This window comes from Balaenoptera ricei, chromosome 5 (assembly GCF_028023285.1).
Source record: "Balaenoptera ricei isolate mBalRic1 chromosome 5, mBalRic1.hap2, whole genome shotgun sequence".
Lineage (NCBI taxonomy): Eukaryota > Metazoa > Chordata > Mammalia > Artiodactyla > Balaenopteridae > Balaenoptera > Balaenoptera ricei.
The window spans coordinates 115,038,034-115,098,981 of record NC_082643.1 but is presented as its reverse complement, the minus strand read 5'-3'; the positions used below and the strand labels follow the sequence as shown (position 1 = coordinate 115,098,981).

The window sequence follows — 60,948 nt, the reverse complement described above, 5'->3', positions numbered from 1 at the left end:
AAAAAACCCAAAAAACTTTAGCTGCTGAAAAGATAACAATTCAAATTTAATAAGCATACGAATGACCAAGTTCTGAATCTTAGCAGGCTCCTGCTAAGCTCATTCAATAATTCTAATTTACACAGTAGTCAACAGAAAGAAGAAATACAATTTGGTTGTTATTGATCTAGATTTTCCCACTACTCTATTGCCTGGGAAGCCATACATACATCAGGCCTTGGCTTTCTGCTCCAGCAATATGGATGAGGAAAATAAACAAGCTGTTTTCACTCTCAGGTGACAATTTCCAAACTTGATGTGGCAGCAATTAACTGACAAGTAGAACACAATATAAGGAGTCAGAAGGGAGACTCAGAATGCAGGGTTGTGAAAGAGTATTATTTATTAGAAAGAATAACAAAGTATTTATTCTGGAGCCCAAAATACCAAGCTTACATACTTGAGGATTCCTGCTCACAATTCTGAGATTTTTAGAAAATTAAAGTTTAGTAAATAAAGGTCTATTGAAAAATACTGGAAAAATATGAAATTCAGGTAACATGAGTGACCCTATGCATTTTGGAGAAACAGTGATTCCACCAAGCACAGCACTGAAAATACATTTTCTCCTAAAAAAGGCAAGCATATAGTAGCAATACTGTATATGCAAATAACAGCAGTATTATTCCATCAAAAGTGAATAACCTTTATAAATGATAACATATACATCAATCACTCTATGCACAATAAGTACATTTTTGGAGTCAAAAAACTCTAAAGTATAACCAACTCTAGATCTTCTGTTAATGCACTCTGGGGAGAGCATGAATAAATGAAGCTGATTTATTCATTTGACAAAGATTTTGAGCACATACTGTATGCCAGGCACTGTTAGGCAGTGCAGTCATGAACACGAGAGACATGTTTTCTGCGGTGTGAGGCCTATTGTTTAATGGAAGAAACTGACCATAAGCTTTTACAATATATCAATAGCATGATAAATGCTGATAGGGGAAATACAGGGTTCTCTGAAAGCACGTGAAGTACCAAAACTGGATCTAAAAGAGTCAGAGAAGTTTTCCCCGGGGACGTGATGTCTAAATTGAGGCGTTACAGTTGTGGATATGTTGGTCAGTTTGGTAGGGAGGAGTTAAAGAAAGAAGGTTAAGTATGCACAGAGTCATGGAAGGCAGAAACACATCACTCAACTGAAAACAAAATCAGTATAGTGAATCTTGGAAAGAAAAAGTGGAAGTATAGAGAGGTGAGGTATGTAAGAACCAGTTCATGAAGGACCTTGTAAAACATATTAAGGAGTAAGGATTTTATCATAGTGGTAACAGGAAGCCATTGAAGAGATTTAGGCCAAGGAGATTAGAGTCACATTTTAGAAAGATTATTCTGATTATAAAGTGGAAAAACGAAGGCAGGAGACCAATGAGGATTCTGAGATAGCAATCTATGGATGGTGGTATGGACTAAGTGATACTGGGAATGGAGAGAAGTGGAAAGATTAAAGCTATTTTTAGGAAGTAAAAGAGCAGGGCTTGGTGACTGGTTACAATGTGGGCAGTGTAGGAGGGGATTTTGTCATTTGCTGAGACTGGAAACATAGGAAGAAGAAAAAGTTTGGGAGAAGGATGCTGAGTTCCTTTTTGGACATATTAAATTTGGGGTACTAAGGGATAAGCCAGTACAAATGTTGGGCAAGCAACTGAATGTATGAATCTTATATTCTGTATGGAACTCTCTGAACTGGAGATGTAGACTGGAGAGCTGTTAGTATGAAATGGTAACTGAAACCATGGGAGTGGTGATATTACCCAGGGCAAGGTGTAGAGTGATGAGAGAACAGTCAAAACACCAAAAATTAAGGGTTGGGCAGAGAAATAGGACTTAACAAAATACACTAAGTCCAGCAATAATCCTGAAGCCATAATTTGTACATTAGTTTATATTCTCCTTGGTCAAGTCTAGTACTAGAAGTCCTAATAGGTATGAAAGTCTTATTTGATTTTTTTCTCTTCTTTGACCTTGTAAAGCCATTAATTTGCAATGAAAACATTTAAAATAAAGTGAAATCAATAAACTTTTATAAAATAACTCAGAATAATCACAAACCAAACAAACAGTCCTTTATTGCTCAATACCTAGCTTTGATTATTTTGAGGTTAATACTTTACAACAGACCTTTACTTATGTTGTAATTTGCCCTCCATCAGTTCTGTAACTGTTTCTTATTTCCTGATCATCTGGATAGTCTTTAATGGATTTGCAGATTAGTGATAGCCCGGAGAGATTTTCTCTGATCAAAACGTGATTAAACAGAGATATATGTTGGTCAGAAGACACCATGGTCCATAGTTCCCACATGGAAAAGATTCAAATACAGTTTTGAATAGGTCCATGGGGATTTCCCTTAATATGCTTCCTTTGTATTTGTAGGAGTAGAAATGGAAACGTGGCCTCTAGAGTGGCTGAGCAGTGATGTGCTGATATATGTTTAACAACTGGCTTGCCAGGAAAAAAGAGCCCTGATTTGTTGTGTTTGCCAATTTTTATAGTGTAAATACTGCCCCCATACTCAATGACAAGCTACCAACTTGATGTCACTAAAGGCAGAGTAGGGATAAAATGTATGCAGTTGGCTCTTGCAAGCCAGTGCAAGCTGGCTCCAGCACACTACTGGACCAAGAATGATCTGACTGGTGCCTAGGAATGGAAGAATACCTTGTATATGACAGCTTAACATATGAGACAACTGAATTCTACAAAACAGAGTTTTTCCCTGAAAGAAAATTGATTTATTCATCTATAGTCAGTTTACTTGTAGGTCTTGACCGTTTCCCTTTGAATTGAGGGCTGGTGGTATGAGTGATATATACACTAATAATCTAGTAATGCAGCCCTGTAACTTCTATCTCTTTATTCATAGCAGTACTGGTTTCTAAAACTGGCTCGTATCTGAGATTGAAATGATTGAGAATCATTTTTTCTCCTCCCCCGCACTTTTTTTTGGCCGCACTGCGCGGCATGTGGGATCGAACCTGGGCCCCCTGCAGTGGAAGCATGGAGTCTTAACCACTGGACCACCAGGGAAGTCCCTGAGAACTATTTTTGAACAAATTCCTTATACCAGTGGTCCCCAACCTTTTTGGCGCCAGAGGCCGGTTTTGTGGAAGCCAATTCTTCCACGGACAGAGTGAGGCGGGCGGCAATGGTTCAGGCGGTAATGGTTCAGGCGGTAATGGGAGCGATGGGTCAGGCAGTAAGTAGTGCGTCGCGGCAGAGGAAGCTTTGCTCACTCGCCCGCTGCTCACCTCCTGCTGCTCCTAACAGGCCCCCGACTGTACCGGTCTGTGGCCCATGGGTTGGGGACCCCTGCCTTATATCATGAAGCAAAGAAATGACCAGTTTCTTTTCATTTCAAGATATCAGTATAATTTGCATTCTATTATATTTCATAAGGGAAAATATTTTATTTCCATCAAATGAGCAAAGTTTGTTTTTTCCCTATAAAAGCAAATAATTTGATGGTATACTGCTCAAATAATATATGCAAAAAGAATAGCAGCAAAATATCTCATTTCTTTATAGAATTTAATATATACTCTATTAACAGCAGTGTGCAGATGCATAGTATTTGACAGTATACTAAATAATTACAATTAAAACTTACTTTTAAAATATTTTCAATATTAGGCACTGGTGGAACCAGAGCTTTTATTATGCATACTATATCTTTTTACATTCCAAAAGGAAATTAAAATTCTTAGTAGTATTAGAAAAGAATACACTTGTTAATATTAAATGCAGATATACAAAATCTCATGACTTCTATTAAAAACCTCTCAATTCTACTGGACACAAATAAAGACACCTTTTCAAATAACTCGCACTTATGCCAGGTTCTATAAAATATTCTATAAAAATATTACAAATCCAATAAAAACACAATGATATAGTACAAAGTCTTTTTTTTAAGTCAAACTTTAAAAGTTCTGTATTTATACAAATGCACAATACTTTTTAGTGCCCTCTGACTGGTATTGTTGGTTCAGGATGATCTAATTTTAGAAATCTAAATTGAACATTTTCATCATTTTTCTGCTTTGGAATGGAAGACACTGAGAACTTATAGAATAAATTTTAAAACTAGGATTGGATAAAAACTTTATAAAGTAGAATAGTAAACACATTACACACTTTAGTTATTGCCCTGCCAAAGATAAAAATGCTCCATTGTTCCATTTTTCCTCTATTTAACTTAAATTTCTAGATAATTATCTTAACTACCTATCCTTTGTCTACGTAGAAAGTCTTTCAGATGAAAGTGTAAAGATTTTAGATTCTCTAACAAAATCCAAAATATCAGTAAGCCATTTTCATTTTCTAAGTATATTGAAAGAAATGCTTATTTCAATATAAAATCCCAAAGTGCTGAATTAAGACACATTAATAACATGCCTGGCCAATTACTGTTTTGGCTTTAGCCTTAGAGGAATATTATACAATTGGCTGCTGAGTTCCAAATTTAAGCATTTGTTTTTATACTGTAATACTGTACTTTCTAATACAGGTATCAAAGAAAATGAGATGATTTTTTTTTTTTTTAAAAAAGGAATAGTAAAGAATTTCAGCCATAATACAAATCAATTTGGGGGGAAAAATATCCATGTCAAGATAGGAAATAGATTTTTTAAATCTTAGAATAATTGCTATAAAAGAACTATAAAATATAAATTTCTGAAAAAAATACACTGAAAATGTCTCTCTAGGAAAAAAATACACAACTGGTTAGATACAAGAAAATATCCATTACCATGGGGTACAGCCGACTATGAACCTGGCTTATGAGACTTTAAAAATTCACAAAAAGTAATTAGCACCAAAACTGTCTAAAACTTCACATGACATACTGAAGTGATTTGAAGCCCAAGTATTACATTATAAAAAAGTTACATTTAACTTGGGAAGTTTCCCCAGCAATAATAAATATATTTCTTTTCAATCTTTAGAAAATGTGCTAGCTTTACTGATTTTCATCAAAATATTAAGGTAGTATATAGAAGTTATCATTTACATTGGTTTGGGCTAAGCAGGGACAATGGAAATTCAAATTATTTCCCAGATAATATGGGTTTATTTGGTGGGGGTAGGTGGGGATCAGTTCTCCAATTACAACTTATTTTTAGCTCCTTGTTTCATCCTTTTTCTTCTAAAATGTTTTAGAACATTTAGAAGAGTGAACAGGGGAACATCCCCTGCTCACTTTTTGGTGTTATTCAAGATTTGGCATGGGAATAGGAGTGTTTAAAAGTGGGCACAGATCACAGTAGTTAAGAGTTATGAATAAGCTACAAAATATATATTCAACCCTGTTATAATCGAGTTGAGTTTAATTTTATAACAACATCAACTTATAACTTTAATTACAAAACAGCACACAATTTGAAACAAGGCAAAATTTTCAGCCTTTATGCGGTGAAATACATAACTTCACTAATTACATATATGGCTGCCAAATGTCAGTAGTTCATTCGGCCATATTTTACTGTTGCACATAAATAATGACAAGGCAAAGAATAGCAACTAGTCCAAGGGCTGGTAGGCCAAGGAACCACAGCATAAGCCAAAAGAAAATGACTATTACTGGTTCTACAATTTGTTCTCCAAAATACATCCTTGTGAAGCCCATGTCGATGAGGCTTTTGTTCAGTTCACCAAAAAGTGTTCCCATCTTTTTGTAGTCATCTCCAACAGGCTCGCCAGTGGCGTTTTGTGATTCTTCAATATCCTTAAAAAAACAGAACAAGACAAAACAAAACATAAACATAAAATGAGAAATAGGTGAAGGTCTTTAAGAATAATGACTATCTCATAGTTCTTCTTTATCTTCCAAAGTATGTACTGGGCATACTTCTGATAATCATTCAATAACACTTGGGAATGTTCCTTTTGATTGTCATAAAAAACAACTGTGTCTGTGCCCACCTTTCAAGAATATGAAAAGCACTGATTTATTGATTTGTGTGGACTCAGCATTGACTGGACACTCAACTACTAGAACACTGATTTACAAGATGAAGGAAGTAGCTGATTCATTTCCATTCATTTTCTAGTTGCCTGGAATTGCACAAAGACAACTTCTTTTTTAAAAATTTATTTATTTATATTTATTTTTGGCTGTGTTGGGTCTTTGTTTCTGTGCGAGGGCTTTCTCTAGTTGTGGCAAGCGGGGGCCACTCTTTATCGCGGTGCGCAGGCCTCTCACTGTCACGGCCTCTCTTGTTGCGGAGCACAGGCTCCAGACGTGCAGGCTCAGTAGTTGTGGCACACGGGCCTAGTTGCTCCGCGGCATGTGGGATCTTCCCAGACCAGGGCTCGAACCCGTGTCCCCTGCATTGGCAGACAGATTCTCAACCACTGCGCCACCAGGGAAGCCCAAGACAACTTCTTAAATGAAAAATCATGTTTGTATTTCTCTTATCAATGACCGTGATTTCAGAACAACTTTTTCTACCAATCTCCTGTTTTGAGGCAGGCTCTGGATTGCTCTGTCCTGGTAAATAAGCCTTTTTTTTAGTCCATTCCTTTGACACTAAGACTTTAAGAAACCCAGCCTCAGCTGACTGGAGCAGGGCTTGCTGCTACTATTGAGCCATCCTCAGCTATTACGGCTGTGATCTTTCAGTTTTAGCTGGGGAGCTAAGAAGACTTCAGTGTAGGTCCTTGCGTAGTTTCCTGTCCAAATTCTATAGATATCCTAAATGTTTATTAATCTCATCAGGAGAAACATATAGTTTCCAAATAGGAATCATTTTGTAAAATAAGCCCAAAAGTCTACCTAGATATCAGTCGCCTAGAAAATGTCCATCTGTACCCAATTATAGATACCAAAAATTAAGTACTATTTCTATTACCTTTCAGTCTTATTACAATTATGGTCTTTACGGTCTTTAATTAAGCTACTATCTCTCAGCTTCAACCCCACCCTTTGGAATTCTGGAAACAATCTGTCTCCCTGTTAGGCTCTGCCAATAGAGGAACTAGAGAGACATTGCACAGCTGGAGGAGGAAGGGATTTGCTCTTTCCTTGTTTGCCTCTCATGTGTTTCTTGATCCTGTCAGTCTCTAGTGATAGTTCACTCTGGCAGTAGTAGGTCCTTCCGGTAGCAGCCACTGATCTCAATTTAGTGGCTTCCCAACACTTGCAGAACCAATCTCAATGTGCCTTCTTGAGACACCAGATCAAACTCGTGGGTTCCTTTTCCTCAGATATCTGGTTCCCAAGGCCTATGGTGTCTCTCCTTTGAGCTCAGAAACACCAGCACCAGGTGAGCAGTGATCGGTTCTTGGAGGTCTGAGTTTCAGCTGCGTGGGATGGGGCCTTCCCCAGTCTTCTCAGTTTTAGTATTCTACCTCTTTTCTTTACTCCCTCAGGCCCAGGAGTGGTCGCTGCTTCCTGCTGTTACTATTTGTGGCCCTCTAGACTACTTTAGTGCAGTGGTTTCTAAAATTTAGCATAAGTTATGATCCCTTGGAGGGCTTTTAAAGCATGGATTGCTGGCCCACTGCCAGGGTTTCTGATTTAGTAAGCCATGAGTGGGGCTTGGAGTCTAAGAATTTGTACTTCTAGCAAGTTTCCAGGGGATGCTTATGATGCTGTCTTTTTACCATCTTTTGAATATCACTGCCTTAATGTTTTTGCCTTTTCTATTCTTCAATGCCTACTTAACAATTCTTTATATTAGATTATCTTTGTTATAATAATTGGTATAGTTTCCCTCTCTTCACTAGCCCCTAATGCAGTCACAAAAGAAAAACTGTCATGTAGATGACATAGTTGTAATTATAATTTATTAAGCCTAATTTCTTTTAGGAGTGATGATTCAAATCAGTAATTATTCATTGAACATATACTTGCTCATAGTAGGTGCAAGGTAGAAAATTACTCATGTGTAAGAAGAAGACTTTGGGTATAGGGTTTCACATAATAACAGGTAAGTATTAAATGCCATTAATTTTGCTGTCTATGCCAAAAAAAGTTAATTAGCTTAACGTGAGGCACTCTTCAAACACATGAATCAAACTTAGATTCCTTTAGTAGAAAACAAAGCTTAATCATTTCAGTAATCAATACGTAAATAACTAAAAATATTTTTTCATTTAAAAAATGCCTTATTTTCTGTTCTACATATACAGTTTAAGGAAAGAGAGTGAAAAAATCTAATTTTATTTGCAATAGTCAGAAAAAATGATTTTCAATATGATTTTAAGGTGGTGTTTTCCCATATAACAGTAATTTGTGTAGCACACAGTGTCATTGGTGTTGTGGAAAAATGAGACTCAAAGGGGCATCACTGTTAAGTCTATATTTTAAGCTTAAGCCAGAATTATTTTTGAGTTAACAAGTACATATAATTTAATAAATTACTTTTGGATTTCCATTTCTACCAAAAAAAGAGAAAAACCGAATGTTGTAGAGACATCTGGAGAGTTCAAATCTAGTCTCCCAACACTTCAACTGAATGACCTTGACCAAGTTACTTCATTTTCCTGAGCTTCAGTTTTCTAATCCATAAAATGGGATTTATATGAGCCCCTTTTGATACTGATAATACCCTCTTGAATTATAATTTATTTGTTAATCTTTCCTTATTTTTTGTATTTTAACTTCTAAATTATTTTTTCCTTCACTGATGTGCTGTAATCAATTTTATGTTTCTCAGCTTCTCATACTTTTCAATGTGTTCCATGATAATATACTATATTAAAAAAGAAAAACAAAAATCTTGTTCTTGCCTGAGATTAAGGCTTTCTTTTCTTTAGGATAGAACTTGAACAGTTCTTGATTTAGTTTGTAATTCTTCTGGTCTCTCAACTCTCTCATCTACTCCAGTGTCTAGCATTGCTGGTATCATTTTTGGCCTCTTTTTTTCATTTATTTTATTAAAGTTTTTCTTCTTTTTTACCACCTCTAATTTCTTTTAATCTATGCACTTATTGTACTTTGGGGTTTTCTGTTGTTACTGAAGATTTTAAAGACTTTTTCAGTATTTTTGTGGTTTTAGTACAAAGCAAGTACCCTAATCTGAAACGGTTCTTTCTGAAGATTTCTTTGAATTCTTTTACGAACTGTTTGTGGGTTTTTCAGGGGAAGAAGTAGGTGTTGCAATGCTTAGTTAACTCCTAGAGGCCAGGTGGGGAGGCAGCAGTTAATCATATCATCTCAGATCCTGGGAGCAGCTGGGGGGACTGAGAAGGGAAGTAGAAGGCCCAATAAGGACTGGCCTAGGCGTGCTGTGGCAGCCTGCCACTTCTTTTTTTAATATGAAAAATTTCAAACACACAAAATTAGAGAAAATAGTACAATGAACCCCTAAACACCTATCAACCAGATTAAATACTAAAAATTTGCCACTTTACCAAAGCACTTCTTAATCTGGGCAATCTAAAGGAGAGGAAAAAAGTAAAGTCACTAAAAGAATGCCTAAAAGCGGCATATGTTCACAAATGAAGTTCTGTGGAAACATCAAAGATATCCAGCAATGAACTGGATGGGGGTTTGAATAATCCTAGAGGAAAGACACTTAAAAACATGGAAAAGAAAATAGGCAGCATTCTTAAATCACTGGCATTACAGTTAATCTCATTACAGTATTTTCTGTATCAGTAAATATTTGTTGAATAGATGGAGAGAATTTATCATGTGTCTGGCAAGCATTAAAGCAATATCTTGATAGGTTTTCTACCTGCTCCACTTTTTGCCAAACAAAAGATGGTCCTATTTTTCCAAAGTATTATTTATTATAGTAATCTCAAAACAATGTATCAATTTTTATGGAATTAGCAGTCTTTTTTTGTTGTGGATATTAATAAGCATCCATTCACTCTTTCCTCTTTCCTATTAGAACCTTAATCCAGTCTGCATTCTTTATGTGAAGAAAATCCCATCTACAGCTTCAGAGGTGATAGGTCTAAGAGTAATCCCCTTCCCTTTACTAGAAGCTGGCTTTTGGAAAGGCCATGTGATCTACTTTGGAATGATGACTTTGTGGGTTTTCTGGGAAAATTCTTCCTAGCTCTTCTGATACAACTTTGGAAAGTGATCCTTCTTCTATTTCTCCACATATAGACCTTAAGTAGAGAGAATTTACTGTATTTGTATTAATTTTCTATTGGTGCCATACAAAATTACTACAAATTTAGTGGCTTAAAACAACACAAATGTATCACTTTATAGTTCTGTAGGTTAGAAGTTATGTCAGCAGGACTGTGTTTCTTTCTGAAGGCTCTAGGAGAGAATCCATTTCTCTACCTTTTCTAGCTGCTAGAGGGTGTCCATATTGCTTGGCTCCTGGTCCCCTTCCTCTGTCTTTAAAGCCAGCAATGTTGCAGCTCTCAGACCATCCTTCTGTAGTTAACTTTTCCCTCTGACCACAGCAGGGGAAGGTTCTCTGCTTTTAAGGACCCATGTGATTAGGTCTAGTCCAGTTAGATAATCCAGGATCATTTCCCCATCTCAAAGTCCTTAAATTTGATCACATCTACAAAAATCTCTTTTGCCATGTAAGGTATCATATTCATAGGTACTAAGGATTAAGATGTGGACATCTTTGGGGAGGGTGGGGAGAAACCATTATTCTGTGCACCACAATATTTAATTTTAAAATTATTTCTTTATATATCTATTTCTCACTATCTTTGATAGGGAAGGCCAAGTCATTAAAGGCAAGAACCATATCTTATAGTTCTAACATGAGTACTTAGTATAGTGCATTGTGCCTGGCCCATTGTAGGCTCGTAATAAATATTTGTTGAATAAACAATAGAAATATTCTATAATAACATATCAGGTAAAAAAACTACTCGAAAAATAAAAACAAACTTTACATGTAACATAAATTATCTTATTTTCCCATGAGTACAGTTGTGAATTTGTTCAAATATTTATAAATAAGTTCTAGATTTAGATTATAAGATATGGGAGCTGTTAGCTAAAATTCACATGCTCAGTTCAGTTCCTAAACCACTGTATTTTAAGAGCAGAGGCTAATATGAACGGATGAGTTCTTGAGTCCTTGACTCACTCTCAGGTATGTGTAATTTTCAGAGTAATAGTAGTGGTGGTACTATTGTTAACGGTATAGTAGAACAGCTAACACTCAGTGCTTACTATGTGGCAGGCACTGTGTTGTGCATGCATTCTCTTGTTTAGTCTTTCCAACAGGCTGTGAGGGAGGCACTATTATTTTCCCCATTTGCAGATAAGGAAACTAAGTTTCAGGGGAGTTAAATGTCTGGCCATTGATTTATACTTAGTAACTGAAGGAACTATGATATGAACTTAGACATTCTTACTACAGAGACAACACCATTAATCCCTATGTTATACTCCCTCCAGTTATTATTATATTATTAATAGCTAGCAGCTGTCGAATGCTGCAGAGAGAAATATTGATCTCTGAAAAAAGACAAGCTATGTAAGCACATTTTTATTTTTCATAGAAAGAGTACACTTAACATAGTGAAATCAACATCAGTATCTTTTTTGCATTACATCTTTTTTCAGTTTACACTTGAAGGTGAGTTTATGAAGCACAAAACTTGCTCAAATTTTAATTTTCATCTTATATAAAGATTTAAACAAGGTAAAGCTATTTGCAGCAGTTTAGCAAATTTTTCATAGCCCTTTCAGTATTGACTAGAATTCAGATTCAAATGTGAGAAAAAAAAAAAGACTCCAAGCAAGAATGAGGAGATAGGCTTGGCCGAGTTGCAATAAGGCAAAAATCCAACCAACCAACCAAACACACACACACAAACACTTCACACATAAAATACACCAATGCAAAAATGCAGATGGCATTTCCCCCCTGTTCTAACATTAGTCACTTTGTGCCTTTGTCAAATTTTATTCTTTGTATGTGAGGTCCCAATGGAGGAATATTTGTCAAATGTACAGTTTCCTTCATGATCATATGATAGTACTGACTATGACATGCACATTAAAAAATGTTCTCACTGGGGCTTCCCTGGTGGCGCAGTGGTTGAGAATCTGCCTGCTAATGCAGGGGACACGGGTTCGAGCCCTGGTCTGGGAAGATCCCACATGCTGCAGAGCAGCTGGGCCCGTGAGCCACAATTACTGAGCCTGCGCGTCTGGAGCCTGTGCTCCGCAACGGGAGAGGCCGCGATAGTGAGAGGCCCGCGCACCGCGATGAAGAGTGGCCTCCGCTTGCCACAACTAGAGAAAGCCCTCGCACAGAAACGAAGACCCAACACAGCCATAAATAAATTAATTAATTAAAAAAAAAAAAAAGTGGGACTCCTGATATTCATCCCACTTAAAAAAAAAAAAGTTCTCACCAAAATAGTGATATTATTTTTGTCCATGATTAATGACATAGGGGTGTTATAATTGACTGAAAATCCTTCTTTAAAAATATGCAAAATTTGTGATGAGAATTAAAGGTGGGGACTTCCCTGGCAGTGCAGTGGTTAAGAATCTGCCTGCCAAGGCACGGGACACGGGTTCCATCCCTGGTCCAGGAAGATCCCACAGGCCGCAGAGCAACTAAGCCCATGTGCCACAACTACTGAGCCTGCGCTCTAGGGCCCGCAAGCCACAACTACTGAGCCCTCGTGCCACAACCACTGAAGCCTGCGTGCCTAGAGCCTGTGCTCTGCAACTAGAGGAGCCACCGCAATGAGAAGCCGGCGCACCGAAACGAAGAGTAGCCCCCGCTCGCCGCAACTAGAGAAAGCCCGCGTGCAGCAACGAAGACTCAACACAGACAAAAATAAATAAAAAATAAATAAATAAATTTATTTTAAAAAAAGAAATTAAAGGTGAACCCTTAAATAATCATAGGATTATTAAGAGCAAAGGATCCTTAAAGATAATTTAAACAAAGCCTCTTACTTCAGAAACAAGAAATAAGAGGTTAAGTCACACAGCTTATTAACAAAAAGCACAGGCTTTGGAAGCAAGGTGGACAGATTCAAATCTTTCTCTGTCACGTATATGAGGCAAATTACTTAACTGCTGACCCTCAGTTTCCCCAGGTATAAAAGGAGCATATTAATATCTACCTCATAGAGTTGTGATAATAAAATGAGGAAGCAGATAAAAGGCTTTTAGAATAGATACAACAATCATTCAATATATGGTAACTAATATTATTACTACAGTTTTGGTAGAATTTATGTCTTGTGATTTTTACTTCTATTCTCTTTCTATTGTAACATGCTGCCTGAGATAATTAATACCTTATGATCACCTTTCTTGTGATAATTAAATTCAGTTGTATTTTTCTTCAAGTGTTATGACAATTTAATTATATAGAAGTTGAGGTGGGATGTTTTCTATGGCACATCCTTACCTATGGAACAATCTGTGCACATTAGTATGGCAGAGCCTGCTTATTTACTTTAAGAAGAGTACAAGCTACATTCTATAAACAGGCTTTCACTGAGTGGGTGACAATTTAAGATTCACTTTCAGCTGTTTTCCCGAGTGTAGTACTGGAAGTCTGCTGTTTTTTTTTTTTAATTTTATAGCTACTTTATTTATTTATTTATTTTTGGCTCTGTTGGGTCTTCGGTTCGTGCGAGGGCTTTCTCTAGTTGCTGCAAGTGGGGACCACTGTTCATCGCGGTGCGGGGACCGCTCTTCATCGCGGTGCGCGGACCGCTCTTCATCGCGGTGCGCGGGCCTTTCACTATCGCGGCCCCTCCCGTTGCGGGGCACAGGCTCCAGATGCGCATGCTCAGTAGTTGTGGCTCACGGGCCCAGCTGCTCCGTGGCATGTGGGATCTTCCCAGACCAGGGCTCGAACCCGTGTCCCCTGCATTAGCAGGCAGATTCTCAACCACTGCGCCATCAGGGAAGCCCAGAAGTCTGCTGTTTTTGCCTGATTTTTATGCTACTTTCTTCCTCAGGTATCACCTTGATTTAACTTTGGGAAAACCCTCCCCGCCCACTCTTGGTCCATGTGTTTTGGTTGAATTTGTGCCCATTCCCCAGTTTCAGGCCTGGACAATCAGAACATTTCATTTCCTTGGGCATATGATTAGTTAAGGAATGAGCATGTGACCCAAGACAGGCCAATGAAAGCTCTACCTGAGACTTTTGCTGCAACTATTGAAAAAGTGACATGTTTTCCCCCCACTAATATTGGTTAGCTGGCAAAATGGAGGGCATCTTATTGGGTTGGCCAAAAAGTTCATTTGGTTTTAAGTAAAAATAAGACACATTTTTCATTTTCACCAAAAACTTTATTGAACAACATATTCATTAACCGAACTTTTTGGCCAACCCAATATTACAATGAGGAGAAAGCTTGCTATGAATGAAGCTAATATGAAGTAAAGCCAAGAAATGACATAGTTGATGTTGTTTGAATACTTGAATCCAGTTAGGGCATCTACCTGTTTTTTTTTTTTTTTTTTTTTTTAATAACATGAGCCAGTAAATTCCTATTTTGCAAAACCTAGTAAAAGTTGAATTTTTGTTGCTTGGAACTAAGAGTTCGGACTATAGATGATGATGATGATGATGATAAAAAGTAGTAACAGCTACCATTAGGGACTTCCCTGGCGGGCCAGTGGTTAAGACTCTACACTTCTAATGCAGGGCGTGCAGGTTCAATCCCTGGTTGGGGAACTAAGTTCCCACAAGCCGTGCAGCCAAAAAAAAAAAAAAAAAAAAGTAGTAATAGCTTCCATTAACTGAATGTTTTCTACTGCTAGATATTGTGTTAAACATTTTACATTCATTATGCCATCTAATTATTATTTATTATAATAAGTATTATTAGTTAATTTCGAAGCCTGTGTTTTTAACTGTAGTGCTCAAGAACTTCCTCATTAATTCGGTCTTATTGCTACTAGCAATAATTAACATGGAATGTATTAATAATATTAAAAAAATAATAATGGGGGTTATGCAAGTAGAAATTTTTAGATATAACTTTCTAAAAGTGTTTAAAAACTACGTAAGAATACGTGGATAAATGGTTATTGTATTCAGATAACACAAATACAGAGTAAAGACTAAGATGCTGATTTCTCCTTGCCACTTTAGGTTAACCTTCCCTAGCTATCAAGCAGAGCCAGCCTCAATAACGCAAGCCCATGGAAATCATAACTGGGAAGGTAAATTTATTTTGGTATACATATCAAGATGCATACTGAGCAAAAGTATTTTTGGATAGCACATAGTAGTCTGGGAACTGAGGTTTATTAAATGAATGAAGAAATGAATGAATGAATGAACAACTCCTAAATCTTCTTGCTGCAACCTCTTCTCCTTTCAACTTGTTTATTCAACTGTAGGTTTCCCCTGCTATCCAAAAGTAAAGTGTTCCTATAAAAGCTTTCGTAAACCGAAATGGCGTAAAGCAAAGAAGCAATTATCTTAGGGCACATCTTGCTGATGGATACACAAAACAAACTGAGAAAAAGCCCAGATGCGCACAGACACAGTTCAAAACTATGGTGGCCTGATGCTGAGATGCTGAGTGTAGTTCCTGGGGAGGAGCTTGGTGTTGTCACTTTAGCTACTTGGGAGGTGTGCTGCCTCTCTAACTCGCTACAAAACAAATGCTGAATGCTATTTTCGCTTTACACCTTTTTTTCTTAAAAGCAAAAATCCTCTTTGGATTTATTTTGCTTATCAAAAACAGGTACAAACTAATGTAGGTCTTTCATAAAAGTGAAGTGGCAGAAAGCAAATTTTCGAAAGCAGGGAGTACCTGTACTCCCACTGTTTTTCAGCTTCACTGGGACTGCAGTCCCGTCTCTAACTTCTCTCAATCCACTAGCCCTCTTCTTCACTTTTCACATTCAGCTTGATTTCTATGACCCGAAGTTTTAAAAACTTTAATAAAACTCCTTTGTCTCATAGGGGAAACCCTAATCTTAGAGTAACAACTATTTTCTGTGTCTGCACCAGAGTACCTGTGGTGCTAGAGAAAGTCACACCATAGGGCACCAAGAGTTTATGACAACCCCAAACAGATCTTCAAGTACATTCCTACTTCATTTCTCTGCTCTACTCTTTTTGTTTTTTTGGGTTTTTTGCTCTCTACACAGGGCTGTTTCAAATCTCTTCTTTTAAAAATCTTGAACTGCCTCCTACTCCTCTCTTTATCCCTCTCCTCCAGCAAATTACCTGACCTCCTATTTCTCAGGAAAAAGAGAAGCAGTCAGAAGAGTTTCCTTAACTTTGTGATACTAAATGTATCAACTACCAAAGTTTACATCCAACTTCTCTTCATTCTCTTTTGTTACAAATAAAGAAATACGGAAGTATTCTTCTTTCTATATCCAATTCCTCTTACCTATGCTTAGGCTCACATCCTTTCCTACCTTATATTATCCCTTTTCCATTATCCCTCTGTCTCATATATATTCAATCTTTCCCTTTCAGTTGGCTGCTTCTCATCAGTATTTATACATGCTTAGATTTTTCCCCCTTAATGCCACTAGCTCTGCCTTGCCTTTCCTTCTCCTTCATAACCAAACTATTTGAAACAATTCACTCTGCTTGTTTCCATATTTTCATCTTTGTCAGGAACTGTGAAGGGACTGATGTTTTATCCTACTTGCAAGTTAACAAGTTAGCCTGTCTTGGTTTCATGGATACTGGCAGAAGACACAAGCCTCCTTTGTCTCTGACAAAGGACTTTATTATTCATGCCACAGGAAGCAGCCTGAGTTTCATGTTGATGTTGGTTCCCTTTACCTCCTAAGTCCCAGTCCCACAGGGTGACAGAGTGGCACAGGTAGATGCTGCATTCAGTGGGCTTATGTCTCAGCTGAAGAACTCTGAGCTTAGGGAACTCTCATCTTTTACACTGGGCTGTAAGCAAATCTGCCTGATGTTTGTCCCAGAGGGAGACATCATTTTTATTACACTGGGTAGCAGACAATCTGCCCTCTGCTCCTAAAGGAGACAATATTCCTATCTTCCAAGTCTGTTAATTTAACAAACATCCTTGAAAAACAGTCCTAAACAAAAGTTCTCAATGCAAGAGATCCATGGAGAATTGCTCCCAAAAATCTTCCAGTCAGACCTCAACTTACTCCAGTGTGGCCTCTGTTCCTATTACGCCACCAAAACAGTTCTTGAAAAGGTTACCAATAAACTGCTGTATCAGTAAATTAGAGGGTTTCTTTTGGTGGCGGGGGGAGGGGCATTCCCTGGCTGTCCAGTGGTTAGGACTCCGTGCTCTCACTGCCAAGGGCCCACGTTCAATCCCTGGTCGGGGAACTAGGATCCCACAAGCCGCGGGGGGGGGGGCAAAAAAAAAGAAAAAAAAATTAAGAGTTTTTCAGTTCTCATTTTATTCAAACCCTAAGCAGAATTAATAATCATTTTTTTCTTTTCTTTTGAATTATATGGTATTACATTCTCCTGGTTCTACTCGTTCTATTTTCATCCCTCTGGCTGTTCCTTGCTCAGTCTGCTTTGTGGGTTCACCATCCTCAACCTAGTTATTAAATACTGATCCTCAACCTCTGGTCTTAAGCCCTTATCTCTCTCTCTCTTTTTTTAATAAATTGATTTGTTTATTTACTTATTGCTTTTTGGCTGTGTTGGGGCTTCGTTGCTGCGCATGGGCTTTCTCTAGTTGTGGTGAGCAGGGGCTACTCTTCCTTGCGGTGCATGGGCTTGTCATTGAAGTGGCTTCTCTTGCTGCGGAGCATGGGCTCTAGGAGCATGGGCTTCAGTGGTTGTGGCTTACGGGCTGTAGAGCGCAGGAGCAGTAGTTGTGGTGCATGGGCTTAGTTGCTCTGCGGCATGTGGGATCTTCCCGGACCAGGGCTCGAACCCGTGTCCCCTGCATTGGCAGGCGGATTCCTAACCACTGCGCCACCAGGGAAGTCCCCAGTCCTTATCTCTTTTCTTTCCATATTCTCTTCCCAAATAAGCTCATCCAAACTTTACAGTTTCAATTACCACCAGTAAATCAGTTATTTAAGTATTATAGCCAGCTCAGACCTTTCTTCTGCACTCTAGACCCGTATATTCAACTGCCTTCTCGACATTTACACTTGGATATCTTGAATATACTTCAATATTCAACACACCCAAGGCCAAACCCATGATTTTCCTCCTCAAAACTGGTCTTCATTCAATGAACAGATTCTCAGGAATAAAATCCATCCTTAATTTCTACAAGTAAGAAACTCAGGAATGATCTGCCAAACCTTCTTTTACCTAATTTCCTATATCCAAATTATCAGTGGGTTCTGTTGATTTTAAATCCTAAATATCTCAGGCATTTATAGTTTTCTAATCTTTCTTGTTTGAGGCTGGTATACAATCCGTCTTCTCAACACCTTCCTTTCTGGTTCTTTTTATTCCTTCCTGTGGATGTGAGTCACTATTTGGTGTCATTTCCTTACTCCAATACAACTTTTCCACCTTTGTATTTTGTGCTGATATTGTCAAATATATTTCAGTATGTTATAGGCTCAACAATACAATTATATATACATATTGTTTTATGCAACTGCTTTTAAATCAGTCAAGAGAAGATGGTGCGATTATACTATCTTTTGTAATTATCTACATTATTGCCTTCACCAGTGCTCTTTGTTTTTTTGTGTGGATTCAAAGTACTGTCTGATATCAGATGCTTTCATCCTTATAATTTCCTTTGATCATTCTTGTAAGACAGGTGTGCTGGCAAAAAAATTTGTTTTTATCTGGGAATGTGTTTTACCTTTATTTTTGAAAGATAATTTTGCTGGATATAAGACTGTGGACAGGTTTTTACTTTCAGCGCTTTGAATGTGTTGTCCAATTGCCTCTGTCCTCCAAGTTTCTGATGAGAAATCAACTATTGATCTTACTGGGGTTTCCTTTTATGTGATGAGTTTTCCTTTGCTGCTTTCAAGATTTTCTTTCTCTTTCAACATTTTGACCATAATGTGTCTAGATGTGGATCACTCTGTTTATCCTCCTTGGATTTCATCGAATTTCTTGTATGTGTAGCTTAATGCTTTTCATTAAGTTTGAAAAATTTTCAGCCATATATATCTTAGAATATTTCTTCTGTCCCTTTCTCTCCTCTCCTCATAGTCCCATTATTTGTATGCTGATGTGTTTAATCATGTCCTACAGTTCTCTGAGGCTCTGTTCATTTTTTTCCATTCTTTTTTCTCTCTGTTATTCAGATTGCATAATTTATATTGCTCTATCTACAAGTTCACTGATTTTTATCTTCTGCCCACTCAATATTCATTTGGGTTACTGTACTTTCAACTCCAGAATTTCCATTTAATTAAAAAGAAAAACAATTTCTCTTAATTAATATTCTCTATTTGATGAGACACTGTCATCATACTTTAACTCTTTAAGCATGTTTCCTTTAGTGTTTTGAATATATTTATAATAGCTGTTTTGAAGTCTTTGTCTGCTAAGTATATCACTGGGCCCCATCAAAGACATTTTCTATTGTCTGATTTTTTTCCCTACTTATGGATCATACTTTCCTGTTTCTTTCCATCTTTCATAATTTTTTTTGTCAATAACTGGACATTTTAGATATATTTTTGCAACACTATATACTGATCCCCTACCACTACTCTGGGGGTGGTGGTGGTTGTTATTCGCATGATTATTTGTTTAGTGACTTGGCTGAACTAATTCTGCAAAGTCTATTCCTTTGCAGTGTGCAGCCTCTGATGTTCCTACTCACATTTTCTCCCCTTGTTTTCATCTTTTAGTCTCATTACCTAGGGGTTGTCCCTGGGCTAGTATAGCCATTTCTTGGTTAGAGGTTGTGCTTATGGTCCCTTAGCCAGTTATTTTCATTCTTTACCACTGGCTGTATCTGTAGCTTGGAAACTGCTATCATAATTCAGAGATTTTACTTCTTTGCCCCACATTCAGCGAGGGACTAGTAGCTTGGAGGGTCCTACTGTTACTACTCCTGAGAGGTTATAGCCTTGGGCATGTATACATTTTTCCGACTGTCACAGGTGATTGTGATATTTTGGAGCCTTGTTTCCTAGGAGTTATCCCTGGGTCAGAGTAGCGTATTGTTTGTTCAGTCAGTGTTTGGTCACAGGTTGTATTTAAGCCCCTTGTTCTTTGTAAGGCTTCTTCCCTGTGTTGATGGGTCTGTGTGCAGCTTAGGGAATGCTTTCAAGTCTGCCCCACATCCTGCTACAATTGTTCCTGAGTGGGTGCAGCCTAACACATGCACACTTGCCTTCCTGATCCTCACAGGTGACTATGATCCCAAGAGGGTTCTTCATGGCCGACTCTTTCCCTGGTTCTTTCTTTAAAACCTCTGGCTGCTCTGTTGTTTTGATGTATTATGGAGCTACCAGCCTCCTCTTAATTGCTCTTCATCAAGATCTGTACTGTTTTCAACAACACCCTTAGGCATGGAGTTCTCCATTCCTTCTTCCAGTTGAAGTCAGTCTTCTCAGGCAGATCCAAAGAGCTCTTCACTTTTATGGTCTGCCTTTTCCCCTGGGCAGAACACCTGCACCACTGCACTGGAGTTGGGGGCAGGGACCCTATTTTCCTAAAGTGACAATCTGGCTCTATAAGGAGGTCCTGGGGGTGGGGAGCAGCTCTTGGTCGTGGCTTGCTTCTCTTGGTGTGGAATCTCTACCCTATAGTGAGTTGGGACGGGTAATTCGGCCTCAGTGTTCTCAGCTTGCTGTGCCTAGGGTGGGGGTTGCTTGTGGGGAGGGAGACTTGGTCCTTTCAGCCATGCCTGCCTGGAATAGACTTCCTGTAACATGGAGCTGAGGGGGAAGGGAGGAAAGGGATGAGAAGGCCTACCCTTGCAGGTGAAACTGTAGCCCTAGACTGGGAGGTAGAGGGAGAGGGGAACTTCAGCTTCTTGGCTACACATGCTGGGGTTGCAGCTTCTATAACACAGCACTGTGATGGGGAGGTAGTGGGTTAGGTTGTGGCTCAAATGCCACAAATACTCACTGTTCTTACCTAGATTTTGTAGATTTTCTTGAATGAATGTTCCTTCATTTGCTGTATGCTCTTAGGGTGATTCCCAAAGATTTTAAATGATATTTTATTTTTAAATAATTTTCACCAGTTAAATTGTTGTTTTGCTGGGATAAAATCTACTGAGTTCCTTACTTCATTGTTCTGGAAGTCCTGCCATGTTGTTTCTGGACATTAATTACTTCTGATGGTGTACTGAAGGATAATTCCTGTAAGGATGAACCAGGGGATCCTGGGTAGTACTCAGCTAGTTTTCTGGAATCATCCATAGGACCTTAAGCACTTTGAAGAGTGTTTATTTTATTTTTTTTTAAACAAAGTGAAATTTGAGGGGGTTTTTGGCTGCACTGGGTCTTCGTTGCTGTGCGTGGGCTTTTCTCTAGTTGCGGCGAGCGGGGGCTACTCTTGTTGTGGAGCACAGGCTCTAGGCGTGCAGGCTTCAGTAGTGTGGGCAGCTAAAATATTTGCTAGACTCGCTAAGCAAAGAAGGAAAACTGCCTCTTTAATGGTTGGTATGAGAGGAAATGAGAAAGGAGGAAAAGAAACCCATTGTTTTTTATTCATTTAAGCTTTAAATATAAGTAAATATTTAAAGATTTTTTTAAAAAAAGGGTTAGTAGAAGAACCATATGATTAAATGGAACTTCAAAAGTTGAACTTCAGCTGGTAATTAACTCATTTTTTAAAAATTAAGTCTAAGGAAAGTTAACTGGAAATTCAAGTCTCAGAATAGTCCTGATTTTCCCTTTAGTTGCATCTAATACATTAAATTTTACACCCAAGTCTGTATTTTAAAATAATTTTTAGCATAGTAAAATACTTTTTATCAGTATTTATAACCCTCTGGAAAAGTTTCTAAGAGTTGCAGAAATGTCAGAAGTAAGTCAAGAATGCTTTGTGAGCATTAAAATCATCTCCTCCTTCCTAACTCCCCATATTAAATCTCTGGCAGCCCAGAAAGAAAAAAATAAACAAAGAAATAAATATACTAATACATATAAGAACAAATAAAACTATCTTAAGCTATCATATATATTCAGTAAAACATTTAAAATTATTTTACTGTAAAAACACTTCTGCTTTGTAGAACCAATTCAATTCAACAAAATTTTCCTGATACCTAAAATGTGTTAGATAAATAAGACTATATCCTTAACTTCAAGAAGCTAACAATTTAATAAAAAGGTTAACATTTATATAAAAATAAGTATATTTACATGAAATTTCTAAAAATCTTATATTTGTATTTGTATGGAAATATGTATGGAAATATGTTAATATAAATGTTTCAGACATTATATGAAATTTCTAAAAATCTTATATTTGTATTTGTATGGAAATACGTATGGAAATATGTTAATATAAATGTTTCAGACATTAAAAAAAAAAGTATATTTTAAGGCAAAAATATGATGTGCTTAAGAGCTGCAAAATGCTTGGCATTTAGTTCAAAAAGGGTCAGTATAGTCAAAAAATTAAATCAGGAGAGCTGGCAAAAAAAGTTAATGCAATGCTTTCAAATATTTAGATGATGTTTTAAAAAATGATATGGCATGTTTAACTGCTTTTGTCTTATTATATAACAGAATAGTGGTTTATAGCACTAATGTACTGCAAATTGATTCTGTGGTTAAAACATCTTTACTTCAGCATTTAGTTACCTGCAAAGACTCATTTTTTGCTTTTTATTCCTCTTCATCGCAAAGGCTGGCTCTTTGTGGAGATGCTCTGATATATAAGCCTTAAATACAATAAATAATGTTTAAATGAAGTTTTTAATGAATTTTACAATGTATTTATTAATTTTAAAAGCCCTAATACTTATTGAATATCTATTATGTGTTGGATAGTGTCTTAAGTACTTTGACCTTCAAAACATAAAGAAAACTGAAGAAGAAGGATTATGTAATTTAGTCAAGATCACCTAATAACTGGTGGAGTGAAGACACATATTCAGGCATTCTGCCCTAAAACCCATGTTCTAAAACCCTATACTATACGCTTTCTTATAAATATAAAATCACTCTGTAATCACTCACATTCTATTTATTTTATTTATTTATTTTAAAAAATATTTATTTATTTATTATTTGGTTGCGCCGGGTCTTAGTTGCAGCAGGCGGGCTCCTTAGCTGGGGCTCATGGGCTCCTTAGTTGCGGCATGCATGTGGAATCTAGTTCCCTGGCCAAGGATTGAACCCGGGGCCCCTGCATTGGGAGCACGGAGTCCTAACCACTGCGCCACCAGGGAAGTCCCTCCTTCTATTTATTTTAATATATCAGTTTCTAACAGCAGTTCAAACAGTTACACTTGTCTTGATTAATTTATATTCAGTAAAAATAATGTCATTTAAAAATGGTTTTGTGATGGTTACATTTGACTCACTGTACAATATAGCAACTGGTCTTAATTGTGATACAGCTTGACCGGATTTAAAATTTTTCTTTCTTTAAAACTAAAAACCAAAAAAAAAAAAAAAAACTAAAAACCAAACCAACATCGAATTCTTAATTCCACCACATCTCCCCAGAAGAAAAGCAACATAAACTGGCATAAAGACTAAGCACATAGAACACTATTGAAGTAGATTTTTGGTTTCATTTTTCTAACTACATCCAGTTAAGAGAGAAACATACATTTTATTTGGACATAAACTTTTCTTTCCCTTTGAAATTTTCTTGCCTTCGTAGTATGAACAATGAACTTCTAACATAGTAGAATGTGCTCCAATGATCATAGAAAGGCTGCCTTTATAAATAACGTAATTTTTGATTGAATGTAATTATGGAGAGACAAAAATGAAGGATGAAGGACAACAATAGAAACAAGCTGGGAGTCAGTTTCAGAGGGATTTTAGACTGAAAGTCTTCCCCTCCAAAATACTGTAATTTTGTTTCTCTCAATCCACCTCACCATTCCACTGGACCTCTCAAAAGAAAGACCTGTTTTGAGAAAGATCTTGTTGCTTTCTTTTAAAAGGGCAGGAGTCTTACATTTGCAAAACATCAAGAGACAGTATCATACTGCGATAAACAAATATGTGAAAATAGATATTAAGAAAGAAGTAGTTATAAAATTTAAAAGCCTCTGGATTTGTTATAGATTTAGCCCTTTATTTTCTCCTTGCAGTTTAGAACCCACAGTCTACCATTTCAACCACGAATTCATAGCCACATATTCTCCCGTACTTTCTGACTGTCAGCAGCCTCCAATTTCCCTGCTGCTTCTTCTAGGCTGCTAAGTGTTGTTGTTGGTAAAAACTGTGCTCAGATGCCTCGTTATAAAATCATGTTGTCTCAGTGTTCTTGGTACTACTTCTATACTCTTAAGTGGAGAGAGTCACCTCTTGGTAACTCTCCATCCAATTCCAAATATTTATTGTTCCAAATCTTTCCCACTCTATCATCTCCTTCTTAGAGGTGTTGCTGTTTGTTTTTAAGGTTAACCAAGATTCATAATCCCAAATTCTCGCATCCATACATCTAAGTACAAAAATGGATTTTATACTGTAACATACTTTCATTCCTAAAGCAAAAGAAGCAAAACAGAGATCCTGATTGAAACTGGAACATTTGTGCATTAGGCAAGTCACACTTCCTTTTAAGACAAAACCAAGAAAGGCAAAGATATTACAAAATCAAAGACACTTGTCAGAATCTGAGGCATTAAGTAGGTGAGGACTGATTCTTAAAAGCACTGGGTCTGTCACTGCTGTTCCAGTTGCTTGACCGTATCTATTGAAAGAATCATCAACATTTGTGACTTTGTGAATGCCCTCTTTTAAAATTAAATTTTATCATAGGAGTTTTAAGTTTGCAAAGGAAGTATATAGCTTTATGAAAGTTTGAAAATTCTACTTGCTTATGCTATTAAATATCTTTTCCATATTATATTTGAAGAGTTAAAGATAAATATGGCTGGTATGTCTAATAGAACTAGGCAAAAATATGATCCATCCTTGTTAGAATTAAGTTGCCTTTAAAGTTAGCTTTTTATCATTAATTTCTTACTAAGATCCATAATGGGATTTTGTCTCAAAGAAAATTTAACAGTACTTATGAGTGGGACAATTTTTAAGAAAGCTATGAAAATGCCACTCACGTAACAATGTTTGGGAGTTGTTTATTGTGTTCTGTACAATAACAGCTTCTTGTTTTATATACTGCACTTTTTGTCCAATCCAGTGACTTGGCTGATATTTTTCTTTGTGCTCTGAAATAACCACTGCAGTGCATTTCTTATGAAATGAAATGCCTGTTGAGTTATCAATCAACCATTTGGACTAAGTGGGGAAAAATTTTAATTGCTTCTCATTATTTATGACATTAAAGAATCTGTAGGAATCTAGTTTTGTAAATAAAAGTATGTGGATTTATAAAATTTCTTATGGAAGAAATTCTTTAAAAAACAGTATATCTATATAAAGCCACCTTATTTTATAATGGAATATATTAGTTATTTAAATTTTGGGTGAATAGTGATATAGTGAAAATGACAAGTTTTCTGCCTACTGTAATGAAGTCTGTAGTCATGTTGTGAAGTTATGATCCTCTCGTCTCAGCATGTTTTACACCTGCATTTTATGCAAGATGTGTTGTGCCCTACTTGTGGCAAGCCTGCACAGACCTGACTGATTTGCCAGGCTGACAGCTGCTTACTTTCAGGAAACCGCACTCTGGTTCTTAGTGTGTGTCATGTCCTCCCTGAGTATCAATAATCTTTGATTACTAAACTCCAACTCTGATAATCACAGCCCTTGACTCACAGAATAGTCTGCTTGCAAAATAAATCCTTTAGGCAATTTAGTTCAATTCAATAAATAATAATAGGATGCCTACCATGAACAAGGCAAGTGCTGTGAGGTACAGAAAGCAAATAACCTATACTCCTTGCCATTAAGCTGCTTAATATATAAGGAAAGATATGTACTCAAATTGCCATATTCAAATCCCCTAACAATTAAAATGACCCATACTTTTATAAAAGATTCATGGTTTCCTTCTGATCTTTCTCAGCTCAGGCAATTTTTCAGATTCCTAGGCTTGTATGCTCAATTGCATGTTCAGCATTTCCCAGATGTCTTAGAGGACCTCAAACTCAACATGCCCTGTATCAAACTCATAATGATCTGCCTTAAAATTGGTCTTCCTCCACGCGTCCCCTACCTCAGGGAATGGCACAACCCAGAAGTACAAGGAAGCCTGCTAGTCATTCTAGATGTCTTTACCGCCTTTGTCTTGCTTGGTCGACTTTTGCAGGCTCATCTCCCTCTGAGTCTGTGTTGGAACTTCTCAGGGACTTACCTATAGGCCTTCTTCTCTTCTTACTCTACAGTCTCTCTTCATGGAGCTTTCATGTACTCTAATGATTTTATTAATTCTTACATAGTTTATATGCTGAAGACTCTCACTTTTTAAATCACACCCTGGCCAAGAGAAAATTATTAGTGAAATATTTTTAATTTCTTCAGGAAAAAAATTCCTGTAGTTTTGATTCTCCCCCCACCATTTTTTAATTTTTATAAATTTATTTATTTTATTTATTTTTATTTTTGGCTGCGTTGGGTCTTCGTTGCTGTGCGCGGGCTTTCTCTGGTTGCGGCGAGCGGGGGCTACTCTTCATTGCGGTGGCTTCTCTTACTGCAGAACACCGGCTCTAGGCGCGCGAGCTTCAGTAGTTGTGGCTTGCAGGCCCCAGTGGTTGTGGCTTGCGGGCTCTAGAGCGCAGGCTCAGTAGTTGTGGTGCACGGGCTTCGTTGCTCCATGGCATGTGGGATCTTCCAAGGCCAGGGCTCGAACCTGTGTCCCCTGCATTGGCAGGCGGATTCTTAACCACTGTGCCACCAGGGAAGCCCTCCCCCCACCATTTTTTAAATGGAATCCTCTCCCCATTTCATTTGCTTACTAGTCATTTGTTCAATAAACTTATTAAACACACATACTCCAAGCATTGGCTCCTCACAAAAATACCATTAAGGTGGGTATTATTAGACTCTAGAGGTCAAGTGACTTCCCCAGAATCAGACAACCAGCCAGAATTTGAGCACAGGAGTCTTCTGACTATAAATTCTGAGCTCTTTCCAATAAACTGCACTGCAGACCTCTAAATCCCTTAGTACAAAGGAACTAAACCAGGTATTAAGAAGAAAGCAAAATATTTAAACAAATTCATTATAAGGTGTGATTATATAATACTCCTTAAGAAATATACTTTTTAAAAGATGAAGTTTTTAGTTAATTTACTTAAGTCCATAATTAATTTGGTTTTTCCTCTCATCTTTCCACAAGGGATTTGAATTTGCTTATAGTAGGAATAAATGAATAAAATAGTAATAAAATATAGAAAACTGGAAGGGGGGATGGATGAGAAAGAATTGAGAGTCTAGACTGGGGAAAGATATGTTACCATGATTACTAAGACTGAGCCTCAAATTTGGCTCTACCCTCCATGGAGTCAAATCAAAAGGAGGGGGCAAACCAGTAATTCTCACTTCCTTAAGACTCTGCTTATATTTGCCTTAGTGAGCCCTTACATGATCATCTTATTTAAAATAGCACCCCTACCCCATACACATACTCCCCATACACCTTCCCTACTTTATTTTTTTTTTTCCATAGCATTTATAACCCACTGATGTACTTGTTCATTTATTCATAGTCTCTCCCTACTACAATGCAAGATTAATGAGAGGAGAGATCTGGCCTGTTTCTGTTTGTTTCTTTGTGTCCCGGTGCCTACAGCACTGCCCAGGAAATAGTAGGAGCTCAAAAATGTTTTGAATGAATGAATTAAAAGCTACCAAGAGGGGCTTCCCTGGTGGCGCAGTGGTTGAGAATCCGCCTGCCAATGCAGGGGATACGGGTTCGAGCCCTGGTCTGGGAAGATCCCACATGCCGCGGAGCAACTAGGCCCGTGAGCCACAACTACTGAGCCTGTGCGTCTAGAGCCTGTGCTTCACAACAAGAGAGGCCGCGATAGTGAGAGGCCCGCACACCGCGATGAAGAGTGGCCCCTGCTTGCCACAACTAGAGAAAGCCCTCGCACAGAAACGAAGACCCAACACAGCCAAAAAAAAAAAAAAAAAAAAAAGCTACCAAGAAAATAAGGAACAAATAACAAATAATAACAAATAATGAATACAAATAATAAATACAGAAAACCATCCATAATACAATGTGTTATCAGTTGTTAAAGCAATTGATGTTCTATATGACACAAATGGATAAGGAAAATATCTTTAGTATATGGCCGGGTTGTTAGCACAACTTAAGTCTTAAATTAGTAGCCTAACATAGGGTGCTCAAAGACTGATTTCCAAATACTTAGTCATTTAAACTCCAAAGGGAAAATACTATCATCCAGAAATGGCACAATCATTATACCATTTTTATGATATTACTGTTAAATAAACTTTACATACTGAATAATAAAGAAAGAAGTTTAGTATTTAATTTTTTCTTCATATATTTATTCTCAAGTGTTTTACGCTGAGTATTTTTATTGATATCAAAAATGGTTATAACTAACTGGTTAATTCTCTATGAAGAAATCACTTCATTCTTGCCCTCCTTTAAATTTAAAAGCTTAAACCAAATGTGCTTCTAAACTCCCATGAAACTCCTTAGTAGACAAAGTTGTCTGTGAAACGAATAACCATTCAACATGTGAAGAAAGTATGCTAGGATGCTAGGAACAAGCAGTTGGGATTTGTGTGCTGAATAAAAACTAGACATGGATATGGAATCCTTGGAGCAGCCATCTTGTTCCTATCAAAATTTGTTTTTAGTAGTTATCTGACTATCAGGTTAATTTTAGTTATAACTCAACAGAAAGAACTTCAAATATAAATCAATCCTTGCTTTTCACATGCATACAAATCATACATTTCCACATGTACATTGAATGTATGTATACATGTATGTATACATGTACTACCATGGAAGAAGACTAGAATAGAATTAATCTTTTCTAGCAGCATGAGACATTGTAAAGGGAGAGATAAAGTACCCTCATTATCCACAAATTAATCTACTCTGTGTAGCAAATTTTAGAAATTACTTTTTTTCTTTATTACTATAAGAAAATTAAGAATAAGCAAAAAAAAAATTATGGGTGTCTCCATGGAAAACTGCATTGTTTAGAATACTACTGTTTGGTCTTTATGGCTTTTGAGATATTTTACAAGTCTGTAAATTACAGATAACCAATAGCAATGCAAAATAGTTCATATCTATAGACAAGCAAACAAATTCTGCTCCAGTAGAGGTTCAATTGTCTTTCCTCCCTGCCTATGGAAAAAGCCAGTCTCGTGGCCATTTGTAAATTCATTTCAACATACCTTTTCTCCACATACATTTCTGACTGATTTCTCCTTTGAAGCAGTTGTAACATTTGCCTGGTTCCCTCTTTAATGACGAGTTAAATAAACTCCTTAACATGTGTTCATTTTATATTTAATGAGCACTATAATTTTACCTCTTTTTGAAAATTATCCTTTAACATTTTGCCATTATTGAAATGGCTGATCTGAATTTAAATCTATGTTAGCTTTGGGTTTCATTTACTGTCTTTCCTATGTTTAGTTCAAGAAAAATTAAAAACAAAATTGCAAGGTTTTACCAATTACATAAGTTAATGCCAGTTAGTATTCCAAGATTCTGTTTGTCAGCCTTTCACCTTCTTGATATCGTGGTAGTTTTTAAATACATCACATCAAGGAACACAATCCTTGCCTAAATTCTTACAAATGTTTTACAGGGACCTTTAGCTCAATGCACAAACTAACACCACTCGTTTCTTTTCTGTTGAGTCTGACAATAGAGTATGTTCCTGTTACACACAAAGTCCTCTCTCTCTTCAAAACTAAATTTTGTTATGAAAGTTTCCCCTGGGAAACCACATTGCTTCAGCAAAAACATCAGTTGAGTTTTTACCAGCAGTGTCATTTTAGACTGAAATTTTTATAGACTCTGTACTACCTCAGAGATGCCAAAATAATTGTCTGAAGCATTTTGCCTTATGCAGTCTCTGCTCTCATAGGGATGATGTTTTAGTGTGAGCCTGTGAAGGAGAGAGTGGGAAGTGGCAGAGAATAAACATGTTAGCAAACAAATAAATAAAATACTGTCAAATAGTGTGAGAGCTATGAGGAAAATAAAAGAGTAATGGAAGAGAGGAAGAGGGGATAGACTGGAGGTTCTTTCTATATATCAGAGCTGAGCTGAGATCTCAGAAAGGTTATAGTTAAGCCGATGATATGATCTGCCAAGGGAAGATTTGGGGAAAAGAATCTAGGCAGAGGCCTTGAGATAGAATTGAGCTGGCTGGGCTAGTGCAGTGATCTTGATTGTGATCCACAATAAGATAAATATTTTATTTCCTGACCCAGTACATATAAATTTCTACGAAATGACATTCATACCATGTGTGATGCATTCTAACAATTTCTGTCCTATCCTATCCTGTTCACAATCCACTGAATTGATTTCATGGACCAACACTAGCTTGGTTGTTAAGAACTCAGGCTTCAAGCATGGGTTTGAATCTTAACTCAGCAACTTACTAGCTGTGATACTTTCAATATGTTACTTAACATCCCTGTGCTGCAGTTTTTACACCTTTAGAGTGAGGGGCAACAGCAGTCTCTACCCATGAGGTTTGAAACCAGATTTCCCTCCAGAAAGACTGAATCAATTTTACTTCTAACTTTAGTGTATTCTTATTTCATACACTGTTTCTTTAAACCCACACCATTCATCTTTTTAATCTTTATCAACTTGATAGGTGAAACATTATTCCTAATAGTTTTAATTTGAATTTCTTTTATTTCTAGTGAGGCTGGACATGTTTTCCTCCTCACTGGATACTAAATGTAGTTGCAGTTTTTATTTCCTACAAAATGTACAAAAATAATGTGTTAAATATAAAATTTTACTAGGTATTGTATTTATAACTTCTTTGTCATTTTTTAATTAAATGCAAGGTTATAACATTTATTTACACTTATCTTCCACTAAACTACATATAACCAATAAAGGAAAAAGCTTTTGGGGGGATGGATACAAATCAATGAGAATATCAGCTAGTTCTTGAATAAGTCTTTGAAATGATTATAAGTGGAGAAATACTAAAATTTGTATTCATTTTCATTTTAACCAATAGAATTCAATATTTTAAATCATAGTTACAAACGTAGACAAATGAAACCACCTTCAGGCATACCTACCAAAAATACTAAAAGTTGCCTATTGTAGTAGAAGAGAATGGTTCTACAATGAAAAAATAAATTAATTAAATTAATTAAAATTTAATGATGTGCATGAACTAATGATAGATAATAATAGGCCATGAAGTGAAGAATATGATTAATTCAAGCTGCAAATTAAAAATTTCTACATTTTGTACTTTCTCTAAAATCTTTTTTTTTTTTAAAGAAATGAAGTTTCTGGTGACATTATTGAGTACCTTGTATGCTGGCTGCTACCACAGGTGCAATCGCTTGTTTATTTAAAGTAGCTAAAACCAAACATTTTTCCTTAAAAATGACTTTCCTTCTCAATTCTCAATTTGTGACAGTGACAATAGCTTCTGTTATATTTTATTACCTCTGAAAACCATGGAATAAGGAATTCTGAATTCAATCAAACTGATGAAATTTGCCAGCCATGGGAAATCAAACTTAAATTCCCTGCCTCTGTAGATGGTCTGCATACATCCCAGTAAAATTTTGATCAAGAGGATAAAAGACAAATTAATTGGATTAATTGGAAGAGGGAATAAAAAAAATTTCACAGATGTTAGAAAAAATTATATCAAATGGAATATAGTAAAAACCACAAATGGAAATTTAATTTTCTTAACACTGTTAAACAAAATTTAGGTATTAAGTATTAAGAGATATTAGATATTAAGTATTAATAGATATTGTTTAGATATTAAGTATTAATAATTAGTTTATCCTTCATTTCCCATAAATTTCAAAATATTTGCACCATGCTTTCTCTTTGATCAGAAATCTGATAAGATCAAGTTGTTGCTATAAGAAAACAGCAACAGCAAATAAAGCCAACCCTTTCCTCTTCCTTAGCCAAGATAAGGCGCAGCTGACAATGATGTTAAATGGAAAAAAAAAAACCCAAAACACTGGATATGGGAAAAATTAGATCAGCAGATAGAAAGTAACTTCTGCATTAAGTTAATTAGAAATGCAGTTTCTCTGCTCGGATGAAACTACTCTTTGATTATCTTATTAATTGCCTTACACACACACACACGCACATGAACACAGCACACACTTAATGAACCAAAACATGACTAGTGGAGACGCTTAAGGTTCTTTGAAGATATGTGGCTGTTACTGCAAGACAAGACTATGACTCCAGAGAAGACGGCGACGGGAGCCAAAGCTAGTGTGGCTGGGGCTTAAAGAAGGCCTGGGAAAGATACAGTCTCTACTTAGGTCTCTTAGGGCAAGGTTAAAGTCATGGTACTACTTTAAGTTTTACCCTTTAACCTTGCTTTACCACTTCTCTTGAATAGTAAATTGAGAATAACTTGTACAGAGGAGGGTGGGTATTTTTCTCATCAAGATCAATGATCCACAACAGAAAAAAAAAATCAACTGGCGATCTACACAAAAAGCAACATATTAATAATTTAGTTGGTGGTTTAATTTTTTTTAAAGAAATATGAAACACATCTGATTTTTAGATTAGGAAATCTTAATATTTTGTTCAATAAATAATATTTATTCTATAAATCTGAAAATTACATGTACTAAAAATACAGTTCTATGATGTGGTTAGTTAAGAAGAAGAAGAAAAAGGGAACCAGAAAAAAAGATGGGAGAGAAGATCAGGGCAAAATAGGGAGCTAATATTCACCTACTATATGCTAGGTATTTCATACACAGAATGTTACTGAACCCTCATAAGAACTTTAAGTGGATAGCATTATACCCATTACAATGAGGAAACTGAGTCTCTGAGGGATTAAGTTATTAGGATGACAAGGCTCAAACTTAGAACTGTCATTACCCAAAACCTTTTTCATTGCTCCATAATGCTCAGCTTCTACAGAAGGAGGAGGCAGTGGGGTGGAGAAGACGTATGGAAAAAAAGAGAAAGTGGCTGAGATGGGAGGTGGGGAAGAGTAACAGACAATGGGAGAATGAGACACAGTAGGGAGAGATGAAAAAACGATGAGTAGTAGGACAGAGGGGCAGAAAAAGAATATGAGAGTATATGGCTGTTAGCATAAGTGATGCCATCCTGGGCCCGTACAGTTCCTCTTGTCCTTCCACTGATCCCACCCGGGACAGTACTGTGAGGTAAATCACATCTCTGTTGCCAAGGGCTTTGTAGCTAATAGATATTGCTTAATAATCATTGGGACCAGGTCGGCCTCTTGGCTCTGTAATCCTCAAACAGTGATGAAAACCTTTGCTGACTTATTCCCTGTGTCCGCAACAGGGGTCCCCAACCCCCGGTCCGAGGCCTGTTAGGAACCGGGCCGCACAGCAGGAGGTGAGCCGTGGGTGAGCGGGTGAAGCTTCATCGGCTGCTCCCCATCGCTCGCATTACCGCCTGAACCATCCCCCCCAACCTCCGCGGAAAAACTGTCTTCCATGAAACCGGTCCCTGGTGCCAAAACAGTTGGGGACTGCTGGTCCATAATACTAGTTACCCATTTATAAATATTGACTTAGGAATGCATTTCCTGTTTCAAAGCACATACCCCTATACCCTATGTTAACTATAAAATTGTCTCAGTGGCCCCTTGGCAGTGTGGAGTGCAGCTGCAAACGCTTACAGAGCATCCGCCTGATCCCACCCTGTGAGCAAGTTACCCTGTAATATACTGATCCATGGATTATATGGAGCTGCCTGCCTTGTGTTTCAGTCTCAAGATAACTTCTCAGTGTGGTGGGCACTTTTTGTTCCCTCTGTTCTCCAACAAAGAGGGAAAGCAAAATAGAGAAAGTTGCATATAAGGAGTTGCTGGAAGAAGAGATGCAAGAAAAGATCCGTAGGGAGACTACCTGTTTGGAATGTAGGTGTCAAAAAAATAAACAATTATTACCTATCCATTGGAATATCTATCAACAGAGTAATTATTCTTGACAACTCAAATCACTGTAATCCTAATACATTTTGAGCAGAGTTTCTCAACGTCAGCACTAGTGACATTTTGGGTCAGGCAATGCTTTGCTGTAGGCGACTGTTCTGCACATTATAGGATGTTTAGCAGTAACCCTGGACTCTTCCTATTAGATGCCAATGGTACTGTACCCCCTTAGTCTTAACATTCAAAAATGTCTCCAGACACTGCCAAATGTCCCCCGTGAGCAAAACTGCCCCCAGTTAAGAACCACTGATTTAGAAGTTCCATTCTTGAAATAATGATAAAAAATGGACAAAAGATATCTACCATATACAAAATTATTCCCTGAGTTAGTGACTAGATGCCCATTGGAAAAAAATTAGATTTAGTTTAGGGCTAAGTTCATCTAAACTCAAAGCACTTGCTACAGTATTGCTTGCAAACTGCTTTTCAAAGATGTGAAAGGAAGTGGGTATAAACAAATATCTATTTTTGAACTACACAATCTAAGGGGGAGCAGCAGATTTATCAGACTGTCCTCCCATCATAGGTGAGGGAGGGCTCTTTGCATTTCTGAAACAAAAACAAAGCCGGCTTTGGAGTTTGGAGACCTGGGTTCTGGTGTGCTCTAGTACTAGTTAATTGTTAAGACCTAGGGCAAATCACTTGTCCTGGAGAAGCAAGGCTTGTTGGCTTCTTACACTTTACCAAGAGTTCTAATATACCCTTCTAGGGAAATAGTAAAATAACTTCCTTATGTATATATATCTATTACTGATACTATGTCGAAGGGCAAGTTTGTTGAATACTGTGGATTGGTTTGCTTATTATTCCCTTGCCACTCAAAGTGTGGTCCATGGGCAAAGCATCAGCATCACTTTAGGAGCCTGTCAGAGATGCAAAATCTTGGGCCTCACCCCAGAACAACAAAATCACAACCTGCATTTAACAAGAGATGATTTGTCTACACATTAAAACTGAGGAGCACTGTTCTATTCCACCTTCCTCCTAGGGTGGCTTTCTAACTGCAGAGTCTGGAAAACTTAAAAATAACATTTCTCAGATATCTTTTCACTTAGGTTCTAGTTGAAAATTAGGTCCAAAAGCTAACCCTTACACGCTTATTATATGCTAGGTACTGCTCTAACACTTTACATATATTACATACATACATATAACAGTTCTATGGGGTTGATACAACTATTATTCCCTTTATACAGATGAAGAAACTGAAGGCCAAAGAGGTTAATTAACTTGCCCAAAGTTACAGTTAGTAAGTGGCAGAGTTAGGATACAAACCTAGGTATTCTGGATCTAGAATATGTACTGCTAATCATATCTTTGATGATAGACCAAAAAGGAGGTATAAGGCTTCCCTCTGGTACCATTTTTTTTTTTTTTTTACAGAAGATCTCATGGAACATTCCTTGATAAATGCCATTATACAGGTTCCTTCATTTATTTACTTAAATATCTATAAGCCAGCATTTATCTGAAAGTTCCAGCATTGCAAAAGGCAAGAAATAGAAATGAAGCATTACCATCTGAAAGGAAGCAAAATCAATCTTATCTATAGAGTGGATGATTATATACCTAGAAGATGCAAAAGAATCAAGTCTAAGAGATACTAGTATATATTAGTATTAGAATTAACAAAAGAATTCAGAAAGGTAGCTAGTTTAAAAGTAACTAAATAAAAACTGATAGCTAGAAACCAGCAGCAAAAACATGATGTGGAAAAAGAAATCCCTTTCACAATGCCAACAGAAATGTAAAAGCTTAATATAGACTTCAGTATTTATAACTACTATAAAGGATTGCAAAGCCAGGGAGAAAGTGGATTATTCAATGATTAGGCTAAAAAAAAAAAAGATCAGCTCCATACCTCACACAATACATAAAGTCATTCTAAAGAGATTAAATATATAGAGTAAAAAAAAAAAATAAAACTATAAACACACACATAAGAAAATATTGGTGGATACTTTAAGTGTAGGATTAGAAAGAATGTTCTAAACAAATATAATAGATATATGTATGTATGTGTGGGGGGTGTGTGTGTGCATGTATGAGGGTGTGAGATGTGTGTGTATGAAATTAACAAAAAAATTCCTTTGGCTAATAAAAATTTAAAGCATTTCTAAGTCAAAAACATCATAAACAAAATTATAAAGTAAACAGCAAGCAGGGAAAATAATTATAATCAATGTGAAATATGAGTTTAATATCTTATAATAATGCCAAAAGAAAAAATGGTCAAAGAACACAATTAAAAAGAAATACAAATGCTCAACAAATATATGAATGGTTTAGTAAACCTCTCCAGCAGTATCTTACGACAATAAGATAATTTTTGCCTATTAAGTTGGCAAAGATTTATCTATAAATTATACTGTTTGTGGCTGGAATGGATGGTTTCCAATTGGTACTCTTACATACTAATGCCAGAAGAGTACAATGGTGCAAGCTTTTCTGAATGCAGTTTTTTAGGATGTTTCAAGAGGATTCAAAGAGTTTGACTTATTGACCTAGTTCTTCCAGTTCTAGGAATTTATTCCAAGGTGGAACAGTGAGAAAAAGGTAGAACTTTATAAGCAAAGATTTTCATTACAGCATTATCTATAAAAGAAAGTTTGAAGCAACTTAAATATGCAGTATTAGGGGAATGATTATTAGGCAGCCCTAAAAATAATTTTTACAAAGAATTTTTGATAACATGGGAAAATGACACAACATGCTAAGTAGATAAAAACAAGATACCAAATCCAAATATTACATTAAAACATGTTTAAAAATATGTGTGTATATACACATATACACACATACAGAGAGATATATGAATGTAGTAACATCAAATGTTTCATATTTTATAGTACAATATTACTCAGTGAGATTTCAAATGCTTTTGTTTTCTTTAGATTGTTTTATAGTTCTACATTTTCCGAAGTACACATTACTTTTATAATCATAAAGAAAGACCTTAAAGCTAAAAATAATGATTCTAAAGTCAATCCAAGGATGGTGGGACCTTTCTATCCCACCTAAGGCAGGGCCATCTTAGGTTATTCAGGTTGTAAAATGCCACATACATACATAAATGTAATAAAAGGACTGGAGATATTTAACCTTCCAGGTATGCAGCAGGGCAGAGACTCTCTTACCTAAAGGGACCTGGCATTCACAGTCATGAACATACTTGGATCATCTCCCATGCACACAATTACCAACACACATGTAGGACAGCTGTGCCCTGTCCCTTCAGTTCCTTGGGCGTTTTGCCTCTCTCCCTGGCTTATCTTTCTTAGAGGCCAAACTGCTACTTCAGACTTGACAGTTCCTTCATCTAGGGAACCTGGTCCAGTCTTTCAAGTCCTCCTTTCCTAGGATAGAGGCTGCCTTGTCAATCATGTACCTGGAAAGGTTTAGGCCAGAAAGACAGAGGAACCTTAGTTTTCTCTCAGATGGAGTAGTACTTAAGGATAAATAGTAAAAAAAAAAAAAGATGCTTATAATATCTTAGTTATTAAGAAAACACCTATATAAATACTGGTATTTTGGTATTACATGAAATAAATACCATTTTGATCTGGTATCATAATAACAATGAGCCAAAGATATGTTTTGTAAAGTCAAAGCTGATGCAAGAGGCTTCCAGGTAGAGGGAAGGGCATGAGTCTTTCAGACAGGAATAGAAAGAAAAATCAGTGAAGGTAAGGATGTATGTAGAGGAGACTTTAGGCTGGGGAATAGCCAAAGGAAGAAAGCTCCTTCAACAAATGATCAGGTAAGGGCAAACTGTGAAGGAACTAGAAATAGAAAGGGATTTAATACAGCAAATTAGGGGCTGACAAAAATCTTTGAAAGAGCTGGAGAAGCAAAAGTCAGGTGCCTTCTGGAGCTGTTGCATTCAAGAGCACACCACCTGTAACCCTGATCCAGATATAAAGGAGCCTCTGCTATTACTGCTGCCGCTGCCACTACTACCAATTCTCTCTTAACATCCGTGACGCTACTCAGATTCTGGAACCTTAAGTGAGTGTGCTAAGCAGAAAGGACAGCAGGGAGATGGCCTCTGTCTCATTTCCAGCTAATTAGTTTTGGTTCTGTTTCTGTTTATATCATTGTTTCTATGGAAAAGTTCACTTTAAGTTCTAAACAACAAGTTTACAAACCAAGTTTTCAAAAATACTCCGTTTGTAATTTGGAGTCCATGTGTCCTTAAAACAACAAAACAAACACACACCATCTGCCTAAAGAAAAACGAAATAAAACAAATCCTTAGACTATGTTTTATAGTTGTTAATTTCATTTACCTCTCCCTCAAATATCTTTATATCTCTGCCATCATTGCAAGGCAGTGCATACAAATTTTAAATTTCATTTTCAGGACTTGACAAAAAAGCTACACTTATTACCAAGAAATGATTTATCACAAAAGCTTGCTTTTTACACCAGTGAGTTGGGTTGTATCAATTTTTTGTTTATTTTTGACTTCTTTATAAGAAGTTCTTCTTTGGTTCTGATATAGGAGGAAACGCATATCTCAGGTGTAATTTTCAAGTATTGTGTATGTGGACTTAGAGTACATAAATAAATCATGTGATAAAAATAAATGATAACATTTTCAAAGGAGTACAGGAAAATAAATTTACATGACATGCAATGAAAGAAGCAGGTATGCAAAGTATATCTGTTTTCTAGGCTATATGTTTCAGTCTTTTTTCGTTTCATCCCTTTTTGTTGTACCATAAGCAATTTTGTTAAGACCAGAGCTACTGATGATGAAAAATCCACAGAAGCTTAAATGATTTTACATGCTCCCTTAAAACCACTTGAAAATTGCTTTGGGACCTTCAGCTCAAATACATCCGCCCCCCCCCCCACTCCCCCCCCAGGGAGTTCCTGTTGCTGTTTTCTTCACTTTTCCAGTTGAACAACTAAAGTAAGAGGAAACAGTCCTTTAGCTACTGAGTCATGGTACAGTTAATGGGGGAAAACTACCAGGAAAGCAGTCAGGAAGATCTCCTAGCTACCAATTATTTGCTTCAGTCACCATCTCTTACATTGTCAAAAGAATGAAAAATTACACTTCCACATGGGGAGCAAACCTAATGCTAAGGCATATTTTGTGCGTGCCACACAATTATTTCTGTTTTCTAAACAATGCTGAGACACTAGAACTTATACTTTATCTATTAATGCATTTAGTGATGATGTTGGAGTTTGTGAAATGTGACAAAAAGAACAGATGCAGAAGGATAATGAGAGGAGACAGGTATCAACTGATCTCAACAGTATACACTGTAATAAAGGCAAATAATCATTTTAATTCTTGGTCTTTAATGTGATTCTGAAGGCTAGCTTATCTCGGGTATTTTCGAAGGTCTAATTACTGTATTTGCTGGTGAAAATTCATCCCACATATAATTCAATTTCTTTTATTAAACTTCTTGCATAATCTTGAAGATAAATGATGTGTTATAATGCCCATTATCACATACTTAGCTTAGTGAAAGCAAATTCTTTCAAAAGAGTTTCAAAAACTACCCAACTTCTCTTTTCCCTTATTATGGCTGGACTCATACTTTTTTCCCCTTTGGTACCAACTGAAAGCAATTTTCTTGCTTTTTCAGTTTTTTTTCTTTCTGCCTTAGGCATTATTTTTTTAACTGAATTATTACTCACCTTTTTCAGTTTTTAAATGAAGTTTAGATCCCCTTTGGGTTCATGTGAAAAACTTGCTCTCGGAGAGTCCCTGTCAAGACACCTATTGTAATACTCGCTCCTACACGTCTTCAGGTACTGATTGCATGTCTAGAGAAATACACCCACACCTTACAGAGGCGCTAGGTGTGAGTTCAGAAATGACAAGATGGAAGTCGTGAGGGGAGCCGCTGGCCCCTGAAACACAGCACCGGGGTATGAACTCGAAGTTGAAGAATGTTTACATGTAAGGCTTTTAGATAAGTGACCATTATGGAGAGCACTTCCACAGACCCCCGGGCTCCGGCCTGAGAAGCCTCTGCCCGACGGGTGGGTAAGGGGGGCGCTGACCCCGCCAGGCACGCGACTCCGGGCCGGCACTTGGCAGCGCACACACGGGACCCCGCGGCCCGGCCCCGAGGGCTCCGTCCAACCGCTCTCCGGGGCCGCTTCCCAGAACGCCGCAGCGACCAGCGCCCCACGCCGAGCACAGCCCGGGCGCCGCCCGCCCGCCGGGCCACTTCCCTCCGCCGTCGCGTGGGGCTCAGGAAACCGGCCGGACCGCGCCGCCCCTCCTGGCTCACCTGCTCTTGCTCCTCCTGCGGCCGCCGGTCGCGCCGCCGCGGGCTCGCCCCGGGCTCCGGCTCGGTCCCCGCCGCCGCCCGCTCCGCCAGCGCGTCCCCGTCCTCGTCGCGCTCTCCGCCGCCGCCGCCGCCAAGCAGCTCTCCGGCCGAGCACATCCCGCCGCCAACTCCCGCCGCCCGGGACGGCCGCCGGAGGGGCCAAGCCGCGAAGCCAGAGGCAGCGATCGCCGCCCGAGGGCCGCCCTGGGATCGGCCGCGCTCGCTGCTGACAGGAGCCTACGGAGCGCGCCCCGGCGGTCTGGGCGCCACAAGTACCAGCCCGGCCCGGCCCCTCCTGTCACCGGCTCGCCCCGCCCTCGGCCGCCGGGGCGGAGCCCACCCGGGGGAGGGAGGGGCCAGGGCAGAGGCGGGGCCAACGGGGCGCGCGCGCGCGTGTGTGTGTTCGCGCGCACGCGTTTGTGAGAGACTATGAGTGTGTGTGAGACTATGTACATTACAGACTGTGTGTGAGAGAGAGGCTGTGTGTGAGAGAGACTATGAGAGAGGGAATGTATGAGAGACTACGTACGTAAAGACTGTGAGAGACTGTGTGTAAGAGATTGTATGTGCATGAGACTGCGTGTGTGAGAGCTCGTGTGTGTGAGAGCCTGATAGGCACTGTGTTGAGAGAGACTGTGAAAGACGCGGTGTATGCGTTTGTGAGGGGGAGAGGAGAGCGTGTGTTGGTAGGTGTGTGAGAGAGGGAAACACACGCAGACACAGAGTTCCACCCTCCAGCGGGGCCCCTCTGTGCTTGCCTGGCACCGGCAGTGTGCCTGGGTGTGATGCTGGCTGCCTGTCCTGAGTAGCTGTCCATCCTTTGCAAGTAATACACATTCTCCATCTATTTTGTTCCTTTTGCCTGCTCTCTGTGTCCCTCTGAAGGTCTGAAGGTCTCTCTCTGTTGAGTGCTTCCCTGGTGTGTGTTGGTTGTTGGAGCCTTGGGAGCACTTGGTGGTGTATCTGCCTTTGTGTATATTTCTATAAATGGGTAAGAATATGTCACTCAGTGTGTGGTAAGGGAGACATCTAGTTTATAATTCTTTTTCATGCTACCTGTGGTATCGCAATTTATAATAAGAAATATATATATATTTTGCCTTTGTCCCCATTCCTGGCGCAGAGCTCCTAAAACCTTGGAGTTTCCTAAGTGGTGAAAGGGATAAAGATGTCCTTTGTTATGTTAATGAGGCAACTTTTTGATAGCCCCTAGGTAACTTAAGGGTGGGCCCTGGTTGTCAGAAGAACCAGCCTTGTGATTAGAGGATTGGAACTTTCAGTGCCCCCTCTGATCTCCCGGGAGGGGAGCGGGACTGGAGGTTGAATTGATCAGCAGTGGTCAGTAGTTTAGTCAATCATGCCTTTGTAATGAAGACTCCATAGAAACCCAAAGGATAGGGGTTTAGAGAACTTCCGGGTTGGTGAACACGTGGAGATGGGGGGAGAGTGGCAGCTTAGAAAGGGCATGGAAGCTCTGCGCCCCTTCCCGCATACCTCGCTCTATGTACCTTTTCATCTGACTGTGCCCCTGTATTCTTTGTAATATCCTTTATAATAAACTCCTAAAAGTAAGTAAACGTTTCTCTGAGTTCTGTGAGCTGCTCTAAGCAAATTAGTGGAACCCAAAGAGGGGATCGTGGGAACCTTCAATATATAGGTGGCTGGTAGAAGCACAGGTAACAGCCCGGAGTTGCAATTGGCAGCTGACGTGTGTGTGGTGGGTGGAGTTGGAGCGAGGGGAGGTTGGGGGGGGGGGGGGTGTGGTGGAGAGCAGTCTTGCGGAACTGAGTCCCTGGCCTGTAAGATCTGTGAACTTATCTCCAGATAGGTAGTGCCAGAACTGAGTTAACTGCTTAGTGGTGTTGAAAAACACACATCAGACTACCCTACCCATTTTGTTAAAGGGAAGTTGAGGGCACTTAAATAAGGTATCAAATTTTGTATATCTCATATCTGTATTTTCAGAAGATAATAGACTATTGTATAGATAAAATATCAGGCTATCTTTCAATGGAAAGTAAATATGCCTAGGTATGGAGAAGACTGAGTTATTTGAGATGTTCTATTAAAAAGTCTCTAGGAGCAGAGGGAATTAAAATAGGCGGGAATGTAAAGACTTATTTTAAAGATCTGTTTCCTGGTTTTGGTAATCAGGACTGTAGAAGCTAGAAAATATGCCTTTGGCTATCACAAATTAGAAATGAATTTGGTTTATTTCCTTTCTTAAAAGCCTTTAAAACCCCAGAGGAAAGTATTTAATATTATATATATATATAATCAGAAACAAATGTCACCATGGGAACCCAAAAGCATTCCCTGTTGGACCTCATTGCTTTCCTCTAATGACATTTTCATTCTTGAAATTTTGCTTTGGCTCTTAGTAGTGTTTCTTATAAAAAATGACCTTATATATATATTTAAAACAAAACTTTAGGATTATGTATGTGGCACAGAGAATATCAGCTTTTTACTGCCAACTCTGTGGAGCTTAAGGCACATTTTGAAGTTCACCCTCTTTTGGTTTGTAACTGATAACTTGATAAATCAAGTGGCTATGCACTCTTCAATCAGGTTACAGAGTGAACAGAAACTCCTTATATACTTGAGGACTCAGAAGGCATAGAATATATATATCTGGCCAGGAAAAAAAGAATAATACAGAATTTAGCTTTGTTCAACTTAGGGGACAAGTCTTACTTAAGTGCTTTAGAACATACTGTCTGGCCTTTTGGAAAGTCAGGCTTCTCGATTCTTTGAGAAGTGTATTCATTCAGTTATTTAGCAGATATTTATTGAACACCTCTAGGCATTAGGCCCAGGTCTAGGTCCCTCCTCTCATGTAGCTTCCATTTAATTTTCTTTTGAGTTCTATTCTGCTTTTCCTGGCAAAAGCCAAGAACTTTCACCAAAAGGTGGCCAGAATCCTCTGATTCCTGCCTAGGACTGATGTCAGAACCTCTTCATTTTCTTAGTATCTATCTTTTATTTAGTGCTTGGGTTTCCTCTTTGAACTGTTATTCATTTGTTTATAGAGACTTTAGTCTTTCCTGAAGATTTAGAGAATCACCTCTTTTTAAAAAACCCAGTAGTAGCATTTTATACAAAAGACATTATTCAGGTTACATCACAGATAACATACTTTCAAGTGTGTCTTATGAGAGGGGAGGACTGTTTTCCCTCTGTTGCATACTATGAATAATAAATACATAAAGCTATTACTGCCCGTTTCCCATGGGAAATATAAGATTGTTATTACCTAGGCAACTATAACGTGTTGGTCTCAAATTGTATGTAGTTTAGTTGTGATTTTATTAGTGTATTTACCTTGTGTTTTCCCAGGAATTAATAAGTGGCAAAAAACAGATTCATTTCTCAGGAGTGGCCTGTGTAGTGCAAAGGTGTCTTGTGCAGTTGCTGTGGGAACTCTCTCACTTTCACACCTTTAATATCTTATTTTTAATGTTCTTCCACTCTTATGTGTACATCTTTCCAGAGAGAAAAATGAACAAATCAGAGTGATCTGTACTCATTTAGTAATATAATATTAGAAACAAATGCAGTTATTTGTAGAAACTGCACCAAACTTCATTTTTCAGTTTAATTTTTGACATACTATGATGTTATTATATGCTTCCTGTGCTTTAATTTTTGCCTCTCATTTTTTAAAAAAATCTGTTTCTTTCCTGTTTAGCAGAGCCTTCAGTATGGGGAATAATTTTTGAGATGTTTGAAATCTTAACTAAAATCCCAGGAAAAACTATGGTTTCTGGACAACATGTGAATTTAAAGGAAAAGGAACTCATTGGAGAACACTCACTTCCTTTATTGTTCCTTTATTTTAAGGAAGCTATATCAGAAACATGGAGAACCAATGCTTTCTCAATGTTCTCTATCCATCCCAGAGAGTCCATTCTGATTGGGAGAAGGAAAAATTTACCCTTCTTCTTGGAATTAATTTCTAGTCTCTCTTTTGTTAAAGAACAAGATTCAACTGAATAAATTTTAAAGATCTTATTGGTTTTATTCAGCCATTCATGAATCAGGCAGCATCCAATCTAGCAGATAGAAAGGAGCTCCAAAGAAGTGTACAACTTAATAGGGTTTTATAGACCAAAGTGAGCAGGAACAGGAAAGTTATACTGGGCATTTGCTGATTGGTTAATGCAGGGTTATTCCCTTATATGGAGCAAAGGAAGTCTTGGGGCCTGGTGAGGTAACTTGTGCTGGGCAGGCAAGGGCTGATCAGTTGACCTAGGCCTTCCTTCTCTGAGGCTCGAAATTTAGTTAAGTTTTGGTTTGTCGATGTGGTGTTTAGCATGAGTGACTTCATCTTGGGCCTAATCTGTTTACCTTAACTGTTTTATTCTCTTTTTTCTGGTGTGACTTCTTTGCATCCACATGTACTACTGAGTTCTCTCCTTACAGTAGGAATGTAGATTAAGAGTTGTATTTTCACTAAAAAAAAAAAAAAAGAGTTGAGAAGGCTATTCAAACTCACTAGTAGAGAAAAAAATGGAAAAGTAAACAATTATAAAGTACTACTTAATATATGTTAGCAATTTTTAAAGTGTTGAATAAAACCTAATGTGGACAAGTCTTAGGGAAACGGTTAAACTCAATTACTGCTAGTAACACTGCAAACTGATGGCATTCTTTTGGCGGTACATATTCAGAACCATAAAAATATTCATACTCTTTGGCCTACTAACTGCAGACCTAGAAAAAAATTCAAAAGAGGTTAAAAAAAAAACAAACAAAACTGTTCCGTGTTCAAGGCAAAACTATAGTGAAAAGTTGAAAGAAGCCTAAATGCTCTCCAGTAGGGACATGTCTGAGTAAACTATGGAACTCCAACACAATTAAATGTATAAGGCCTTAAAATAGTAATGATAAAGATTTTATATCAATGTGATAAACACATTTAATATGATGTTAAGTGGAAAAGTGCAGCCTGATAGTAGCAGAGCCACTTAGCCTGTATCTCAGGAGCTGGGAAGATAAAAAGTGTAATACGGAACTTAATTCTGTTCAACTTAGGGAATAAGTCTGACAGAAGTGAAATTATGTGAACATATAGATCAAATTTGGAAGAGAAATTTTTAAAATGTTTTCTGGGTTGTGTGTTTCCTAGTAAAATTAATTTTAATGTTGTAATTTAAAAATAATCATTTTTAAAGATCTGTTTCTGTTTTCTTTGTAAAATTGGATGGCTGGCACGCAAAGTCTGGTTGCCTCAACTTCATAGCTGAAAGTTCTGTTACCTTTTGTTGAATAATTTAGTTGTTGAATGGGTTTGGATCTTTTATTCATGCTGTTCTCAATAATTTAGAATCTTAAGTTGGAAGGAATCTAAGAGGCATTTTAGAACAACCTCCCACCAGTATAAGGATCCCTTCTATAACATTCCTGACAGGCGGTCACCCTCCTTCTGTTTGAAGGCTTCCAACTATGGGAAACTCATTACTTCATGATGCTACCTGTTCAATTACTGGATATCTCTAGTTGTTAGAAAGTTCTTTACATCTACTGAATTGAATCTGTATCCTTGTCTCCTCTGCCTACTGGCCCTAATTCTTTCCTGAAGTACAAGAGTACTGATTAATCTTTTTTTTTTTTCCCTCAAGACAGTCTTTTGAATGTTTTTTAAAAGGCAGTTTTTGTCTTCCCTTAGCCTTTATTCTTTCAGCTGTTATTTATGGATAGATGTAGAATTTGTAGATTTTGCCATTTATTATCTGTACCTACTTTTTATGTTAACAGTACCCCAGCTTTTTTTTTTGATTCAACTCTCTCCTACTCTGTCTGTGATTTCAGTGAAGATGACTCTCTTCCTGGATCCAGGAGTGGAGAATATGACCTTTACTAAGTAAATCAAATGCATTTCACCCTTCCTACCTCCCATGGCTATAGTGACTGATTTGAGGATGTGCACGTGGCCCAAATCAGGACCATCAGGGCCAGTGAAACTCAATTCTGGGATTTTTGTTTGTACTGTAGAAAAAGCAAAGTCTTGTCTGCAGGATTGGTGTGTGGTGATATGAGCTTGGAACTACAGGAGAACCATCTTATAAGGGCCTGAGAATGAAGTCTGTCCAGCAGAATGCATGACTGAGAGATGAGCTTCTTAAAGCCAGCTTTTAACTACTCCAAAAGTTGAGCTACCCCTGTATGCCTTTTTCAGATATGTTAGCCAATAAATATATCACCATAATGCCACTCCCCCTCTTTTTTTTCTCATACGCCATCTTGGGTTGGCTTTTTATCACTTACTAAAGAAGTTAGAATGATACAAGTTCTAAACTAGGGTACAGAGGAAATGAAGTAGTTCTGCTACTATCAGACAGCAGAAATGTGGGCAGTTCATTTAAAGTGCTGGTACTGAATTTCATCATCAGTAAAATGAACAAGTTTAACTGGACAATTTGAAAAACCTCCTCCTGCTTTAAACTTCTATGATTTCTGTATGACTTTGCCTCTAGGTCTAACCTGAGTGTCTTGGCTGCTGTCATTTGCTTTTATTCCAATTGGTCAAGTTATTCTTCTCGGAGAGGTTAACTCTCAAAAGCAAAAGGATAGAAGGAATTTTCCTATGCTGCATCTTTTTTTAATCACTCATATTTAAATTATTTTCCCTATTCCCTACCCCTTAATCTTTTAAAATGTTTTAATGAACATATAAATTGTCCTAATATGGTTCTAAGACATCTATAATTTTAAGACTTTGTCATGAAATAACTCCCTTTACTCAGTGAAAATTAGGTCTATTACTCTCTTGTCTCTAACTTTTCATTTTGAAAAATTTCAAACCTTCAGAAAAATTGCAAGAATAGTACAATGAACACCAGCAGAGCTTTTACCTAGATTGGCCTGTTCTTGATATTTTTCTGTATTTTCTTTCCTGTGTGTGTTTTCCTAAATAAATCTATTATTCTTTAAAACAGTATGTATTAAGAAAACTAAGGACTTCTAAGAGGATTTCTGGAACCATTTAGAAGGATCTGGAAAAGTAGAGTTTGTACAGGGTAGGGACTAACAATTCAGAGTCTTGACTTTTCCTGAATTTCGATCCTGGATCTCTCTAATCTTCAGTTCTCATATTTGCGAAATATGGGTATTATTGGCACCTATTAATTAGTATTAATTAATTAATTAGTATTAATATTAAATACATTAATTAGTAGTATTATGTGAGTAGAGCTCACATGAGATGTGTGTGATTTTTCATTGCTTGTGGGAAACCATAGTTATCTGTGTTCTGCTAATGACGTTGGACCTTGAGTTTCCTCACATGGGAAATAAATTTGTGGTTGGCTCAAAAGGGAATGCAAAGAGCTGAAACAGAAATTAAAGAATATGTGTTTTTGGCTGGGCAAGAAATTAGACCCCATGCTGAAAATTTCAAATAGCATCTGCCAGCAAGGTACTAGTGGAAGTAAAACTAGATAAGGGTAGCAGATGGGTTTTATCTCATGTGCCAATTACTCTTCATGGCTGCCTGGTACACTGTATAATATAGCTTGTGAGAACTTTTTGGGAAAGAATAACTGCCATGGCACGGGAGATATGAGCACTGGCACAAGTGCCATGTATTTGCCTCTCCGATCTAGGTCTGAAAGACAAAGGAGGCAAGTTTCAGGAATGGGAAGTGAACTTGACAACTAGCTAGTAAATACATTTAAGACTGAGATTTTCTGCCCGTTCCTGTGAGCTGGAAGCTTCCCTCCAGCCAGGCTGCTGGAAGCCAGAGCCTGTCCCTTTTCCTCTCGCACCCAGAGGAGTGTTTGGACTCTTAACCAGAGCTCACGGGGCGTCTGCAGGGATTACATCCTACTGCATCCTTGACTTTCCTGGTGCGGTGCCACCTTGGTGCCACAGTCCCTAATTATTAGGACGAAACCCATTCCGAGAAGCAGCATCCGCCCTCCCACCACGTCCTCCCTGTGGGTGTGGGGGCAGCATCAGTGTTTGGACGCCAAGCGAGGACCCGCGCTGTGTCTCCAAAGGCAGTCGGTTCTGTCAGGGATGGAGGTCAACCCAGAGTAAGGACTTGAGTAATTGGGGGCCCACATTAGAAGACCCTGAGCCCGGAGGAGAACCAAGATGGCGGAGTAGAAGGACGTGCTCTCAGTCCCTCTTGCGAGAACACCAGAATCACAACTAACTGCTGAACAATCATCGACAGGAAGACACTGGAACTCACCAAAAAAGATACCCCACATCCAAAGACAAAGGAGAAGCCACAATGAGAAGGCAGGAGGGGCGCAATCACGGTAAAATCAAATCCCATAACTGGTGGGTGGGTGACTCACAGACTGGAGAACACTTATACCACAGAAGTCCACCCACTGGAGTGAAGGTTCTGAGCCCCACGTCAGGCTTCCCAACCTGGGGGTCCGGCAATGGGAGGAGGAATTCCTAGAGAATCAGACTTTGAAGGCTAGCGGGATTTGACTGCAAGACTCTGACAGGACTGGGGGAAACGGAGACTCCACTCTTGGAGGGCACACACAAAGTAGTGTGTGCATCAGGACCCAGGGGAAAGAGCAGTGACCCCAGGGGAGACTGAACCAGACTTACCTGCTAGTGTTGGAGGGTCTCCTGCAGAGGCAGGGGCTGGCTCTGTTTCACCGTGGGGACAAGGACACTGGCAGCAGAAGTTCTGGGAAGTACTCCTTGGCGTGAGCCCTCCCAGAGTCTGCCATTAGCCCCACCAAAGAGCCCAGGTAGGCTCCAGTGTTGGGTTGCCTCAGGTCAAACAACCCTCCCTCAGGGAGGGAACCCAGCCCCACCCATCAACAGTCAAGTGGATTAAAGTTTTACTGAGCTCTGCCCACCAGAGCAACAGTCAGCTCTACCCACCACCAGTCCCTCCCATCAAGCCTCTTACATAACCTCATCCACCACAGGGCAGAGAGCAGAAGCAAGAAGAACTACAATCCTGCAGCCAGGGGAACAAAAACCACATTCACAGAAAGATAGACAAGATGAAAAGGCAGAGGGCTATGTACCACATGAAGGAACAAGATAAAACCCCAGAAAAACAACTAAATGAAGTGGAGATAGGCAACCTTCCAGAAAAAGAATTCAGAATAATGATAGTGAAGATGATCCAGGACCTCGGAAAAGGAATGGAGGCAAAGATCGAGAAGATGCAAGAAATGTTTAACAAAGACCTAGAAGAATTAAAGAACAAACAAACAGAGATGAACAATACAATAACTGAAATGAAAACTACACTAGAAGGAATCAATAGCAGAATAACTGAGGCAGAAGAACGGATAAGTGACCTGGAAGACAGAATGGTGGAATTCACTGCTGTGGAACAGAATAAAGAAAAAAAAAATGAAAAGAAATGAAGACAGCCTAAGAGACATCTAGGACAACATTAAACGCACCAACATTCGCATCATAGGGGTCGCAGAAGGAGAAGAGAGAGAGAAAGGACCAGAGAAAATATTTGAAGAGATTATAGTTGAAAACTTCCCTAACATGGGAAAGGAAATAGCTATTCAAGTCCAGGAAGCACAGAGAGTCCCATACAGGATAAACCCAAGGAGAAACATGCCGAAACACATAGTAACCAAACTAGGAAAAATTAAAGACACAGAAAAATTATTGAAAGCAGCAAGGGAAAAATGACAAATAACATACAAGGGAACTCCCATAAGGTTAACAGCTGATTTCTCAGCAGAAACTCTACAAGCCAGAAGGGAGTGGCATGATATACTTAAAGTGATGAAAGGGAAGAGCCTACAACCAAGATTACTCTACCAGCAAGGATCTCATTCAGATTCGATGGAGAAATCAAAAGCTTTACAGACAAGCAAAAGATAAGAGAATTCAGCACCACCAAACCAGCTCTACAACAAATGCTAACGGAACTTCTCAAAGTGGGAAACACAAGAGAAGAAAAGGACCTACAAAAACAAACCCAAAACAATTAAGAAAATGGTCATAGGAACATACATATCGATAATTACCTTAAACGTGAATGGATTAAATGCTCCAACCAAAAGACACAGACTTGCTGAATGGATACAAAAACAAGACCCATCTATATGCTGTCTACAAGAGACCCACTTCAGACCTAGGGACACATACAGACTGAAAGTGAGGGGATGGAAAAAGATATTCAATGCAAATGGAAATCAAAAGAAAGCTGGAGTAGCAATACTCATATCAGATAAAATAGACTTTAAAATAAAGAATGTTACAAGAGACAAGGAAGGACACTACATAATGATCAAGGGATCAATCCAAGGAGAAGATATAACAATTATAAATATATATGCACCCAACATAGGAGCACTCAATACATAAGGCAACTGCTAACAGCTATTAAAGAGGAAATCGACAGTAACACAATAATAGTGGGTGACTTTAACACCTCACTTTCACCAATGGACAGATCATCCAAACAGAAAATTAATAAGGAAAAACAAGCTTTAAATGACACAATAGACCTGATAGATTGAATTGATATTTATAGGACATTCCATCCAAAAACAGCAGATTACACTTTCTTCTCAAGTGCACACAGAACATTCTCCAGGATAGATCACATCTTGGGTTACAAATCAAGCCTCAGTAAATTTAAGAAAATTGAAATCAAATCAAGCATCTTTTCTGACCACAATGCTATGAGATTAGAAATGAATTACAGGGAAAACACCGTAAAACACAGAAACAAATGGAGGCTAAACAATATGTTACTAAATAACCAAGAGATCACTGAAGAAATCAAAGAGGAAATTAAAAAATACCTAGAGACAAATGACAATGAAAACATGATGATCCAAAACCTATGGGATGCAGCAAAAACAGTTCTAAGAGGGAAGTTTATAGCTATACAAGCCTACCTCAAGAAACAAGAAAAATCTCAAATAAACAATCTAACCTTACACCTAAAGGAGCTAGAGAAAAAAGAACAAACAAAACCCAAAGTTAGCAGAAGGAAAGAAATCATAAAGATGAGAGCAGAAATAAATGAAATAGAAACAAAGAAAACAATAGCAAAGATCAATAAAACTAAAAGCTGGTTCTTTGAGAAGCTAAAGCTGGTTCTTTGAGAAGATAAACAAAATGGATAAACAATTAGCCAGACTCATCAAGAAAAATAGGGAGAGGTTCAAATCAATAAAATTAGAAACAAAAAAGAAGTTACAACAGACACCACAGAAATACAAAGCATCCTAAGAGACTACTACAAGCAACTCCATGCCAATAAAGTAGACAACCTCAAAGATATGGACAAATTCTTAGAAAAGCACAACCTTCCAAGACTGAACCAGGAAGAAATAGAAAATATAAACACACCAATCACAAGCACTGAAATTTAAACTGTGATTAAAAATATTCCAACAGACAAAAGCCCAGGATTAGATGGCTTCACAGGTGAATTCTATCAAACATTTAGAGAAGAGCTAACACCCATCCTTCTCAAACTCTTCCAAAAAATTGCAGAGGAAGGAACACTCCCAAACTCATTTTATGAGGCCACCATCACCCTGATACCAAAACCAGACAAAGATACTACAAAAAAAGAAAATTACAGACCAATATCACTGATGAATATAGATGCAAAAATCCTCAACAAAATACTAGCAAACAGAATCCAACAACACATTAAAAAGATCATACACCATGATCAAGTGGGATTTATCCCAGGGATGCAAGGATTCTTCAATATACGCAAATCAATCAATGTGATACACCATATTAACAAATTGAAGAATAAAAACCATATGATCATCTCAATAGATGCAGAAAAAGCTTTTGACAAAATTCAACACCCATTTATGATAAAAACTCTCCAGAAAGTGGGCATAGAGGGAACCTACTTCAACATAATAAAGCCATATACGACAAACCCACAGCAAACATCATTCTCAATGGTGAAAAACTGAAAACATTTCTTCTAAGATCAGGAACAATACAAGGATGTCCACTCTCACCACTATTATGCAACATAGTTTTGGAAGTCCTAGCCATGGCAATCAGAGGAGAAAAAGAAATAAAAGGAATACAAATTGGAAAAGAAAAAGTAGAACTGTCACTGTTTGCAGATGACATGATACTATACATAGAGAATCCTAAAGATGCCACCAGAAAACTACTGCCGCTAATCAATGAATTTGGTAAAGTTGCAGGATACAAAATTAATGCACAGAAATCTCTTGCATTCCTATACACTAATGATGAAAAATCTGAAAGAGAAATTAAGGAAACACTCCCATTTACCATTGCAACAAAAAGAATAAAATACCTAGGAATAAACCTACCTAGGGAGACAAAAGACCTGTATGCAGAAAACTATAAGACACTGATGAAAGAAATTAAAGATGATACCAACAGATAGAGAGATATATCATGTTCTTGGATTGGAAGAATCAATATTGTGAAAATGACTATACCACCCAAAGCAATCTACAGATTCAGTGCAATCCCTATCAAATTACCAATGGCATTTTTTACGGAACTAGAACAGAAAATCTTAAAATTTGTATGGAGACACAAAAGACCCCGAATAGCCAAAGCAGTCTTGAGGGGGAAAAGCGGAGCTGGAGGAATCAGACTCCCTGATTTCAGACTATACTACAAAGCTACAGTAATCAAGACAATATGGGACTGGCACAAAAACAGAAACATAGATCAATGGAACAAGATAGAAAGCCCAGAGATAAACCCACGCACCTATGGTCAACTAATCTATGACAAAGGAGGCAAAGATATACAATGGAGAAAAGACAGTCTCTTCAGTAAGTGATGCTGAGAAAACTGGACAGCTACATGTAAAAGAATGAAATTGGAACACTCCCTAACACCATACAAAAAAATAAACTCAAAATAGATTAGAGACCTGAATGTAAGACCGGGCACTATAAAACTCTTAGAGGAAAGTATAGGAAGAACACTCTTTGACATAAATCAGAGCAAGATCTTTTTTGACCCACCTCCTAGAGTAATGGAAATAAAAACAGAAATAAACAAATGGGACCTAATGAAACTTAAAAGCTTTTGCATAGCAAAGGAAACCATAAACAAGACGAAAAGACAACTCTCAGAATGGGAGAAAATATTTGCAAACGAATCAATGGACAAAGGATTAATCTCCAAAATATATAAACAGCTCATGCAGCTCAATATTAAAAAAACAAACAACCCAATCCAAAAATGGGCAGAAGACCTAAATAGACATTTCTCCAGAGAAGACATACAGATGGCCAAGAAGCACAGGAAAAGCTGCTCAACATCACTAATTATTAGAGAAATGCAAATCAAAACTACAATGAGGTATCACCTCACACCAGTTAGAATGGGCATCTTCAGAAAATCTACAAACAACAAATGCTGGAGAGGGTGTGGAGAAAGGGAACCCTCTTGCACTGTTGGTGGGAATGTAAATTGATACAGCCACAATGGAGAACAGTATGGAGGTTCCTTAAAAAACTAAAAATAAAATTGCCATATGATCCAGCAATCCCACTACTGGGTATATACCCAGAGAAAACCATAATTCAAAAGACACATGCACCCCAATGTTCATTGCAGCACTGTTTACAATAGCCAGGTCATGGAAGCAACCTAAATGCCCATTGACAGATGAATGGATAAAGAAGATGTGGTACATATATACCATGGAATATTACTCAGCCATAAAAAGGAATGAAATTGGGTCATTTGTAGAGACGTGAATGGATATAGAGACTGTCATACAGAGTGAAGTAAGTCAGAAAGAGAAAAACAAATATTGTATATTAACACATATATGTGGAACCTAGAAAAATGGTACAGATGAACCGGTTTGCAGGGCAGAACTTGAGACACAGATGTGGAGAACAAATGTATGGGCACCAATGGGGGAAAGCGGCAGGGGTGGTGGTGGTGGTGGCGGGATGAATTGGGCAATTGGGATTGACATGTATACACTGATGTGTGTAAAATTGATGACTAATAAGAACCTGCTGTATATAAAAAAATTTGTTTTGCCAATATGATGGGTATAAAATGGTAATTCACTAAAAAAAAAAAAAAAGACTGAGGAGAGAGAAAAATTAGCAGATTTAAAGGAAGTATTCCGTCAAGGCTGTTGGCAAACCAGTAAAATGTGTGTATGTCTATCCTAGCATTTACCACATTATATTGATAGTAACTCCTTTGTTTATGTGTTTGTCTCTCCAACTGGAATATAAGTTTCCAGAAGGAAGATCCACTATTATCCTTCATGCTTTATCAACTGCTAGGTATGTAGGAGGTACATAATCAATGTTTGAGCTGATCCAGCTATATCTAAATTTTTATTAGGTTTGGGTTGAAAGTCCTTATCCTGTAAGGCTTATTCTGTTTCTATGCTTATTTTGGAGCCTCCTGCTCTGTTTAGTTTCCTATTAAAAATATCTTTGGAAAATTCCCATCTTATAGCAAGTAAACTGAGAGCAAAAAGATGTTTGCCAAACTTTAATCAGAATAGAGAGGGCACAGTAAGTCCCTGATTACTAAACCCTTTTTCAGAGTTCATGTAGGACAGAATTCAGGTAGGGAATAGAGATATGGAAGACCCTGGAGATGCAAATTTTAGGCCTTCTGTGCATACTAACCAGCTCCTTTTCATTCCTACTTCTGCAACCCATTAGACACAGTATCTATTAAAAACTAAAAAACAAAATCAAAATTCTGTGATTCCTTGTCTTCCTAAATATTAAAATTGTAGATAGTTCTTAAGTCATAATTTCTGAGACTTTGTCCAACTTGTAATTTCCACATCATTAATTGACACTCATAAATAAAATGGGTACTGTTATATTCAGCAGCTGAGAATGATTATTCTGAGCCATTAGAGTAAGAGGGCCAATAGCTCAGTTTTGGCCCCATTGTCACCTTTTTCTGAACAACAGTGACAATTTATTCAGTTGAATCTTGACATAACATTTTTATAGATATGAGGCAGTGTTCTAGAAAAATAAAAGTTCTGTTGAAACATAAGAGGTATAGGCCTCATAAACTTAGTTGCAATTGGGCAAAGGTAAAAATCATCTGGCATGTCCCCAATGGCACAATTTTGGCATTAACAGTACACTAGCTTTAGCGTGTTCAGTTTATCTGTGAGGTTCATTTACCAGGGAAGGTAAAAATAAAGTGTTGATACAAATTGCTAGACATGTATTTTCAAATTGCATGACATATATTTTCAAACTGCACCAATTAGATGTACCTACATTTTTTATAGTCTTTAGCCTTCTGAGAATGTACAGTTTTTTTTTTTTAACATCTTTATTGGAGTATAATTGCTTTACAATGTTGCTTTAGTTTCTGCTGTATAACAAAGTGACTCAGCTATCCGTATATATATATCCCCATATCCCCTCCCTCTTGCATCTCCCTCCCACCTTCCCTATCCCACCCCTCTAGGTGGTCACAAAGCACTGAGCTGATCTCCCTGTGCTATGCGGCTGCTTCCCACTAGCTATCTATTTTGCATTTGGTAGTGTATGTATGTCCATGCCACTCTCTCACTTCGTCCCAGCTTACCCTTCCCCCTCCCCATGTCCTCAAGTCCATTCTCTACATCTGCGTCTTTATTCCTGTCCTGCCCCTAGGTTCTTCAGAACGATTTTTTTCTTTTTTAGATTCCATATATATGTGTTAGCATACGGTATTTGTTTTTTGAGAATGTACACAGTTTACTCTCATATAGATCTTCAGAAATCCATTATATGCAAAAGTATGGGGCTGCCTATATTTATTTTCTTTGATAGTTGCCTCTTTTCTCAAGTTGTACTTGAATATCTTCAGTTTTTCTTGCTTTAATGATGCTTGCTGTTTTCTATTTCTGCCTCTTAATAACCTTATCTGTCGAGAACACAGTTGAGAATAAAGAACCAAACAAAAGACCTTCTGAAAGACTCCTGAGCATTATAGTTCCTCTACTCAGAAAAAAATGCTGCTTGGGTCCTTACTCAGAGTCTGTTTATTCACAATCTATTCACATTCTAACAATCTTGGTGCAAAAAGACACCTATATATTGTTTAAATTCTGTATGCAAGGTGGTTGTGTATGGAATGATTTATGTGAAGGGGCACAAAGAATATTGAGACTCTTCTTATTCTCAGGTGGTTAAACCTTAATAAGCCTTGTAAAGCATTTACACAACTAAGAATAAAGTAGTGTAGAATGAGGAAAGTGTCATAAGGAATTACATACGAAGTGCTTTGTAGTTCAGAAGAGAGGGAGATTACTTAGTTACCTAACTTCCTTCACAGTATACATCTGAAATAGCAAATTTAGAAGAGGGAAGAACTGCTATATGCAAGCATGCTGTCAACCACTACCATTACAGCTGATAAGTTAACATCAGGAAATAAATTAGCAATATTCTAGAAAGCAGGTATGTGAACTTAAAATGTCCAGGAGCCACTTAGTGTAAGGTCAACTTTTAGAGGCTTTGAGGACATCATTGAATAATGCAATAATCAGTGCTGTAAAATGATTCATAGACGTTTAGAATTAGAAGTTCTCTTAAAGCTTGTCTAGGCTCCACATTTTATTAATGACATTTAGAAAGGGTAAGTTACTTGCCTCAGTCTAGCGGGGGTGAGGGGCTCATACTTGACTCCTTTTTACTCTTTGCCTCACCTTTCCCATTCTTCCCACCTGCCATCTCCACCTAGGCAATCACCTTGTCTTTTTGCCTCCAGTTTCCTCAAATTTATATTCCCTTTTCCATTTCAGTTTTCACTGCCTTATATCAGACCTTTAATATCTCTTGCCTGGAATTCTTCCATGGATTCCTAACTCATCTTTTTCCTTCCATTTCTGATCCTTCTTAAATCTATATACCACTTATCCAACCAGAGACATCTGGCTGAAATGCAAATCTGATGGTAACATTCACTGACTTTATTGCGACAGCTTCCCATTGCCTGCAAGATGAACTTCGAACTCCTATCCAGCCCTTCCCTGCTTTCTACCTCTCCTTATACTATATGTACAATGGGGGGGAGGGGGGGGTTGGCACATTGTCTCCCTCTCCCTCCTCATTCTCTCTCCAAATTTACTTGGCTAATATCTCAACCTTTAGGACTCACTTCATATGCCGTCCCCTCCAGGAAGCCTAGGTTAAGATAGAGGAGGTCTTCCCTGTCCAGTGATGGATTTTCCTTACATCCTATTATTGGACTGACTTATACTATAATTACGTATTTGGCTACCCTGTTTGAATGTGAACTCTTTGACAGACCTTGTTTTATTCATCTCTGTATACCGAAGACCATAGTAGGTGCTCAATTTTAGGACATATCAGATGTCCAATCATTGTGGTTGAATGCATGCACAGTTCTTGGAAATAAAGCTACCTGAATATTAACGGTCACGCAAGTGTTCTTCCTCTTATACTCTCGGTTCGTGAAACTGGCTGTGAATCAGAATCACCTGGGAAGATTTTTAAAAGGACAGATTTCTGGGCTTCACTCCTACCCTAGTAAATCAGAATATCTTCTCCATATTTTTATGAGGTTTTCTCAGGTGATTCTTATGAGTCAACCTGGAACCTGATCTCAGGCTGGAGTTTCTTAATCATTGCACAATGTTTCTTATCATGAGCCTTTAAGAATAAACAATTTAAGAAGTCAAAGTAATAGATAATAACATATAATAAAATAATAGATTTAGAAAGATTTGCATTCAAGATAGTTAAACTTCTCTCAAATGTGTTAGTTGAAGGATAAACGTCCAGCTCTCGAGAGATCTCTGCTCACCATAGTTCATTCACTAGTGATTCTGGAGAGACAAGGTTCTAATTTTTGATAACATTACTCAAAGTTTTTTTTTTTTTCCTTTTCTAACTCCTTTGAAATGGATTTTATTTCTCATATTAGTTTTCTTTATGTGATCACTTAATATCTTTTCTACTTTTTCCATTTATAATTAGGTAAATACCATTCCTTCATGTTTAAAGTCTCCACTTCTAATGAAATGTATCTTTTTATAGCTTTTGCTTTTTAAAACTCTTGATGCTTCATTCATCTGCTCTGTGGGTTGGTTAAGTGTCTGCAGTGTACCTAAACATTTCTATTTACAAGAGAAGTGGGTCCTGCTTTCATCTCGCCATCACATTGAGCCATTTGGTTTCTGTGGCTTGTCAGGGTGCTGCTGAGGAGAGGAACTGATGTGGGTGGGAATTTGGCTGACTTCACAGTTTTCCATATGCATGTGCTCCTCGTGCTTGAGCTGGAAGCTTGTCTCCACAGGCAGACGTGGGAGCAGGAAGACAGCCACTGTGTGGGTGGTTTTGAAGAAACCTCACTCTGCTTTCTCTGTGCCCAGCTGGTTTTAAGTTTCTGGGCAGTAGTGCTAAAACAACCTTCAAGTTTTGCCTTTGATTTAGTAAGATTTCAGGCCTGTGTTAAAGATTGCCCTTAGTTTTGGACCTATATTTTCATGTATTTTACAAGACTGTTTATCTCCAGCTTTGGTGTTCCATTAGATACATTTAATGCACATGTTTAAACCTAATAATAGGTTTAAGGTTTTAATCTTGAAACCTAATATGGTAAGTTAATATGCAAGATTATAATGCAGTTATACATGTATATGTTATATATATGTATATTAAAATTTTTTTCAAGATTAAAAAATTTTTAAAAATAAATTTTATTTATTTATTTATTTATCTTGGCCGCGTTGGGTCTTTGTTGCTGCGTGTGGGCTTTCTCTAGTTGCAGCGAGCGGGGGCTACTCTTTGTTGCGGTGCGCAGGCTTCTCATTGTGGTGGCTTCTCTTGTTGCGGAGCACGGGCTCTAGGCACGCAGGCTTCAGTAGTTGTAGCACGCAGGCTCAGTAGTTGTGGCTTGCGGACTCTAGAGTGCAGGCTCAGTAGTTGTGGTGCATGGGCTTAGTTGCTCCGTGGCATGGGATCTTCCCGGACCAGAGATTGAACCTGTGCCCCCTGCATTGGCAGGCGGATTCTTAACAAATGCACCACCAGGGATGTCCCTAAGGTTAAAAAATCTTGATAGAAGTTTTATTTGTTTTTATTATTTAAAAATTTTTTTCAGTTCTTTCATTGTTTTATAGATAAGTGCTGTAGCACTTTTTTTTTATTGGAGTATAATTGTTTTATAATGTTGTGTTAGTTTCTGCTGTACAATGAAGTGAATCAGCTATATGTATACCTATATCCCCTCCCTCTTAGACCTCCCTCCCACTCAACCCCATCCCACCCATCTAGGTCATCACAGAGCACTAAGGTGAGCTTCCTGTGCTTTATAGCATATTCCCACTAGCTATCTATTTTACACATGGTAGTGTATATATGTCAATCCTGATCTCCCAATTCGTCCCACCCTCCCCTTCCCCACTGTGTTCACATGTCCATTCTCTACATCTACGTCTCTATTCCTGCCCTGCAAATAGGTTCATCTGTACCATTCTTCTAGATTCCACATATATGTGTTAATATACGATATTTGTTTTTCTCTTTCTGGCTTACTTCACTCTGTATAACAGACTCTAGGTCCATCCATATCTCTACAAATGACCCAATTTCATTCCTTTTTATGGCTGAGTAATATTCCATTGTATGTATGTACCACATCTTCTTTATGCATTCATCTGTCATTGGACATTTAGGTTGATTTCATGCCCTGGCTATTGTAAATAGTGCTGCAATGAACATTGGTGTACATGTGTCCTTTTGAATTATGGTTTTCTCAGGGTACATGCTCAGTTGTGGGATTGCTGGGTCATATGGTAGTTCTATTTTTAGTTTTTTAAGGAACCTCATACTGTTCTCCAAAGTGGCTGTATCAATTTACATTCCCACCAACAGTGCAGGAGGGATCCCTTTTCTCCATACCCTCTCCAGCATTTATTGTCTGTAGATTTTTTGATGATGGCCATTCTGACTGGTGTGAGGTGATACCTCATTGTAGTTTCGATTTACATTTCTCTAATAATTAGTGATGTTGAGCATCTTTTCATGTGCCTCTTGGCCATCTATATGTCTTCTTTCATAGAAGAAGAAGATGAGATGTCTATTTAGGACTTCTGCCCATTTTCTACTTGGGTCATTTGCTTTTTTTTGATATTGAGCTCCATGAACTGTTTGTATATTTTGGAGATTAATCCTTTGTCTGTTGCTTTGTTTGAAAATATTTTCTCCCATTCTGAGGGTTGTCTTTTCATCTTGTTTATGGTTTCCTTTGCTGTGCAAAAGCTTTTAAGTTTAATTAGGTCCCATTTGTTTATTTTTGTTTTTATATTAATTACTCTAGGAGGTGGGTCAAAAAAGATCTTGCTATGGTTTATGTAAAAGAGTGTTTTTCCTGTGTTTCCCTCCAAGAGTTTTATAGTGCCCGGTCTTACATGTAGGTCTTTAGTCCATTTTGAGTTTATTTTTGTGTATGGTGTTAGGCAGTGTTCTAATTTCATTCTTTTACATGTAGCTGCCCAGTTTTCCCAGCACCACTTATTGAAGAGTCTGTCTTTTCTCCATTGTGTGTTCTTGCCTCCTTTGTCATAAATTAGGTGACCATATGTGCAT

At 37.9% G+C, this 60,948-nt stretch overlaps 1 protein-coding gene across 1 annotated transcript; it reads right to left on the bottom strand.

Annotated features, from left to right (window-relative positions):
• Nucleotides 1–359: 359 nt before the first annotated feature.
• On the bottom strand, nt 360–40,699 carry FAM241A (family with sequence similarity 241 member A). Its single transcript, XM_059923436.1, has 2 exons — nt 40,370–40,699; nt 360–5,776 (listed from the first exon to the last, which is right to left on the bottom strand). Exons 1-2 carry the CDS (start codon nt 40,523–40,525, stop codon nt 5,531–5,533), a joined length of 402 nt encoding a protein of 133 aa, XP_059779419.1. The 5' UTR covers nt 40,526–40,699; the 3' UTR covers nt 360–5,530.
• Nucleotides 40,700–60,948: the final 20,249 nt, after the last annotated feature.

Bases quoted from the DNA above. Each gene is read 5' to 3' on its own strand.
- FAM241A (XM_059923436.1), bottom strand. From the start codon at position 40,525: ATGTGCTCGGCCGGAGAGCTGCTTGGCGGCGGCGGCGGCGGAGAGCGC. The intron at 5,777-40,369 runs GTGAGCCAGGAG...TGTTTTTTTAAG, and splicing joins CGCAGGAGGAGCAAGAGCAG to GATATTGAAGAATCACAAAA.